This window comes from Garra rufa, chromosome 25 (assembly GCF_049309525.1).
Source record: "Garra rufa chromosome 25, GarRuf1.0, whole genome shotgun sequence".
NCBI classification, from domain to species: Eukaryota; Metazoa; Chordata; class Actinopteri; order Cypriniformes; family Cyprinidae; genus Garra; species Garra rufa.
The window spans coordinates 29064242-29136330 of record NC_133385.1 but is presented as its reverse complement, the minus strand read 5'-3'; the positions used below and the strand labels follow the sequence as shown (position 1 = coordinate 29136330).

The 72089-nt window shown below is 35.4% G+C and overlaps 2 protein-coding genes across 2 annotated transcripts; one reads left to right on the top strand and one right to left on the bottom strand.

The window, feature by feature from the left end:
• Positions 1 to 11397: 11397 nt before the first annotated feature.
• LOC141301558 (carboxypeptidase A1-like) lies at positions 11398 to 18678 on the bottom strand. Its single transcript, XM_073831755.1, has 11 exons — positions 18565 to 18678; positions 18199 to 18280; positions 16965 to 17099; positions 15762 to 15860; positions 15535 to 15636; positions 13807 to 13905; positions 13609 to 13719; positions 13397 to 13487; positions 11881 to 12080; positions 11724 to 11808; positions 11398 to 11654 (listed from the first exon to the last, which is right to left on the bottom strand). The coding sequence occupies exons 1-11, from the start codon at positions 18627 to 18629 to the stop codon at positions 11467 to 11469; spliced, it is 1257 nt and encodes a 418-aa protein (XP_073687856.1). The 5' UTR covers positions 18630 to 18678; the 3' UTR covers positions 11398 to 11466.
• Positions 18679 to 23527: 4849 nt separating this feature from the next.
• On the top strand, positions 23528 to 45032 carry LOC141301608 (testin-like). Its single transcript, XM_073831807.1, has 7 exons — positions 23528 to 23667; positions 26605 to 26690; positions 32174 to 32735; positions 34579 to 34983; positions 37210 to 37425; positions 37641 to 37799; positions 44449 to 45032. The coding sequence occupies exons 1-7, from the start codon at positions 23641 to 23643 to the stop codon at positions 44641 to 44643; spliced, it is 1650 nt and encodes a 549-aa protein (XP_073687908.1). The 5' UTR covers positions 23528 to 23640; the 3' UTR covers positions 44644 to 45032.
• Positions 45033 to 72089: the final 27057 nt, after the last annotated feature.

Below are 72089 nucleotides of genomic sequence, written 5' to 3'. Positions count from 1 at the left end.
TCATACACAGGGAATCCAACACAGAGATAAACGCTTAGAATTACGACCATTGCTTGAGTATTGAACTGTTTCCCGGATTACCTACGTTGTTCCTGTTTTCTGGTGATTATTCCTGCATGTTGCGATTCTCAGTAAATGCTGCAAATGGATCCGCACGTCTCAGTCTGACTCCTTGTGACAGAAGACTTCGCCGCTACAAGGATCCAGCGGCTTTATTCGTCAGCAGAACACCGACCAAAAATGGATCTAGCAGGAAGTTTGATCGACCCAGTACAGATCTGGCCATTAAAAATGCGTATATTTTCACGCGGCAGCCTGCAATTCGGCACGCGTGGGCACGCGTCCTACAGACAGGAGGCTTTTTTTGATTTTTTAACAACGTTGTTGCACTTCATATAATATCCACCAGGTGGCGCAAGGAACAACATTCTGTAGCCAAACACCATGGCCAGCTCTAGGGAGCGTTGGTCACAAATACCACCAGTACAATAGTTCAATGATTCCTCTTTCCTGAAATTATGGTTCAAACCAATAGCAGAAAGATAGCCTATTCATAAGCAGGTGCAGTTGTATTGTTATTTTGTTTCCTTTCTTTGTTTTCCTGACGAACATTTATTAGACTGCATCGGAAATAGAAATGTTAATTTCAGTTATTTTATTTTTCCAACCGACAACTGACGTAAACCGCTACATTCGTTTTCAGGGATTAATTATATACAAGCAAGAAGCAGCATAAACATCAGAACCTCACGCGCAGAGCTTATGCACAGAGAAAAACCCAATAAACCTATAGCCTATATAATAATAAATAAAATAGGCCCATATAAGAAATATATGTTTTTCTTTTCTGAATGAATAATAATTTAACAAATTAATAAGTAGCAAGCCTGTGTGCAGAATTTCAGGCAATTTCTGTGATGCGCCCTTAAACCAGCATCTTGTTTCCATTATTTTTTGTTTTTTACAAATAGCCTACACATCTGTTTTTTTTTTGTTTTTTTTATTGTGATTGTACACAAATAACAGAAATATGTAAAATAGAATAGTTTTGAGCAATGCCGTACTCTTGAAGGAGTATTGTAAGATGTATCCACTTTATTAAGGGGAAAAAATCAAGTGATCCTGACGGCGCCGCAGGCAGTTAAATAACTCGACAACTTTCACCTTCACAATAAAATACATTATATATTTCAGCGTTTTAAAGCAACATCAAATTAAGATATGCATGTTTAAGAGGTAGTTCGTCTTTTTCTTTTTCTAAGATACACAATTTTAGATACACTGACAATTAATTTGAGTAGAGACAAATAGAAATGGGAAGGATAAATATAAACTACAGTATTTTTGCGATTTTGGTGCTTAGAAATGTATTCTAAGCGGGCAGCGGGCGAATAATATAGTTAATATAGCGCGGAGCGGGTGGATCATGCGGAATAAAACCTCGTGGAAGCGGGACTGGAAAAGCACTTTGTTATATCCTATAGAGTATAGACTATTTAGATACTTCATCATCAAGCAAAAATTTATTCATAAGCAGGAGCAGTTTTATTATTATTTTCTTTTCTTTTTTTCTTGATGAACTTTTATTAGACTGCATTGAAAATAGAAATGTTAATTTCTGTTTTTTTTTTTTTTTTTCAAACGACAACCGACGCGTTTAGTTATTAGCCTAACGACCAGATTGTGTTAATTTACATTTAAATTTAAATTGAAACGTGGCTGTGTCACATTAATAACAGCTAAATTCGTTGAGGGGTTAATTGTACACAAGCAAAAAGCAGCAGAAACATCAGAACGTCACGCGCAGAGCTTATGCACAGAGAAAACCCCAAAAAAGCTGTATGTAAAATAAATAAAAATGCCCATATGCGAAATAATATATATTATAAATATATAATAAAATTAATAAGTAGCAAGCCTATATGCAGAATTGTAGGCAATTTCTGTGATGCGCCCTTAAACTAGCATCTCGTTTCCATTTTTTTTTTTAACAAATAGCATACACATCTGTTTTTTCATTGTGATTGTACACAAATAACAGAAATATGTAAAATAGCATAGTTTTGAGCAATCCCGTACTCTTGAAGGAGTATTGTAAGCTGTATCCAGTGTTGGGCAGTAGCGTCGCTACAAGTAGTGACGCTACTAGCTTAACTACATTTCTCAGTAGCGTGGTGGTAGCGTCGCTGTTTTCTGAATCAAATAGCTTTTCAGTAGCTAAGCTATTATTTTGATCAAGTAACGCGGTAGCGTCAACAAAAGCTACAAGCTATATATTCGGAAATATAACTGCTACGGATCACTGATCCTGGGTCAGTAAGTGGCGCCACCTCCACTAAACCTCGTGACGCCATTGGCTCATTAAACTGTCAGTCAAACCGTATTCCTCCCGAGTCCCGCCTCTCTCGTCAATGAAGTGCGTGCGGCGCGCAGTTTGAAGCATCTCAGCGTGTTTGCAGACTTGAGGTAAATAAAGAAGTGTTGATTGAAAGTACATGTTTTCTGTATTTATAACACAGCACTGTATTCATAAAGGCTGATGTTTTTTTTTTGCATTCGAGGAGATGAGAAAAGTGTGTCTTAGTCTAACACTTGTTGTCGAGACTTTTGTTGTCGATATTTTAGCTAAATTCATGGCGAAAGGCAAAATGTTTCGGTTCGTTAGTAAAAACAAACAAACATAAAACGACCAGGTTCCATTCGTCTAAACGAATTATAATAATAAAAATAATCTTTGCTAATATTCTTAATACTTCAAACTGCTTTGGACTTTGCAGTAGTGAATTATGCCTTTACTATGACCAACATGACAGAATATGATATTCAGCTGTTTGATCGCGCTGGTGTCTTACGCGCACACATTTGAAAAATAAAACAGTCACCCAAAAGTTACATTAGTCAATTTAAATAGTGTGTATTACGTGCAGTTCAGCATGACCACCGGTCCCGTGGCACATTTTTGCTCATCATGATATTTTCCATCGACGTGCATGAAGTACAAAGCTTACCCAATGCATAATAATTTTGCTTCAAATACATTGCAGATATGGAAACATTTGTATTTGTGGCAAGAGAGGTAGTCTACATAAGCCCAACTACTTTCAGTTTCACATTTAATTTGTTTTGGATTGTTTTGGCAAATTTATTTATTTATTTATTTCATCATTGTTCTGTTCTGAATAAGATTAAAGTTAAAGGATTTGTTGTGGAGTGAGGGAAATAATGTCATAACATTATGCTGTAGGCCTGTTTATTTCAGAATATAATAAAATGTGACTTATAGGCCTAGCCGCTGTGACCTGTCGGTTTAATTTTTCCTCTCAAAGACTTACAATTTACGTTAATGTGTTTTACCTTCTGCAAACGAAAATAGCCGCTTAACTCGGTTATATATTCTTACTGTCAGTTAACAAATTTACAATAGAATTTAGCTTTGCTTCCCAGATAGTAACAGGGTCTGGGCCAAATCTGACTTACATTCCACACTTGTCTTTTATTCACAGTCTTGACTGCAAAAGTTGTGATTTGTTTTTATTTTTGTATTTATGTACTATAGATTCTGACAATTAAAAAAAACAGGCTCCTGTATTCATGAAATCAATCACTATCTTTGTTCAAACACGGCAGTAAATTAAAGTGCTGTTTTTGTGCGGTCTGTCATATTTTAGTAGCTATATACAACAAATCTACAGCGCTTCCATTAGGCTGTTTTTTACGAAGCTGTCAACACTGTAAACTCTGACGACATGCAGTCAGTTGACGAACACCCATTCATATATAGACTATGTTATTCAATAATATGTATACAATTATTTTATTTACAAATTGTGTGTTTTCCCCGTTTTATTCGTTTAATATTGTGAAACTGGTGCCATTGCTTTTTTGTTTTTATTTTTTTCAAGAAAGAATTCAACCCCCCAAAATATGAGATAAATCCAGGCCTGTACATGATACAGATTTTTTTTGCCAAATTGGTTTGGAAGAGTGGTTAAATAAACCATTAAACTGAACGTGTATGCCTGTATGACTGACAATTTAATTGATCACTGAGAGAACATTGACTTGGTATGATGTTGGTTCAATAGAAAAATGAAATTTTAAAAAATAGCTTAGATGTAGTGAACTACTTTTGCCATGATGCTGTAGCTTAGCTTGCTACATTACCCAAGGCTGTAGCTTTAGTGTAGTTAAGCTTCATTTAATGAAGAGTAACTGTTAGCTTAGCTCACTACATTTTCCAAGTAGCTTGCCCATCACTGGCTGTATCCACTTAATTAAAGGGGGAAAAAGTGATCCTGACGGCGCCGCGGGCAGTTAAATAACTCGACAACTTTCACCTTCAGAATAAAATACATTTTTTCAGCGTTTAAAGCAACATCAAATTAAGATATGCATGTTTAAGAGGTAGTTCGTCTTTTTCTTTTTCTAAGATACACAATTTTAGATACACTGACAATTAATTTGAGTAGAGAGAAATAGAAATGGAGAGGATAAATATAAACTACAGTTTTTATAGAGTTAAAAATTAATTAATTAATTTATTTATTATTATTATTATTATTTTGATTTGTTTTTGCGATTTTGGTGCTTAGAAATTTATTCTAAGCAGGCAGCGGGCAAATAATATAGTTAATATAGCGCGAGCGGGTGGATGCGGAATAAAACCTCGTCGAATCGGGACTGGAAAAGCACTTTGTTAAATCCTATATAGAGTATAGACTATACTTCATCATCAAGCATGGGCGTCGGAAGCAAAATAAATATAAAAATGTAAAAACAGAAAAAAATACTTAAGTATATGCCATTTTCTGTAGTCTGGTGCCTTTTATTTAATGTTTTTACACAATGCAAATAGGCCATATTTACAAATATTACAAAAGACGGCTATTATGCAACATTTTCAGTGGCGCAAGTGATAATACGAGTAACATATCGTTTTTGACGCGGGAGACCCGAGTTCGCGTCCGCCTTTTGGTGAAATCATTTTCGAAATCGTCTCCCTTTTCACTTATATCATATCGGAAAGGCATTTGTTTATTTGTAAATTAATGAAATAATTGAAAAGTTGAAATAAAGTATCAACTAGGGTTAGGTCACCTAACTTAAGTGTATCTGAGCACTATACTGTACTTTTAGGAGTGTTAATAATTAATTTTATTATTATTATTATTATTATTATTATTATTATTATTATTGTCTTTAGATTTGTTCTTACATTTTTGATGCTGTACATTAAGATGGCGCACTGCCCATGCAGTTTTTTTTTTTTTTTTCTTAAAAACTAATTGAAGTGAAAGGGAAGAAACCCATGTAGATTTGGCCTAATGTCCATGTAAATACTATTATATCCTAATATAGAAAATAATTTAGACAAATAAACAGAAGGCTCACTTTTCAAAACAATAAAGCTTATATGACTGACAACGAATACAGTTGCAAAAGTGCTCCAGTGAGTTATGCAATTTTTCCCCACCTGTTTTCTTTTTCTTTTTTTTAAAGTGGAAAAGTAGTTCTTCTATTTCGAAGAAGTTCGTTAAGCCTGGAACTAGGCTTAAGTCTGTTCTGGGAAACCAAAGGGAAGTGTTTTTTTTTTTCTTTTTTTTTCAGTTTTCTGAAAAGTAGCCGTTAATGAGGCATCAGCGTTAAGCGGCATGTAGTATAAAGAGCGAAATGTTTATGAATGGCAGAGTGGGGGTGGGATGGGGTGTTGAATGCTGTCTGTTGCCTTGTTGTAATCAACATTTGGAGACTATTTTGTGGGTGCTGGGGGCGGATTCTGACTGCATTCAGTTGCATTTCGAATTCAGCATTCAAATGCATGCCAGGGAGAAGGGGAAAGCTTTCCTCACTCGCTCCACTTTTTTCAAAACATTAGTGTCCACGGCCCTGACACCAGTGATGCGCGGGTCGGTGGATAAACAACCCGAACCCGACCGACGTTTTCAACTAACCCGCCCGCAACTCGGACCGCCGAATAAAAAATAAAATATTGTACCCGACCCGCCTCCTGACCCGTATGTTTAATATTAGAGTGATTATGCTGTGGAGATGCGGTCTGAAATATCCTGACATCTGAAATCCATTGGTGTACAAGCTACTTTAAAAATAAAATAATGTGTCCTGTTGTAAAGTCGTTGCCGTATTGTTGTGTACGAAGTTCAGATGTTATTATTTTAAGAAATGTATGTTTATATGTTTTAGGATTCTCCTTACTTTTGTTTTAGACATCCATCAATTACGGTGAATAAAAAAATGCCGCGCTGGTGGAAACAAGACTTTCGCTTCTACTTTTGTGACCGGTGTTCGGACGTTTTTCTAAAAAAAAAAAAAAAAAAAAAAAAAAAAAAAAAAACTGTCATTTATGGTCATAAAAACAGAAGCTGAACATAATTCAAAACTGTAAAGTATTTGCTGAATAAAGAAAACATGAAGGATGCCGCTTAATATTTGGCTTTTACGTGAACTTTAAAGCTTATCCCTCATTCCATTTGTTTTCTTTGTTTTGTAATTTTATATTATTTTCGTGAAATGTATTTTTGCTCAACATGCATTTCTCGTGGCCACGAGTTTAATGAATAAACAAACCTGCGTGACATTAGTAACCCAGAATTATTTGAGATATTTTATTTTGAGTTAAGAAATTATTATATTAATTGTTATAGAAATTAATACAATATTAAATAATTATATAGGCGATGCTGTATATGCTAATGCTGTCTGTGCGCAATGTAGACAGCTTTCACAAGTGTTTACATGTATTACATGTAGGCCTACTTCAAATTAAATAGCCCTGCAAGAAACATTTCATGCATCCCACAATCTTGTCCATTGACTTTTTTTCCGTAATATTTGTATTATTCGTTTATGTTCGTTATTTTTTCCTTCATTTTGATCTCTTTACATAACATTCTGAACGTAAATGATACTGTAAAGGTTCTATGACTGCGGTTTTTACTGGAATGCAGTTTAAAGCTTAAATTGAACATATATTGTATTTTATTTAGTCTAATTAATAGACAAATAATTGAAGAGTGAATCATTCACGTAGTTTCATTTGGAAATAATTTATCGTCACACAGTAAAATAGGCCTACATTCCTTCCATTAACTAATAGTCTTTTTTTCGTATTTGTCTTAATATTATTATCATTATCATTAGTATTACTATTACTAATATTATTTTTATTAGCCTGTTATTTCTGTATATATTTTTATTTCCGTGCGTTTCCACCCCTTAATTTGGCTCTCTTTAACGTTCATGTAAATGATTCTGTAAATGCTTGACATATGATATGACTGATTTTTACTGCATTTATCATTTAGATTCGGAATGTTAAGAGATCGAAATTAAGGGGGACATAATGAATATAAACGAATAATAAATTTATTACAGAAAAAAGAGGATCAATTAATGGATAAGACTTTAGGATGCATAAAATGTTTCTTGCAGGGCTATTTAATTTGAAGTACTTATATGTAATATTTATTCTTGATAAACTTTTGAATGCTGTCTACATCGCGCACAGACATTCGCATATACAGCATTGCCTATTGTTAATATATAACTTAATATTGCATTAATTTCTATAACAATTAATATAATCATTTCTTAACTCAAAATAAAAAATATTAACAAACCTATCTCTGATAATCCTGGGTTATGGTTACGCAGGTTTGTTTATGCATTAAACATAAGGATGTCGTTACCTCGACAAAATAATCTTGTGGCCACGACATAATATGACATTCCCAGGAATTAATATCTCGTGGCAATGACAAAAAGTAATATGACGTTCCTACGAATTCATTTGTGTGGCCACGACAAACATAAGTGAACCGAAGGTGTCCCCTCCAGGTTACCGTACCCTTTAGTTTGCAGCAATGTTTTCAGCCTGCTCCAGTCCAGTGCGTTACATGACTGCCCCCTACTGATCATGTCTTTCCTATGTCATTGTATTTTCCGTGTTCCCTTGGAATACACCGGCCTCACGCCAGACCACTTTACTTCCCGCGCGCATTTTAAATGGCCAGATCTGTAAGTGTGCTCTGCAGTTTATTTCAAGACGGCTGACCCATCGAATATTTTGTGAGGGAGTTTGTCAGATATAGCCATCTGGCACCGTGTGATGATACTATGCTGAAGGAGTGTTTCTGGAGTGGACTCGACCCAGAAGTCAGTTTCAACTTACCTGAAGAGGACCCCAGTTGGACTCTTTCACAATTCATCACCTTCGTCATGTCACATTGTAAATCTCGGTTTACTGTGGGTATGGCAGCCCCTCCATAGCCTGTTCACAAGATGGTCGTCCTTCCCGTGTCTCCTCACAAGATGTCTGCTAGCCCAGCGCCCCTTCACAAGAAACTGAGTCTGCACCTAAGATGGCTACCGTCAAATCAGAGTCTCCGCCGCCAGAGCGCCCTCCAGTGACTGCGCCAGCAGAGCGCCCTCCAGTGACCGCTCGCTCAGAGCCTGCTCTTCCAGAGTCTCCGCTGGAGACGCCCAGCCCTCCTGAATCTCCGCTGGGGTCGTCCAGTTCTCCAGAGCCCGCTCCTCAAGAGCGTTGTCCAGAGCCCGCTCCTCAAGAGCGTTGTCCAGAGCCCGCTTCACAAGAGCGTCGTCCAGAGCCCGCTCCTCAAGACAGCCTTCCAGAGCCTCCGCTGGTTCAGCCCAGCCTTCCAGAGCCTCCGCTGGTTCAGCCCAGCCTTCCAGAGCCACCGCTGGTTCAGCCCAGCCTTCCAGAGCCTCCGCTGGTTCAGCCCAGCCTTCCAGAGACTCCGCTGGTTCCGCCCAGCCTTCCAGAGACTTCGCTGGTTCCGCCCAGCCTTCCAGAGACTCCGCTGGTTCCGCCCAGCCTTCCAGAGACTCCGCTGGTTCAGCCCTGCCTTCCAGAGACTCCGCTGGTTCCGCCCAGCCTTCCAGAGACTCCGCTGGTTCAGCCCAGCCTTCCAGAGACTCCGTTGGTTCCATCCAGTCGTCCTGAGATTCCTGTCTGCCCGGTTCTGGTCACGGAGCTCATGCATGGACTGTTCCCACCCACCCTCCCTGCTGCTCCAGTCCCGCCACCTCTGTCACCTGACAGTCCCTCTGCTCACCCACATCCCACCTTCGGTGCAGAGGACTTGCCGTGGGACTGCCAGTCTCCATCGGTGTCCAGACTGAGGGATCCCTCACCATCACCTCCAGTCTCAGAGTCCTGGACTCCACCTCGGCCCTCCGACCCTGCGGCTTCACCCCGGCTCTGTGCTCCCTCGTCTCCGTTGTCGGCCGTCGGCCCACCAGCTCCTCCGGGCTCCATCGTCTCTCCGGCTCCGCCCTGCTCAGTCGTCGCCCCACCTTCGCCTCTGGACTCTACTCCTCCGGCTGCGCCTCGTCACTCCGTCCTGCCGGCTCTGTGGACCTCCTCCCTCCCGTGGGCACAGCCTCGATCCTCTGTCACTCCGGCTCCGCTGCGTACCTCCGGACCTCCATCTCCGCCGGGGTCGCCAGAGCCTTGGGCTCCGCCTTGGCCCTCCGGATCCTCGGTGTCACCTAGGACCATCGACTCTCCGGTTCCGCCTCGGGCTCCACCGGCTCCACCTCCGTCGGTCGGCCCCATGCAGGAGCCAACCCTTCCCCCACCATGGCTTCTCCCTCCGTCGGCTCCGCCTCAGTTCGTGGTTCCAGTACCCCTACATGGACCTGGCCCTCCATCCCTCCCCCTGTTCCGCATCCGCTCCACCACCCTCCAGGTTGTATTAGGTGGTTAGAGCGTCTGGAAGCCGCTCCTTGGGGAGGGGCTCTGTCACGTATCTGGTCTATCTCATCATGAACTCTTGCACACACATTCTGGACTGCAATCCCCATAAGCCACTGCACCAATCACTGCACACAGCTGCTCCTGGTTTCCCACTGATCTGATTGCTGCATACACCTGTTTATCATTTACCCACATGCATTTAAGCCACTCACACACACAGCCACCTTGCGAAGTCTTATCATTCCCTATGGTTGTTATTCTAAGCGTTTTCCATGTTTCCATGCTCCCTGGCCTTGTTGTTTCCTTAGTTTATTCCTGGTTTGTTTTGTTTGTCTTATTTGTTTTCTTTGTCACTTTGGACTGCCCTTCTGGATTTCGACCCCCCGCCTGTGTTACGGATTACTCTCTGGATTGTCTTTGAGGTTACTGTTTGCCGATATTTTGACCCTGTCTGTTTGACCACGTCTGTTAAATAAATGCTGCGAATGGATCTGAACGTCTCTGACTCCTCCTTGTGACATAGGGTTAGGGTTAATTTACACATTACATCCCATAATTACATGATAAATGGGGAAATCACCCAAAAGGTGTCAGACATGTAAATGCAGAATGGTTTAATCATGGTGTTGTTCAGTAAGTTATTTTTACTGTTGGGGAAAAAAAAGTGTATCATCATCATTATTATGCAATATAAATAATAATGTATAATGTAAAAGTATTGACTGAATTGATGAGTTGATAATTATTTTAATACTATTTGTATATACTTAATTTTAGAATTCTTTGTTTATATTTAAACACTTTTTTTCTTAACAATTCTGACTTTTTCCCTCAGTTATAACTTTTTTTCTAAGTCTTAGTTTAGATTTTTAAATTCTGACCTTTTTCTTAGCAATTTTCTACTTTTTTCTCACAATTTTTAGTTTACTTTTCAAAATTCTCACTTTTTTTCTTAAAATTCTCACTTTTCTACTCAGCAATTCTCACTTTTGTTCTAAGAATTCTTAGTTTACCTTTCAAAATTCTGACTTTTCTCTTCATAATTTTGACTTTTTTCTCAGAATTCTTAGATCATTTGGAAATTCTGACCTTTTATTTCACAATTCTGACTTTTTTCTTAGCAATTTTGACATTCTTTTCAGAATTCCTCACTTAGATTTGACAATTCTGACTTTTTTTCACAATCCTGAATTTTTTTAAATTTTGATGTCTTTCTCAGAATTCTTTAGTTTACATTTTAAAATTCAGACTTTTTCCTTCAGAATTTGGACTTTTATTCTCAGAAATCTTAGTTTACATTTCAAAATTCTGAATGTTTTTTAAATTCCACCACAGGAACAAAACCAAGCGCACATTTCAAGGCAGTGCTTCAGTTTTTAACGTTTTTTATTTTATGTCATGTCAGCATTCCTCTTTTTTGTTTAACTTGATGTAATAACTTAAACCAAAACTGATATAAAATAATGAAAATAAATAATTGAAAGACAAAATCATTTCAACTAAAATTAAAATGAAAACAGAAAATAATAACATAAAATTGAATTCAAAATATTTAAAAAAATATTATGTAGTCTAATGTAACTCATATGGTACAGATGTATCAGTTAGTATATTATATATATTTGTAATGTATATTAAAGCAACATCCATAAAATGCTAAATGTTTTTGTTGTTTTTTATTAACACTTTTTTTGTGCATTTTGGCTCATTACAGAAACATTGTCATATGTTTAATATGGGTTATTTTTGGTGTGCTCCATGATGGCCATCAGGGCCAGCCAGGTCTCCTCAGCAGTGGGAACAATCTGATTGGCAGGCAGAAGGAAACCATAGTAGCCGGTGTCTCTTAGCTCAAAGGTGTAGGAGTACTTGATGCCCTGGTTATAAGTCCAGTCGATTGTTCCTCCACTGGCTTGATCTGTGAACAGAAAGATTGTTAGCAGGGTGCAAAACTGATATGAACTAAAATCAGTCTTATCAAACTTACAGATGGTAGTAATGATGCTTCCATATCTGTAGCTGGTATTATACAATGACTGCAGGGCAGAGACAGCCTTCGTGGCGACCTCATGCTAAAAAGGAAAATACAAAATTAATTTTAGATGTCGCTACGTATCTGAAATAGAATGTTTCCACATGCATACCAGTTCAGCCTTGTCTGCTGCAGGAGTGCTTGTGTATCCGTATGGATAGAGGAGCATCTGGGAATAGTTGTGGATGGACACAAAGGCCTTGATGTTGCCGTGAGATTTCACAAAGTCCACAATGGCCTTGACCTCAGCCTCAGAATGAGCACTGGGTCCATGGTATGTCTCACTGCAGGGGCTGCTACTGGAACCAGGACCTCAAGTTGGAAAAAAAAGAGAAATACAAGAACTTTTAAAATACTATTTGAATCTTCTGACCTTTTCCTCATAATTCTTTTTTTTTTTTTTTTGAAAATTAAATTTTTTTTCTCAGAATTCTTCATTTACATTTCAAAATTCTGACTTTTTCCTAAGAATTCTGACTCTTTTTTTTTTTTGGCGATTTTGACTTTTTTCTCAGAATTCTGACTTTTTTCTTGCTAATTTTGACCTTTTTTTCTCTGAATTCTTAGTTCACCTTTTAAAATTTTGACTTTGTTCTCAGAATTCTGACCTTTTTTTTTGAGTTGCCAATTTTGAGTTTTTTTGTCAGAATTATTATTTTACATCTCAAACTTCTGGCTTCTTTTCTCAGAATTCTGACTTTTTGTTTGCCAATATTTACTTTTTTCTCAGAATTTTTAGTTTACATCTCAAAATTCTGACTTTTTTCTCAGAATTCTGACTTTTTTTCTTGCTAATTTTGACCTTTTTTTTCTCTGAATTCTTGGTTCACCTTTTAAAATTTTGACTTTGTTCTCAGAATTCTGACCTTTTTTTGAGTTGCCAATTTTGAGTTTTTTTGTCAGAATTATTAGTTTACATCTCAAACTTCTGACTTCTTTTCTCAGAATTCTGACTTTTTGTTTGCCAATATTTACTTTTTTCTCAGAATTTTTAGTTTACATCTCAAAATTCTGACTTTTTTCTTGCCAATTTTGACTTTTTTGTCAGAATTATTAGTTTACATCTCAAAATTCTTACTTTTTTCTTGCCAATTCTGACTTTTTCCTCAGAATTCATCTTTTTTTAAAATTCTGACTTTTTCCCTTCTTTTTTCCTGTTTCTTAGAATTTTTAGTTTAATTTTTCATTTTAAAATTCAGATTTTTTTCTCAGAATTCTGACTTTTTTCTTGCCAATTTGGACCTTTTTTCTCAGAATTCTGTTTTTTGTGTGCAAAATTCTGACTTTTTTCAGAATTCTGACTTTTTTCTTGCCAATTTTAAATCTTTTTTTCTGTTTCTTATAATTTTTAGTTTACATCTCAAAATAACGTTTAACGTAATAGGCGTGCAAAAAAGATTGAATGGGTGCATATTCTTGTTCTTTTACTATTCATCTTTCTTTATCTTTATTCCCTTAAATCCATTTAAATTCTTTCTTTATATAATTTCTTTAAATAAAAAATTGCATTGCCATTTATTTAAAATAAATAAATATGTCCAAAACCTGTTTATAGCCTTTCCTCACAGTATAACGGCAATGCTAAAAGCCAACAGAACCCCGATATGCCTAACAATGCTACATCTCACCTCCAAAGCCAGCATCCCAGTTCCTGTTGGGATCAACTCCAACACAGCTGGAGCCAGGGTTTGGCTTTCTGGTTTTACGCCACATACGGTCCTTAAACGAACAGATTTACAATTTAAAAGCAGCCTGTCAGAATACATTCTCAAAGTACAGTTGTTCTGAACTGAATGTGCATGTGACTTTAGGCATCCAGGCATTAGACTTTAAAACTCACATTGGTATGGGTGTATGCATAACCATCAGGGTTGGTCACGATCTCCAAGAAGATATCATAGTTATTAAGGATGTCGGTCAGGATGGGGTCACGTCCGTAGTCGGTCACAATCTGCACACAGCAAAAGTCAATTCCTGTTCGAATAAAGAATGTCGAGTTGGTAGTGTTTGCAAGCCTAACCAAAATGAATAACTTTACCTTCTTGGCAAACCAGACTCCGCTGGCCGGGGTGACCCATTCTCTGGAGTGGATGCCAGTGTCGATCCAGATACCTGGGCGGCCCGCTCCAGTGCTGAACTGAGTAAGAGGAAATGAGGTCACAATGATAATGAGGTTCCATAATTATATTACACATATGACTTGTGATACATAGGTCTATACATAGATGAATATACAGTGGGATCCAAAAGGAAACTTAAGATTCAAAATCTACTTTAAAGCTAAATTATCTTTTTTTCTGTTACTTTCTCTTATCCATGCAAATTTAGCAAATTCAGAAAGCAGGTTTGAAAACAAAGTTCCTTTCGGTAGTGCTAGTGATGCAGAAATGACATATGTCAGCTGTAAATCTAAAAACTGTTTTAGGATTTTTAAAAAGTTAATGAAAAAGTGAGGCTAAAGTGTTAAAATCAGAGTGTTAAATTAACACTGAAGCGGAGTTAAAGTTAATGAGATAATTTGTGATTATTTAAGTGATGAAACTTAATGGAGAAAATCACATTTTTTAAGCAACCATTATAGTGGTCAGTGTTTGCATTAGTTGGTCTCTTGACCCTTACATATGTAACATTAGATTTTGTTTGGCTGCTTTATTTGGGGGAAACAACCAAACAAGCCAAGAACACAGGTCATCAGGGGGTGATGGTTATGTTTTAACCATTACTTGACCTGTGTCATTGAATTCAATTTAGTGTCTAACCTCAGAGCTTTTTTCCAACGAGGGAACTATAACTCAGAGATTAGTTCAGTCAAATAATTATCGTAAATATTTAACATCAGCCTTATGATTCTACAACAAAAGATTCTGTCTATCTTTCTTTAATATTGGAAGAATTTCTTACAAGCAAAAGCTCATTTGTTTAGGCACACACAGACATCAAGAACCAGCGTATGAATCTCAACAACGTTGACAAACAAAGTATTCAGATAAACAGATCAACTCTGAACATCACAAAACAAGCTACTAAAAAATCACATAAAAACAACAAAAACAAATGAAAATAGTAAGAATAAAATAAATTACGAAGACAATTCAGCCCATAATTTATTCATGCCACAATGCATGATGGGAGTAATGGATGAGTTTTGATTGGCTACAACATGCTTTTTGGATGGTCACCATTGTGGTGGTTCTCACACTGATTCTTCATGTCTGTGTGTCTTACCAATTTTTGGTCTTTGATCAAAATTTTCTCTGACTATAGATGTAATTCTCATTCACAGAGTTTATGTAACCAGTGATAAAACCCATAGTCTATTATACAAAGCACTACACAAAGATTTCTTGAAAACATGGTCAGGTTTGTCTGGCTGTTAACACTGTTACAGCAACCAAACAAGATCTAATGTTACAAACGTAAGTTCAAGAGACCAACTAATGCAAACACTGACCACTATAATGGTAGCTTAAAAATGTGATTTTCTACTTTGGTGATTCTGCTTGTTAACATCAGGTGTCTTCAGTAATGATCAATCATCACTTAATTAATCACTAATTATTAACTTTAACTGCTTCAGTGTTAATTTAACACTCTGATTTTAACACTTTACACTCCTGAGAGTGGACTCAAATAAACTCGCTGGAGAGTTAATTTCTCAAGCTCTGGCCTTTTTGCTGTGCATATTGTAGAGATACATTTCTTACAGGTCTCAGACTTGCAGCTGCAATAAAAGTATGCATATGTATCATTATTTATCTTGACCTACCTTCAGGACGTTCAAGTCGCGGTTCTCGTAGCTCTTACCAATCACAAGTTTGCTGACCATATCAGGGTTCTCCGCTACAATCATGTCTATGAAAGAGTAAATCTGAGGAAAATATGGTGAAGATCAAATGATTGTGTCTATTTTATGTGTAAAACATATTGACATCCAACAAGCCTTTGATAGTAAAAATGCAATACAGTCATAAATTAAAGTTGTCCATCACTCACAGAGTTCAGATCATGGTAGGTGGTGTAGATAAAGTCATCGGTACTTCTTGGAAAAGTACGATATTTCACCATCTCTCGTTGCTCATCATCCATCAAATCCTTACAGAGAAAAAAGAATGATTTTTACTTTTGTTTTTTACATTTTTAACTTACTGTGATTACCCTCAATAAATAAATATTTAGTAGGCCATTACCAGGGATCAAGCTCTATATATATAAAAAAAGATGTTACATATGCTTGTTTAGAATCACCTGTCGGATGTGCTCACCAGGTTTTGGCTAATTATTGACTTGAGAGCAGGGGCGCTGCTCGCAATTTTGGGCCCTATGACAAAATATGAGGCTGGGCCACCCCTACCACACCAAAGCAGATCTCTGGGGGCCCCTAAAGGGTGTGGGCCCTTAGAATTGTCCTAACTTTCCCCCCCTTAGCGGCGCCCCTGCCTGAGAATATTGTGCTGCAGTGTTTTTTTCCAGATTAGTTTGCAAAAGTATGTTTTTCACACATTCTTAATCATTTAACTATTGGTTTGATTGACAGCAGTGGTTCTAGAGGCAATTCTAAGTCGTTTGGAATGAGGAGGTATCGTATGATACGAATATCGTGCATATGTGTGAAAAACCATGCAATACACAATCGTTTACACCCTTGAAAAATCTAATTTCAAATTTCTCACAAACCTTTAGGGGCGTGAGTCGAACAGGCCCAATGAGTTTCTTTCCGATCGGCCTCTGTTAACCTTGCCTAATAGGTGCTCAAAGTTCATCGACCTGTGGTAGCCATGTTTTTTGAGATACGCAAATGTCCTTATAGACGCTTGTGGCACTTTGGACCAAGACTGATTGATTTCTTGTCAATAGGACAAATGGTTGCATAGTTACGGCCATTTTTGTGCTTTTTTTCCTCTTATAGCACCACAAAGTGGACAAGCTCTGTAACTTACATTAGCGTTTGAGTTTGGCGAAGATATTCATTCTGTTCAAAAGTTTTAGCCGCTTTCCCCTCCCCTTTCGAACGTGTTGGCGCCTTTTTGCAAGCGAAAAACCTAGGGCTAGTTTGCAAAAGTAGTTTTTAAAAAAAATGCTGTCCACTTGAGCCTGTGAAGGAGTTCGAGTCCAGTTTTCCGCTACATTTGAACCCCTAATAAAAACCTTGAACCTTGATTAATCACAGCAGTTGGAAAGTTTAATTAATAATCCCACCTGGACATCCTTAATCATGACATTATACTGGATCTGATTGTATCTCATGAATGCCCTGACAGCCTGGAGACTGTGAAACGGAACACGAACATCCACAGGCAAGGACTCATGAATAGGCTCCCTCCAGAAGTCCAACTGAACACAGAAGAAAACAAGTAAATCTGATGTTCGCATTTTCCAATAATTATATACCAAATGCATACAGTTGAGGTCAAAAGTTTACACTCCCCTTTCAGAATCTGTAAAAGGTTATTTTTCCAAAATAAGAGGGATCATACAAAATGCATGTTATTGTTTATTTAGTACTGACCTAAATAAAATATTTAACATAAAAGATGCTTACATATAGTTCACAAGAGAAAATAATAGTTGAAGTTATAAAAATGACCCCGTTCAAAAGTTTACATACACTTGATTCTTAATACTGTGTTGTTACCTGAATGATCCACAGCTGTGTTTTTTTGTGTAGTGATAGTTGTTCATGAGTCCCTTGTTTGTCCTGAACAGTTAAACCGCCTGCTGTTCTTCAGAAAAAATCCTTCAGGTCCCACAAATTCTTTGGTTTTCGAGCATTTGTGTGTATTTGCAATGACTGTATGATTTTGAGATCTGTCTTTTCACACTGAGGACAAATGAAGGATTCATATGCAACTATTACAGAAGGTTCAAATGATGCTCCAGAATAAAAAAAAAACAATGCATTAAGGGCAGGGGAGTGAAAACTTTTGATCAGAATGGAGATTTTTTTTTTACCATATTTTTTAATTTAGTACTACCCTTCAGAGGCTACAGAAGATACTTGCAGGTTTCCTAGAAGACAAAATAAGTTAAATTTACCCTGAGCTTCAAATTCAAAATGTTTTCACCCCCCGTCTCTTAATGCATGATTTTTCCTTTTGGAACATCAGTGAGTGTTTGAAGTTTAAACCTTCTGTAATAGTTGCATAGGAGTCCCTCAGTTGTGCTCAGTGTGAAAAGATGGATCTCAAAATCATACAGTCATTGTTGGAAAGGGTTCACATACACAAAAATTCTGGAAAACCAAAGAATTTGTGGGACCAGAAGGATTTTTCTGAAGAACAGCGGGAAGTTTGACTGTTCAGGACAAACAAGGGATTCATGAACAACTATCACTAAACAAAAAAACACAGCTGTGGATCATTCAGGCAACAACACAGTATTTAGAATCAATAAAATTAGGGGGCATAAAGAATGTTCTTGATGTAAGACTTACCCCAAGATGTTCCTGTTCAGACAATTCCTTTAGGAGAGAGATCTGTGCCTCATTTTTTGGGGTGATCCGAAGAACCTGGTCCCTGTAGAGACGTTAACACACATCCAGGAATACTTCTTAAGATATGTGGCTTTATTTGAATTTTCATTGCAAATTATACAGGTTTCACGTTATACAAACTAAATCTACCAGCATTAAAAATCACACTTGAAATTCTATTCTATCACTGTAGTTATAACCATGATGACCCTTCTCCTAAACACTGAGCGTTGAATAAACCACGCTTCCTCCCTCAGACTCCCTTAAAATGTCTTTTTTTGGTGCATAACCATGCTAGAATACTGCAAACAAGATTTGTGAGCTCACCCCTCATAGGTCCTTTTGCCAAACACGGCCACAAACAAAGCAGTCAGCACCAGTAGCCCCTTCATCTTGGCTTGAGTAGAATTTTTAGCTAAAGTTGTCCTTTATATACTGTCCTGATGGCTGTGACCTTGTATTTGAGGCAATACTGGGTTGGCAAGCCTGCTGCTGTGGTTCCCACAATATTGTACAATACTAATACTGGAGTTTGACAAATGAGAGCAATGCAGCTGTTTTTCCTGTATGTTACTTAGTATAGCAACATGTATTGACTAGTAAATGTTATCAGTAGTGCATTACCTGGTTTGGCCTAAGACAGAGAGATAATAAAAATAAAAAAAAACGCCCAAATCCACAAGGTCCAATTGAGAAGACCATGTTGGGAAAAGATTCTGGATTATTTTGTTAGTCGTTTTTATATAATATTAAAAAACATATAATAATAAACATGTAATTTTTTTATAATATAATATATGCAATATTACCATAAATATAGTTCTACAAATATGTATGTTATGTGTATTACAGCTTCGGTTATAGCCTGTGAAAACAAATTTCCTCTCTGAGGACAGTTAAAAAAATCTTAATCTGATCAAATATATACTAGGTATATATAATATATAATATAATATGAAGTATATATAATATAAAATATATATAATTCTCTGTAATAGCATTTATATAATTATTTATATTCATATGTCTCTAATAATAATAATAATTATTATTTTAAATATTTGTATATTTTATTATTATTTATGTTATTATGTATAGTATTTTATTATGATTTAATAAATAAACACATATATAATATAATTAAATATTATTTATGTTGCATATATTTACAGAAGTTTATAATAATATACTGTATATACTGTATATACTGTGTATATATATATGTTTATTAAAGTTTTTACTCTACATTTGTGCAGTTTTCAGTGGGTTAGTGATATTTTTTAAATGTATATAAATTAATAAATAAATATTTTTTTAAATGGGTTTTTATACAAAAACTGCTTTCTTATGTAAAATTCACTTTATAAAAGACCCACATTTCTAACTTTAATTCATGGGGATAACATGGATAATTTCACATGGTTTAGTGTAAGATTTTTGCCCATCTTTTGGAAAATCCAGTTTTAAAAGTAAAAAAAAAAAAAAAAAAACTACAAATAACTTTTACCAGTAGGTGGCTGCAGAGCTCCACTATTTGCTATTTGCTATTTGACCACCTGAAAGATATTTTTTCACAAGTTTTGTGAATTCATATCTACAGTACAGACCAAACGTTTGGACACACCTGAATGAGAAGGTGTGTCCAAACTTTTGGTCTGTACTGTATATATAGACTGTTATTATTATTATTATTATTAATATTTTTTATTTGTTTAATAATTAACATATTTAAATACATTTTTTATTTATATTATGTATATTAAATTAAAATGTGAAGTATATGTAATATATATAATTCACTATTATAATATTTAATTATACATTTATGTTGCTTATATAAACAGAAGTTTATAATAACATTATTATTATTTAGATTATATATGTGCAGACACAAAAAATATTGTTATTATTTATTTATATTATTATTATTTGTCATTATTTATTAAATAAATAAACAATCATATTAATTTTTTTTATTTATAATTATGCATATCACATTAGAATATTAAGTATTGAATGAAAAATGACTATAATTGACTAATATAATATTTAATTAGATATTATTAATGTTTATAGTCATATAAGTTTATAATAATACATTATTTTTATTATTAAGATTATACACACACACACAAAATTGTCATTATTATTTTGTTTATTTATATATATTTTTGTTTGTTATTATTTATTAAATGAATAATCATATTAAAATTAAAATTTTATTTGTAATTATGCATATTACATTAGAATATTAAGTATATGTAATATTAATTATATTAATTATTATAATATTTAATTAGATATTTATAAGTTAGTTATAATAATACAGTTTATAGTTCATAGTAATACATTATTATTATTATTTGGATTATATATATATGTATATATATAATGACTATTATTTTATTTATAATTATGTATATTACATTAGAATATGAAGTATATGTAATATATATATATATATATATATATATATATATATATATATATATATATATATAATTCACTATTATAATATTACTTATATAATAAGTCGAATAATTTTATTATTTTATAATATTATTAATTGTTTGGTTTATTTATTATTTATATACATACATACATATAAACATTCAAATATTTTATTTTAAATATATTAAATATTCTTATATTATTTTTTTATAATTATGTATATTACATTAGAATGAAGTATATATATATATATATATATATATATATATATATATATATATATATATATATATATAATAAACTATTATAATAAAATATGAACATGAATGTGCATGAATAATATCATTTACACTGTTGATGGACAGAACAGTGTCAATGATATTATTCATGCACAAACTTGAACATAGTACTATACAGGTTATGATGACCAAAGCATGGTAATCATTCACTTCTGCAGCTTTCTCATCTGCGCAAGCTCATACTAAGTCAAAATCTCACAGGAAAGTCACACCTAATTTATAATAAAGCATCACATACCCGCACATGTAAACAAACTCATCCTTTCACACCACACTACTATTTGAGCCACAGCTAGTCATGGGACTGTTAGTCAAAACCCTTTATATTTGAATCAGCAGGTAGAATGCTTATTAGAAAACTATGAAAATAGATGAAAACAAGATGTTGTTCTGTTGAAGAGAACAGCAGGAAATACTTGTATCAAGGATAGTTTTGACATTATGTTGACATTAAATCAGCTCAGATAGACCTGCTGCTTCGGTTCTCACAACCTTGTGTAACAGCACCAGCGAGTCCAATGGATGAGAACAATGCAGCTGTTATTTCATCTTTTAATTTTTAGGGATCATGATGCAATTTACTCCATACACTATTTGTGAACAATATGTTGTTGTAGTAAAGTACTGAAAGACACTTTTGTAATCTAAAAGATGAAACAGAGCTAAATAAGGAAATGATTGTGTGATGTGACTATTGTTTGAGTGAGTGAGCTATAATTACACCCAAGATAAGACAGGAAACTCACCAAGTTACTGATTATATTCAGACAACAGTGACATTATAGCTAGTTGACAATATAGTTAGTCATGACAGTGAATCAAGCTGTTTGTGCTTCATGTCCACATCTGCTGAACAAAAGAAGTAAAGCAAGGATTTCAAGCTGGCTTAGTGAAGACAAGTTGGCACAAATCTTTAATAAACCTCTAAAAGAGAGGCAGAAAAGCAGAATTTATGATGTTAGAACTGAAAGTCTTACATCACCACACCCTTTCCATAACCAACACAAATATTGAATAAGCCGCAGCTTCCTCTGTGAGGCCAGCGCATCAGTTTCTGTCAGAGTACTGCTGTTTCCTTCCCTCCATCCCATAATATGCATTTACAGTGACTTGCTCTGACCTGTTATGATGTGTGCTTTTATGTTAAACAGAAAAAATAGCATGTTAAATAAATTAATATACTGTATATACACATTTCTGAGGCCCCACAAGTAACAATTTTACATTTTTCTATTATATTATTGCATGTTTATGTTATTACAAATTATATTAATAACCTAATCCTTTGAGTGAAAAATAAAAATAAAATAACCATGGTAACATTTAGTTAATAATTTAATTATTTATTATTATAAATAATATTATCTTATTGAACAATTTTCACAGACACACACAGACACAATTATGAACCAAAAACAAATGATATGATGTAAAAGGAAATATTTTAAATGAAAATTTTCCAATAAGATAATAATATTAAGGATTTAAATTACAATATTAGATATTTTATGAGATAAGAAAAAGAAAAATATGTTATGTTTACATATTAAATATATGTATATGTAATATATATATATATATAAATTTGTTTATATTTAATTGATTATATATAATAGATTGCATATACAATAGATTTTATATATATATATATATATATATATATATATACATATATATTGAATACTTTTTTAATTATAAAATTTTTATAAAATTATTAAATATATATATATATATATATATATATATATATATATATATATATATTATTAAATACATAAAAATTATAATTATATAATTATTTTTACATAAAAAAGATTGAATTACTATAAAGAATGATTATATAAAAAAAATTATGGTGTGTGTGCCTATATATAAATATATAAATGAATAAAATGTATGTATATATATAAAATATGTATATATAAATAAAGGATTGAATTACTATAAATTATTATTACTATAAATTTTAATTATATTTATATTTTTGTGGTTTGTGTGTGTGTGTGTGTGTGTGTGTGTGTGTGTGTGTGTGTGTGTGTGTGTGTGTGTGTATGAATACATTATTACATTTTTGAATTATTAAATTAATTATAAATGAATAATTCTATTTATATTGTTGTGTTTGTGAAGATATATTTACCACCAGTATGTATGTTTCATGCAACTTACACAAATAACTTATAACTTATTTAATCTTAGTTAATAATTTAATAATCAAATATATTTGACTTGTATTAACGATATTCAAATGGTAATTATTAAGTATTCAAATTATTAATACATATCTTACAGAATTATATTAAACAAATGTCTTTAAAAAATGAATTTTAATCCACGTTAAAGTAGCCAGTGAACACTATTGTTCTAGTCATGGCTCATATTCTCCATCTCTCCCATGTGTCTGCGATCGTTTCACTTTGTAACTGAGACGTCTCATCCATGGCTCTGATTGGTCGTTCGCATCTACATCTCTGCTCCTATTGGCTGAGCAGCGCACATTGACAACGAGCGGAAGTCTTTCAGCTTGAGTGAGTGTGAGCCAGAGGGACAGAGGTTGGAGTCTGTCCCGTTCAACAAAAGTGGCCCGTCAGGGAAAGTTGCCGGTGGGAATAGAGTCAGCGCTGGTTATCAGTCCTAAACAAGCTCGACAAGAATGGAGATCGAGAAAGAAGTTAAGAAGGTACGCTTATTGAACTGGTCACGGTCCAAAATTTTAGTTTCAGAAACATTCGGCAACGCCCTTCAAGGTAAAGCCACTGCCATTGTTATACATGGCGAAACATTTTGGCATTACGACTATCACATTCGAGGCTGAATGAGTAAAAAACTTGGTTACGTTTAGTGAGAAATAGGAAGTGGTCATTAAAAGGAAGTAAAAGATAAAAGAAGATCCTGGCATTTGATGTAAACATGAATTGAATTTCATGGCTTAGTTAATAGAGCCTATAGATTTTCTTCTTTTCTTCCAAACTCTAAAATGGCTGGACGTTGTTATGAATATATTTTATTCCATAGCTTCACTTCTTTGACATGGTTGTCCCTGCAGCAAGTGGGTTTCTTTCATCACATATTGCAGCAATTCACCCACAAGCCAAGTTGTAATGGTACATTTGAGGTTTAGTGGCAGTAAAATATGTTTAGACATACAGTACATGTAAGTTAAAGAAAGAAGTGGGTTTTTGCAAAAAGAGGTGATGTGAAGTTCCTCTACTTTACAGCCCTTGTGTCGGTCCAAGCCTCTGTAAGAAAGATAAGAAAGACATTTAAAAGAAATTTCTTCCTAGACAATGAAAATTGAAGATGGCAAGCTTTAAAAAACTGTGTAAACTTACCATAAAAGTAGTTAATATGATTGTGTGTGATGAATGGACTGAATGAAATCGAAGTCATTTTTTACTTAAAATTTGTTGAATCTGATTTACAAACCAATGAATGATTCGTTCACAGATTTTATGCTGTTCTCAAGTTCAATTCACAGATTCAATTATCTACTCATAAAAGTTAGCTTTTTACTAGAGTTTCAATGAATTAATAACATATTATTAAAAATTATGTCTCACACAAAGTATACTGCATGGCAGAATACTTAAATATAATGTACAAGTATTATAGATGGTATACATTTACTGTAATTTTGCATCCTTTCTGAGGTTAGAAAGTTGCAGTCAGCATTCATTTTCATTGCATTTCTCTTTTCAAACAATATCCCTTTAAAAGAAATGCATATGACATTTTGTATAACTTTCCACATGTGCATAAAATTGCATAAATGAATGTACACTCCTAGTCAAAAGTTTTTGAACAGTAAGATTTTTAATGTTCTTCTGCTTGCCAAGCCTGCATTTATTTGATTCAAAGTACTGCAAAAACAGTATAATTTTGAAATATTTTTACTATTTAAAATAACTGTTTTCTATTTGAAAATATTTTAAAATGTAATTTATTCCTGTGTTTTCAAATCAGAATTTGTAGCATCATTACTCCAGTCACATGATCCTTCAGAAATCATTCTAATATTCAGATTTGCTGCTCAAAAAAACTTTTATTTTTATTATTATTATGTAAACAGCTGAGTAGAATTTTTTTTCAGGTTTCTTTGATAAATAGAAAGTTCATAAGAACACTATTGATCTGAAATAGAAATCTTTTGTAATATTATAAATGTCTTTATTATCAATTTAAAGTATCCTTGCTAAATAAAAGTATTAATTTCTTTAATTTCTTTCCCAAAAATAAATAAATAAAGTATATATACTGACTCTAAGCTTTTGAATGGTATAGTGTATAATGTTACAAAATCGTTTCATTTTAGATAAATGCTGATCTTTGGATCTTTCTATTTATCAAAGAATCCTGAAAATTTTTTACTTAGTTTCTGAAGGATCATGTGACACTAAAGACTGGAGTAATGATGCTGAAAATGATTTAGCTTTGATCACAGGAATAAATCACATTTTAAAATATATTTAAATAAAAAGCAGTTATTTAAAATAGTAACAATATTTCAAAATTGTACAGTTTTTGCTGTACTTTGAATCAAATAAATGCAGGCTTGGTAAGCAGAAGAGACTAATTAAAAAAAAAAACAATACAAAATCTCATTGTTCAAAAACTTTTGACTGGTAGTGTAGTGAGATTTTAAGAGTTGAATAATGAATGAGAAACATTAACATTTGTAATGTCTGAAGCATCTTTAACAGATGCAATATTTTTTTCATGTGCTAAATCTTTGTGAATGCTGCATAATTCTCTCTGTCAAATGTGTGTTTTTAAAAGCATTATTCGAGATTTGCACTGTGTTCTCAGGAGCTAGTGTAGGTACAGTATAAATATTAGTTACAGGTTTATGGACCAAAATCCCACAGTGGGCCTCATTGTATTGCTGTTAAACAGTAACTCCTCAGATCTGGATTTTTAAGCAGAGAAATATTCTTCTTTAACACAGGAGATGTGCAGAGCCCTCCAGGCGTTCTCCATCTTGATAAATACTTGGCCTTATAAGGCTGTCTTCCAGCTGAGGGGGTTTACTATTGAGAACTGCTAAGACAGGAATGAGTATTATAAAATAAGTATTAGAATATCTGGTAAAGTAGACTGAGGTCAGATGTTTCTCAAATATATATTGCACATGAAATCTCTTGTAGAAATAGAGGGGTAGTTTGAGAGGCGTTTTTCTCTTTCCTTTAATTATGTAAATTATGTCCTGCTTCAAACATTTTAAAGTAAAGTCTGTGTTTTTTTTTTTTTACCTAAATAGTAAGTTCGATGAAGTTTAAGAGGCACTTCATGTAACAGGAGAATTCTTATGACATCAGCCTTTTTATGAATCTTGTCTGCTTGTCTTATGAAAAACAGACCACAGAGAAATGCAATTTCTAGCAACTTGTTTAAAAAAATGCCTTTTATTTTAATGTAATATTTATTGTTAGAAAATGAAATGCTTTTGAAAGAAGTCTTACATGCTCATCAAGACAAAGCAAAAATACAGTAAAAAGTTAATATTGTGAAATATAATTACAATAAGAAATGTTATTTATTATTTATTTTCAGCATCATTACTCCAGTCTTCAGGTGTCACATGATCCTTCAGAAATCATTCTGTCTCCTGTTTTGTCAGATAACCCTGGGCCATGAGATTGGAGCTGGAGCTGCCTGTCTGAAATGCAAGGACAAGTGTGAAGGCTTTGAGCTTCACTTCTGGCGGTTTGTACTTGCTTCCTTTCTATGTATTTGTGCAATGTTATCGTTCATGCATGCGGTTTACATTTCGAAACATGTCTGATCATCTTGGGCCATCATTGATTTGACTTCTCTGTTTTTATCCATCACCATCTTGACAAACACAGCGACATGCATCACCGTATCTATTTGGCAAATGCGACAAGTTGTCACGCTGCGTGAGTTCTGGCCATTAGTTGCACTCTGCTGGTTTTCCTGAAGCGAGAGCCACAGGTGCCAAGATTCCTGTGCCAGAGCTCTATCACTACAGCAGTAGTGCTTGCCATTCCTAGTCGCTCCCGTGGGGTTTTAGGAATTCTTTGAATGAAAAGACGTCAATGTGGATACAGGTCACTGGATGCAGAGCCAGAGACTTCATCTTTGTTTGTTTCAGGAAAGGGCAACTAGTCGTCCAGTGGCTGAACAAAAATAGTGGGATTTCTAATAAAAATAAAAATATATATTAAAAAAAGGTAATTGCAACTTTTTTTCTCACACTAGCCAATTTTGAGTCGCATAAACCTACAATTATGGAAAAAAAAGTCAGATTTATGAGACGAAAAGTCGCAATTACTTAAAGTAATCTATGGCAAAACTGGAATTGTAAGAAAAAAGTCAAAATTGTGAGATATAAACTGAGAATTCAGAGAAAAAGGTCAAAACTGTGAGATGTAAACACAGAATTGTGAGGAAAAAGTCAGAATTACAAGTTAAAAAGACGCAATTATCTTTATTTATTTTTTTAATCTGTGGCAAAACCGAATTGCGAGCAAAAAAAAGTCCAAATTGCTAGATGTAAATTGAGAATTCATAGAAAAAGGTCAAAATTGTGAGATGTAAACGCAATTGTAAGAAAAAAAGTCAGAATTCTGAGATAACAAGTCGCAGTTACCTTTTATTTTTTTTTCTGTGGCAGAAATAGAAACTCAAGCAAAGAAGAACAAATTGCGAGATGTAAACTGAGAATTCAAAGAAAAAAGTCAAAACTGTGAGAAGTAAACAGAATTGTGAGGAAAAAAGTCAGAATTATGAGATTAAAAAGACGCAGTAACCTTTATTTATTTTTTTAAATCTGTGGCAAAAAAAAAACAAAAGTCCAAATTGCAAATTGTAAACTGAGAACTCATAGAAAAAAGATTAAAATTGTGAGGAAAAAAGTCAGAATTATGAGTTAAAAAGTCGCAATTATCTTATTTTTTTTTTTATCCGTGGCAGACACAGAATTTCAAGCAAAGAAGTCCAAATTGCAAGATGTAAACTGAGAATTCAGAGAAAAAGGTCAAAACTGTGAGATGTGAACACAGAATTGTGAGAAAAAAGTCAGAATTGCGAGATAAAAAGATGCAATTACCTTTATTTATTTATTTTTAAATCTGTGGCAAAAACGGAATTGCGAGCAAAAAAAGTCCAAATTGCGAGATGTAAATTGAGAATTCATAGAAAAAAGGTCAAAACTGTGAGATGTAAACAGAATTGTAAGAAAAAAGTCAGAATTATGAGATTAAAAAGTCGCAATTACCTTTGTTTTTTTATCTGTGGCAGAAACAGAATTTCAAGCAAATTAGTCCAAATTGTAAGATGTAAACTGAGAATTCAGAGAAAAAGGTCCAAACTGTGAGATGTAAACACAGAATTGTGAGGAAAAAGTCAGAATTATGAGATAAAAAGATGCAATTACCTTTATTTATTTTTTAAATCTGTGGCAAAAAAACAAATTACAGGCAAAAAATGTCCAAATTGCAAGATGTAAACTGAGAACTCATAGAAAAAAGGTTAAAATTGTGAGAAAAAAGTCAGAATTATGAGATAAAATGTCGCAATTACCTTTTTTTTTATCTGTGGCAAAAATGGAATTGCGAGCAAAAAAGTCTAAATTGCGAGATGTAAACTGAGAATTCAGAGAAAAAGGTCAAAACTGAGAGATGTAAACACAGAATTGTGAAAAAAAAGAGTCAGAATTATTAGATAAAAAATCAGAATTACCTTAATTTTTTAAAATCTGTGGCAGAAACAGCAAAAAGTCAAAATTGTTCTAATTATGAGATAAAAAGTTGCAGTTTCCTTTATTTATTTTTTTAATGTATGATGAAAATGGAAATGCGAACAAAAAAGTCCAAATTGCGAGATGTAAACTGAGAATATAGAGAAAAAGGTCAAAAATGATGAGATAAAAAGTTGCAGTTAACAGAATTTTAAGCGAAAAAAGAGTCCAAAATTGCAAAATGTAAACTGAGAATTCATAGAAAAAAAGGTCAAAACTCTTGGGATTTGTGTTGAGAACACAGAAGTTTGAGAAAAAATGTCAGAATTATGAGATAAAGTCTTTTACCTTTATTTATTTTTTAAAATCTGTGACAAAAAAGGAATTGCGAGCAAAAAAGTCCAAATTGCGAGATGTAAACTAAGAATTCCGAGAAAAATATCTGAGATGCAAACAAAAATGTAAGAAAAAAAAAAAGTCAGAATTATGAGATAAAAAAAATTGTGATAACCTTTGTTTATTGTTTAAAACTGTGAAAAAATGGAATTGAGAGCAAAAAAGTCCAAATTCTGACATGTAAGAATGAGAATTTAGAGAAAAAAAAATGTCAAAACTGTGAGTTGTTAATGCAGAATTGTGAGAAATAATCGGTATTATTAGTAAAATAATAATGACCTTTTTTTTTTTATTTCGTGGCTGAAAGAAGCTTTAAAAGGTTACCAACAAGTTGTGAAGTTACCAAAACAGGCTTAGACTCACTGTCCTTCATCTTTAATTCAAAGTCATTCTTTTGTAAATCACTTTGGATAAAACATCTGTGCTTTGATGCTGACATGCTGAAACATTTCTTTTGGGTGAGAATAAAGCCTCTTTGGATTTGTGGCTACGATTTATGTCGTAACATTTCCCAAATACCATCATTCTTACTCCTTGGCTCTCATTGATATGTTAAACAGCCCAAAGTGTCGTTAAAGGGGCCACATTCTCTTTTTATAGCATTTTATTTTCTTCCCTTATAACGTCAGTCAAGGTTTCTTGCACCAAAAAGTAATAATTTAGTCTTTATTACCTTTTTCTGTCCCTGCGTTGACAATGACAGCAACAGTGTAACCAGAAAGCATGTATTATTTCATTTAAATTGTCAACAGACTCTACCTTTTATTCATTTTTGAGTTTTTTGTTTGATGTCCCATGTAAACCTTAAAGTGAATTTGCAGATAAACAACAAAACAAATTTGTTTAGTATGGGATTTTATTTTCTGTTGTAGAAAAGCTCATAAAATCATGCCAAAAGGGTTTCAGTATGTAGCCGACACCACTCTTTTTCCAAGTAATTACAGAATATCTGTACATGCCTTAACTTGATGTGCACAGCGATCCAAACTCATGTTATCAGACTTACCTAAACAAAACAGACATAACTTAGAAAGACATCTTATCCTACAGTTAAAACATACTTCTTTCATTCTCTGTTAATCACTTGAGCCTTTAAAATACAATAAATAAGTTAACAAGCCTTTTTTTTGCTGCTGTTCGGTTTGGTTCTTCATACACTACAGTTCAAAAGCTTGGGATCAGTCTCATGCTCACCAATGCTGCAGTTTTGATCAGAAACAACCGTAAAAACGTTAATATTGTGACATTATTTTAAATGTCGAAAACATACAGGTGCTGGTCATATAATTAAAATATCTTCAAAAAGTTGATTTATTTCACTAATTTCATTCAAGAAGTGAAACTTGTATAATGTATACATTCATTCCACACAGACTGATATATTTCAAGTGTTTATTTCTTTTAATTTTGATGATTATAACTGACAACTAATAAAAACCCCAATTCAGTATCTCAGAAAATTAGAATATTGTGAAAAGGTTCAGTATTGAAGACACCTGGTGCCACACTCTAGTCAGCTAATTAACTCAAAACACCTGCAAAGGCCTTTAAATGGTCTCTCAGTCTAGTTCTGTAGGCTACACAATCATGGGGAAGACTGCTGATTTGACAGTTGTCCAAAAGACGACCACTGACACCTTGCACAAGGAGGGCAAGACACAAAAGGTCATTGCAAAAGAGGCTGGCTGTTCACAGAGCTCTGTGTCCAAGCACATTAATGGAGAGGCGAAGGGAAGGAAAAGATGTGGTAGAAAAAAAGTGTACAAGAAATAGGGATAGCCGCACCCTGGAGAGATTTGTGAAACAAACCCCAAAAATGTGGGGGAGATTCACAAAGAGTGGACTGCAGCTGGAGTCAGTGCTTCAAGAACCACTACGCACAGACGTATGCAAGACATGGGTTTCAGCTCTCGCATTCCTTGTGGCAAGCCACTCTTGAACAACAGACAGCGTCAGAAGCGTCTCGCCTGGGCTAAAGACAAAAAGGACTGGGCTGCTGCTGAGTGGTCCAAAGTTATGTTCTCTGATGAAAGTAAATTTTGCATTTCCTTTGGAAATCAGGGTCCCAGAGTCTGCAGGAAGAGAGGAGAGGCACAGGATCCACGTTGCTTGAGGTCCAGTGTAAAGTTTCCACAGTTACTGATGGTTTGGGGTGCCATGTCATCTGCTGCTGTTGGTCCACTGTGTTTTCTGAGGTCCAAGGTCAACGCAGCTGTATACCAGGACGTTTTAGAGCACTTTATGGAGATGTAGATTTCATTTTCCAACAGGACTTGGCACCTGCACACAGTGCCAAAGCTACCAGTACCTGGTTTGAGGACCATGGTATCCCTGGTCTTAGTTGGCCAGCAAACTCGCCTGACCTTAACCCCATAGAAAATCTATGGGGTATTGTGAAGAGGAAGATGCGATATGCCAGACCCAACAATGCAGAAGAGCTGAAGGCCACTATCAGAGCAACCTGGGCTCTCATAAGACCTGAGCAGTGCCACAGACTGATCGACTCCATGCCACGCCGCATTGCTGCAGTAATTCAGGCAAAAGGAGCCCCAACTAAGTATTGAGTGCTGTACATGCTCATACTTTTCAGTTGGCCAAGATTTCTAAAAATCCTTTCTTTGTATTGGTCTTAAGTAATATTCTAATTTTCCGAGATACTGAATTTGGGGTTTTCATTAGTTGTCAGTTATAATCATCAAAATTAAAAGAAATAAACACTTGAAATATATCAGTCTGTGTGGAATGAATGTATACATTATACAAGTTTCACTTCTTGAATGGAATTGGTGAAACAAATCAACTTTTTGGAAATATTCTGATTATACTGTATGACCAGCACCTGTATGTGCTGCCTAATACAGTATTTTTTTGCAGAAACTGTAACTTTCAGGACTTTTTGATAAATAGAAACAACAGCATTTATTTGAAATAGAAATCCCTTCTGTCTTTAGTGTCACTTTTGATCAATTTAATAAGTCCTTGCTAAATAAAACTATTAATTTCTTTACAGAAATCTACATGACCACACATTTTTGAATGGTAGTGTATGGTTTAATGTGAATATTTACCCATATGTTATCTCCTTCAACAGAAAGATTTGTCGAAACTGCAAATGCGGTCTTGAGGACCATGACGTGCAGCTTGAGACTGAGGAGAATAAGAAAGTGGGAAAGCTTTTTGAAGACACCAAGTACACAGGTCTCATAGCTAAGCTGAAGAGAGATGGCATCCCGTCTTACAAAGGCAACCAAGTCGTCATCTGCATTCCAACTGCCACCGTTAGCACTGCTAGTCCTGTTCCTGCTGGCAGCTTTATCCCTGGATCCAGCCAGACCTTCACTCCCAGCGGCCAGTCTCCTTATTCCCCACCTGCTGCTGCCACTGCGGCTCCAGGGGCTGGAATTCACTCCCATGTTGCCTCTGCATCAGGCCCTACTGCTGTCCCAGGAGCAGGCTCCACTGCTGTCCCAGGAACAGGCCGCACTGCTGCATCAGGGCCAGGCCATAGTGTGGTTTCGTCTGCTGCCATCCCAACTAAAGGCTCTGTTGCTGCCACTACTGTTGTTCCAAGTCCTTCCCCAGTTCATGCCAAAACAAATGTGGTTAAGTCTGTTACCTATGAATGGGCTCCACCTGGGATCAACCAAAGCTTGGTATATTATATTAAATATTATATTATATATTTAAAATACATTTTAATTTGATTTATTTTGGAATTTACACTACCAAAAGTCAAAAAAAAATTTAATGTTTTTTTTAAAGATGTCTGCATTTATTTGATCCAAAATACAGCAGTAATATTGTGGAATATTTTTACTATTTAAAATAACTGCTTTCTATTCAAATATATTTTAAAATATAATTTATTCTTGTGATCAAATCTGAATTTTCAGCATTATTACTCCAGTCTTCAGTGTCACATAATCCTTCAGAAATCATTCTAATATGCCTTGCCATTATAGCTTTTTTTTTTAGCAAGGCTGCTTTAAATTGATGAAAAGTGATGATAAAAACATTTATAATGTTACAAATATTTTTATTTCAGATAAATGCTGTTCTTCTGAGCTTTTTATTCATCAAAGAAACCTGAAAAAAGTCTACTCAGCTATTTTCAACATAATAATAACAATAATAATAATATATGTTTTTGAGCAGCAAATCAGAATATTAGAATGATTTTTAAAGGATTATGTGACTAGAGTAATGATGCTAAAAATTCAGCTTTGAAATCAAAGGAATAAATTGCATTTTAAAATATAATATAATATATTCATTTTAAACATTTTAAATAGTAAAAATATTTCAGAATTTTACTGCTTTGCAGTACTTTGGATCAAATAAATGCAGGCTTGGTGAGCAGAAGATACTTCTTTATAAAACATAAAAAATCTTAACTTTTCAAAAACCTTTGACTGGCAGTGTATGCTTGAGTTTGAAGTTTTCAATTGTACTGTGATAGTTAGATCCACTAGAGGTCACTGTTCTCCACTCCATTTTTTGAAACTCCTTTTTAAAAGAAATAGTGTGATTGCTAAGTAGCATCCGGCATAAAACATGTGCCAGATCGGCTGTGTGGATCACTTTGCTACGGCAACCCCTGATTAAAAAAAAAAAGGGAGCATGCCGAAAGACAAGAGAGAGCGTGTGATTGCTGAGTAATAGAAAAAAAATAACATTTATTAATTTAGGTCATACTTAAAATGAGAAACAAGAGCTTAGAATATCAGTAGTTATGTTAAAAGTTATTGATTAATTAAAAACTACTTGGAAAAATATACATTTTCTGCATCTTTAAGCTTTTTTCAATAGAAATGTTATTCTTTAGAAAGAAATAATGAACATATTTTTATTCACAAAAAACTAATATATTTTAAATAAAGCTTTTTGGTATTAATTACACATTTATTAATTCAGTTATCATAAAATCATTATACAGTTTCTCTTAGAAATATGAAAGGAATACTTTTATTTACTAAATGTCATGTCACTCTAATTCCTTTATTTTTTAATTTTCTTATTTGCTCCAAAATGCATCATATTACAGAATTTAAAGGGATAGTTCACCCAAAAATGCAAATTCTGTCATTAATTACTCACCCTCATGTCGTTCCAAACCCATAAGACCTTCTTTAGAGCACAAACGAAGATAGTTTTGATGAAATCACACGCATGTGTCATGGTGCTCTTGTGAATGCGAAGAAACAAAAAGTACTCTCGTAGCTGTATAAAATGACAGTTGAACAGCTGATATCACATGGACTATTTTAACAATGTCCTTACTACCTTTCTGGGCATTGAACTATCAGTTGCATTGCTGTCTATGCAAGGTTAGAAAGCTCTCAGATTTCATCAAAAATATCTTCATTTGTGTTCCAAAGATGAACAAAGGTCTTGCGGGTTTGGAACAACATAAGGTTGAGTAATTAATGACAGAATTTTCCATTTTGGATGAACTATCTTTTTAAATGGGCTCTAAAATCACTTATGTTTTGTCAGGCTCTGCGATACATGGAGCTTCTGCCTCCAGAGCGGCGGCCCATTGCTGGTACGGCGGGAGCCGATTACCGTAAGAAACAGATGGCCAAGCAGCTTCCCGACCACGACCAAGACCCCGAGCGCTGCCACGAACTCTCGCCCAATGAGGTTAAGCAAATGCAACAGTATGTTCGCAAGTACAAGGACGAGGCGTTGGGCATAGGCGACATCACCTTGCCCGAAGACATGGGACAACAGGCAGGTATGGCTGGGGAAAAGGGGCCTCAAGGCCTCGGGCCTGGAGGGAAGCCTGGTGCTGGAACAACAGGGGCGCCAGGAGACAAAGGTGACGCTATTGCCACAATGGGAAAAGTTGGTGCCCCAGGGGCTGCTGGGACTTCACCTGCTGGACCTCTTGGTAACTACGTAAGTATGCCATTCCTACATACGTGTTTTGTTAAATGCAACTCCATTTGTGAATGTTGATTGTCAAGGATAGGTTTTACTATTACATGCAAATAGCTTTTGTAACCTTTTTGTTCTCATTATCCCTTTATATCTAAATGACTCTCAGTCTAATTTATAGGCGTTTAAATGTCACCAAGTATTATTGAAAAATCCCCTTTGGAGCTGTTGAGCAGCAGTATTTATTTCTACCACATGTGCGCTACGGGAGTCGAAATGTTCTCCAGTGCTTATCTCTGGATTCACTTGATTAACATAAGAGCAGTTCAGATTCTGCCAAGCCTGTGTTAGTCAGGCAGTTGGAATGAACGTTATGTTCTTCCAGAGATCTTCATAAATTTCCACACTTAGTCCCTGTGGTTATGTTCGAGCTTGGGTGGATTTTTCCGAAATCTATTGTAAGCATCTGAAATCTCACGATGGAAACATATGTATGCCATCAACCTGATGTTTTTGCCTTTTTAAAAAAATGAACATTGGGTCATTATTTACTTACCCCCATGTTGTTCCAAACCTGTCCAGTCTTTTTCCCTGGAAGACAAAAGGTGTATTGAAACCGTGTTTACTAGCTCTTTGCAATCACACGCCATAGCAATTACATTTGTCAAGCTCCGAAAAGCACAATAAATGCGTCTTCTGTTGTCAAACAACAACTTTCGGATGAACAAACCAAAATCTGCTGGAGCTTTCCAATCATATATTCCAATAACAGGTTATTGCAAACAAAGTCATGTATATGACAAGTAGTTTTAATTGCATTGAAAAAATTATTGTAAGATATATATATATATATATATATATATTAGTCATAAATACCAAAAATCAGTTATGCAGAATAGTTGCATTATGGTATGAAAAGACATAAATGCGATAAATAGTCAAAATTACATCAAATAATTGGATTGATGAAAATGTCATAAATACGACAGGTCATAATTACAAGATATAAAGCCATATTGTGAGGAATAAAGTTATGAATATGAGAAATAAGTAAGAGATAGAAAGTCTTACAAGAAGTCATAATTATGAGATATAAAATCATGTTGTTAGAAATAAAGTTGAGAAGTATGAGAAGACATTGTCCAAGTTGTGTTGAGATTTAAAGTCATAAATATCAGAAACGAAGTCATGATTAGGAGATATAAAGTCATATTGTGAGAAATTAGGTTATAAATATGAAATAAAGTGGAAATTGAAATATAAAGTAATAATTATGAGATATAAAGTCATATGGTGAGAAATAAAGTTATAAATATGAGAAATGTGATAATTATGAGATTTAAAGTCATAAATACAGAAAGTAAAGTCATAATTGTGAGATATAAAGTCATATTGTGTGAAATATAGGTATAAATATGAGAAAAATTTGGTAATTATAAGATATAAAGTCATAAATATAAGAGGTCATAACTACGAGATATAAAGTCATTGTGAGAAATAAAAGTATAAATATAATGGTAATTGTGAGATATAAAGTCAGAAATACAAAAAGTCATAATTATGAGATATAAAGTCATATTGTGGGAAATTAAGTTATAAATATGAGAAGCAAAGTCATAATTATGAGATATAAAGTCATAAATACAAGACGTCATAACTATGAGATATAAAGTCATATTGTGTGAAATATAGGTATAAATATGAGAAATAAGTGGTTATTATGAGATACGTCTTAAATACAAGAAGTCATAATTATGAAATATAAAGTCATATTGTGAGAACTAAAATTATAAATATGAGATAAAAAATCATAAATGAAAAGTCATAATTATGAGATAAAAAGCCATAAATATGAGAAGTAAAGTCATTATGCAAAAGTTGCATTGATACATAATGTCATAAATGCAAGAAATGAAGTTGTAATTATGAGATATAAAGTCATATTCAGAGAAATAACATACATTTGAGAAATTATGTAATTATTATGAGATAAATTTATATCGTAAGATATTAAGTCAGAAATTAGAATCTTGGGTGTATTCCTTAAACTTTACAGGACTTTTTTTTTTCTGTTATTTCCTTTTCATGTTTGCTGACTTGTACTCCACCTGGGCTGATGCATTACTAAAGTAAACGGTCTCTGGTCTTGTTCATTAAACCCAGCCTGCCCCCACAGTGCTTTTCCCCCTTTCATGTTTCATTGATGTTTCTGCCAAGCTGAACTCATCACCGGATCTCTGCCCACAGTCATGTCACCGCTGCCAGCTGCCCATGAAGAAGGGTGAGCCAGCGGTGTACGCCGAGCGGGCAGGCTACGATAAACTCTGGCACCCGGGGTGCTTTGTGTGCTGTACCTGCAGCGAGCTACTGGTGGACATGATCTATTTCTGGAAGAAGGGTCAGCTGTACTGTGGCCGCCATTACGGAGACAGCGAAAAGCCTCGATGTGCAGGTTGCGATGAGGTGAGTTTAAACTCTTAAACTTTGATTATTTCCATGTTTAAATTCATTTGAATGTCATCGCAGATGTTTAGACCTCACCATGTGTTTTGTGTTAAAATCTCAACAATCTTAGTAAAATAATGAATGCAGTTTTGTCGAATGTTGTTAAATTGTTTTTAACATACCATATGGTTCAAAGCACAATACTCATTGGGAAGTGTGTGTGTGGTCTCCAGCTCATCTTCAGTAATGAGTACACCCAGGCTGAGGGCCACAATTGGCACCTGAAGCACTTCTGCTGTTTTGACTGTGACTGTGTGCTGGCTGGAGAGACCTACGTCATGGAGAACGAGAAGCCTATTTGCAAACCTTGCTACATGAAGAACCATGCTATGGTAAAGAGGAGAAATTCCTTGCTTTCTCTGTCTCTCTGTTCCATTCAATACACACATGACAGTGACTATGTGATTTATTTAGGCCAGAGCCATTTAACTGAAGGGTTTTAGCTTCTTATTTGAAAAAAAGACATATTGTGAGAAATAAGAGTATACAAATTTGATATATAATGACAAATACAAGAACATATGTGTCCCTGGACCACAAAACCAGTCATAAAGGTTTTTAAAGATGTGTACATCTTCTGAAAGCTGAATAAATAAGCTTTCCATTGATGTATGGTTTGTTAGGATAGGACTATATTTTTTAACTTTAAAGTTCTTAGCAATGCATATTACTAATCAAAAATTAAGTTTTGATATATTTACAGTAGGAAATTTACAAAATATCTTGGAACATGGTCTTTACTTAATATCCTAATGATTTTTGGCATAAAAAAAAACAATGTATTTTGGCTATTGCTTCAAATATATATGTGCTATTTAAGACTGTTTTTTTGGTCCAGATGTAAAGAAATATCAAGTCATAAATACAAGAAATAAAGTCATAATTATGAGATATAAAGTCATATTAAGAGTTATCATATAAATAAAGTAAAATACCTGAAATAAAATAAATACCTGAAGAAATATATAATTACATGAAATATTTAGATTATGAGAAATAATATAAGAAATGTGTTTTTGTTTTGTTTTTATTAAGTCGTATTGTGAAAAATAATGTAATAGAAATTAGATATATAACATCATAAATACAAGAAGTGAAGTCAGTATGCAAAAGTTGCATTGTGATTTATAATTATGAGAATTAAAGACAACATTTTGAGGTATGAAGTCATATTATGAGAAATAAAGTGAAAATATGAAATAATCATGAGATATAAAGTCACTAATAGAAGAAGTAACATCATAATTATACAAAATATTCACATTATAAAATATCTAATTTCATAATTACGAAAATTAAGTCAAAATTATAATATAAAGTCATATTGTGAGAAATAAAGTTATAAATATGAAGTAATCATGAGATATGAAGTCATTAATACAAGAAGTAACATATTTACAAATAATATTCAAAATTTAATAATTTTCTATTTAGAAATTCATAATTACAAGAATTAAAGTCAAAATTATGCTATAGCATTGTATTGTGAGAAATAAAGTTATAAATATGACAATCATAAGATATAAAGTCATTAATACACAAAGTAACATCATAATTACACATACATATAATATAAATTTATAAATATGAGAATTAAAGTCAGAATTATAATTTACAGTCATATTGTGAGAAATAAAGTTATAAATATGATATAATCATGAGATGTAAACTCTTTAATACAAGAAGTAACATCATAAGTACATGTAATCACATTATAAGAATTTTTAATTTCGAAATTCATAATTACGAGAATTAAATTTTAAATTATCATACAAAGTCAGATTGTGAGAAATAAAGTTTAAAATATGAAAAATCATGAGATATAAAGTCATTAACACAATAAGTAACATAATTACAACTATCATTTGCATCATAAGAAATAGGGTCAGTATGCAAAAGTTCATTTGTGGTATAAATGTATAATTGCGAGAATTAAAGTCAAAATTATGATATAAAGTCATTGTGAAATATGAAGTTATAAATATAAAGTCATTAATACAAGAAGTAACGTCATAATTATGTAATATTCGCATTATAAGAATTTAATAATTATAAGAAATAATATCCCAAATTATCATATAAAGTCAGATTGTGAGAAATTAAGTTAAAAATATGAAATAATCATGAAATATAAATTCATTAATACAAGAAGTAACATCATTATTAAAGGTAATATTTGCATTATAAGAAATAGGGTCATTTTGCAAAAGTTGCATTGTGATATAAATTCATAATTACGAGAATTAAAGTCAAAATGATGAGATATAAAGTCATATTGTGAGAAATAAAGTTATAAATAAATATAAAATAATCAAGAGATATAGTCATTAATACAAGAAGTAACATCATAATTACAGGTAATATTCGCATTATGAGAATTTCTAAATTCAGTATTAGGAGAATTAAAGTAAAATTATGATACAAAGTCAGATCGTGAGAAATAAAGTTAAAAATATGAAATAATCATGAGATATAGTCATTAATACAAGAAGTAACATCATAATTACATGTAATATTTGCTTTATGAGAAATAGGGTCAATATGCAAAAGTTGTGTTTGATACACATTCATAATTATGAGAATTAATATAAGAAGTAGCATCATAATTTCACATAATATTCACATTAGGAGTATTTCTAAATTCATAATTACGAGAATCAATAAAGAAATATGTTTTTTGTTTTGTTTGCACAACTACTTTCAGGAGTATCTTTCAGATTTATTTTAATATTCTTCCCTAAAATTAAAGGTCCCATATCGTACACATTTCTGGAGGTTTATTTTATTTGTTGATGTCCTTAAGAATATATATTTGCGGTATAAGTGCCAAAATCCATCTCAATATATTTTTACAGCTCCTTTTTTAGGAGCTCTGTCAAAAACAGGTCGATTTTGGCCCATCTAATTAATATTCATGAGCCTCTCTTCTGATTGGCCTGTTGTTTTCTGAGTGACGCACAACCAGGCCAATCACAGGTAACTACGGTCATGTATACTGTAAGCGTAAGCGAGCTCAGAGCAATAGAGAGAGCTGATACTCAACAGGATATTTTAGAATGATCATTAATGTTTTTTCTTTTACAAACACCGAATGCAGTAGGCTACATAACTGTTGCTTTAGTAAAGCCCCTTTCACAATGCGCGCTGATTCTGGAAAATTACGGGAACTGTGTGAACCAAAGCCAGAACCTAAAGGCAGTGTTGTAGTAATGATGCACGTTATCAAGCGACTCTTCACAACGAAAAATAACGTTACGTGCAAAGTGGAATGAAGCAGCGATCATCAGGCAGAGCCAGCTCCTCACTATCAGCGCTGAAGCACAGTTTGTTCAGGTTAGTTTCAGTTTAGTGAAACGTACGCATCGCATTACATCTCACATCCAAACGTCACATGTCTTTATGGTTTGTGTGTAAAGCAAGCACAGATTCCGGAAAACAACTGTGAATGAACCAAATTAAACAATTCCGGAACAAATCGTGGGACACATTATGCGTGTATTTACCGGAATGGCTGTGTGAAAGAGGCTGATGTTGACGTGCCGCTGGTCTCTTATATTAACGTTGTTCTGAAGCCTGTGTAATGATCGTAGCTTGACATCTATCGACTGAACAGGGTTTTCTCAACTTGTTTTCCTGTTGTTGTTGCTCAATGGAATGGATGCGTTGTTGTCTGGGGGTTTGACAAAAGGAGGGTGGGACGTTGGTTTGTGACTGAAGGCGGTGACTTGAGTCGATCGGACGTCACATCGTTACGGAAGTCACAGCTGCTCGTGAAAATAAACAGCTACTTTAAGCAGGCTGTGTGCAGTTTACTGTGGATTGACTGTTTTGAAACTCATATGGTAGTTAGATAGCCCCTAGACCTTAGTTATCATGAAAAAAGCCAGGAAATTTTGATTTGGACGATATGGGACCTTTAATGGGAAACTATTGTAACCATGATTTTTGATATGCATCCCCATTTAGATTCTCATCCTGCTGTGTACTCAAATATTTTGATTGCAAATATTATATATTTCTTGTAATTCCCAGGTGCATTAAGACATTTTAGGATTACTCTATCAGCACCTGCAACAAGCCGCCGCACATTACGACACATTTCATATCCATTTTCATATCCACTTCAAACAATTCAAGCATTCAAACTCCTCACATTGTCCTAGTATCAATCATGTCATGCATAAATGGAAGTGAATTCCTGCTAAGCCTGGGCTATTAAAACTAACAGGCTCGGCATGTGTTCGTCAGCCATATTGGTTCAGGAGCAGGTGAAGGAGATTAAGGAAGTGCCAGTGACATGATAATCAGAGGACAGGGAGGCTGGATGTGCGTTTAATGGAGTCGTGTGATATCAGACACCACCGATCTCTCTCAGTGCCTGCCTGTCCTATGACACACAGCTCTTATGACTCATCTGTTAGACATCTGCTTAGGAAGGAGAGTTCAGACATTCAAATAAAGCAGGTTTTTCAAATATTTTATTATACACTTTATATTAATATAATATTTGGAACAATTATTGACACACACACACACACACACACACACACACACACTCTGGAGTAAACTAATTCTTTAACCCAGTATTACAATTTCCTGATAATTTACTCAACCCCATGTCATCCAAGATGTTCTTTCTATCTTCAGTCGAATGGAAATTAAAGTTATTGAGGAAAACATTTCAGGATTTTTCTTCATATACAGTGGTGTGAAAAAGTGTTGGCCCCCTTCCTGATTTTTTATTTTTTTTGCATGTTTGTCACACTTTAATGTTTCAGATCATCAAACTAATTTAAATATTAATCAAAGATGACACAAGTAAACACAACATGCAATTTTTGAATGAAGGTTTTTTTTTTTATGAAAATAAAAAAAATCCAAACTCACATGGCCCTGTGTGAAAAAGTGTTTGCCCCTCCCCCCTGTTAAAACATAACTGTGGTTTATCACACCTAAGTTCAGTTTCTCTAGCCACACCCAGGCCTCATTACTGCCACACCTGTTTGCAATCAAGGAACCACTTAAATAGGACCTGCCTGACAAAGTGAAGTCGACAAAAAGATCCTCAAAAGCTACACATCATGTTGAGATCCAAAGAAATTCAGGAACAAATGAGAAAGAAAGTAATTGAGATCTATCAGTCTGGAAAAGGTTATAAAGCCATTTCTAAAAAGCCATTATCCACAAATGGCAAAAACATGGAACAGTGGTGAACCTTCCCAGAAGTGGTCGGCCGACCAAAATTACCCCAAGAGCGCAGCGACGACTCATCCAAGAGGTCACAAAAGACCCCACAACAACATCTAAAGAACTGCAGGCCTCTCTTGCCTCAGTTAAGGTCAGTGTTCATGACTCCACCATAAGAAAGAGACTGGGCAAAAATGGCCTGCATGGCAGAGTTCCAAGACGAAAACTGCTGCTGAGCAAAAAGAACATAAAGGCTCATCTCGGTTTTGCCAGAACACATCTTGATGATCCCCAAGACTTTTGGGAAAATTCTCTGTGGACTGATGAGACAAAAGTTTTTGGAAGGTGTGTGTCCCATTACATCTGGCATAAAAGTAACACAGCATTTCAGAAAAGAACATCATACCAACAGTAAAATATGGTGGTGGTAGTGTGATGGTCTGGGGCTGTTTTGCTGCTTCTGGACCTGGAAGACTTGCTGTGATAAATGGAACCATGAATTCTGCTGTCTACCAAAAAATCCTGAAGGACAATGTCCGGCCATCTGTTTGTGACCTCAAGCTGAAGCGAACTTGGGTTCTGCAGCAGGACAATGATCCAAAACACACCAGCAAATCCACCTCTGAATGGCTGAAGAAAAACAAAATGAAGACTTTGGAGTGGCCTAGTCAAAGTCCTGACCTGAATCCTATTGAGATCCTGTGGCATGACCTTAAAAAGGTGGTTCATGCTCGAAAACTTTCCAGTGTGGCTGAATTACAACAATTCTGCCAAGATGAGTGGGCCAAAATTCCTGCACAGCGCTGTAACAGACTCACTGCAAGTTATCGCAAACGCCTGATTGCAGTTGTTGCTGCTAAGGGTGGCCCAACCAGTTATTAAGTTTAGGGGGCAAACACTTTTTCTAACAAGGCCATGTGGGTTTGGATTTTGTTTTCCCTTCATAATAAAAAAACTTCATTTAAAAACTATGTTGTGTATACTTGTGTTATCTTTGAATAATATTTAAATGTGTTTGATGATCTAAAACATTAACGTGTGACGAACATGCAAAAAAATACAAAATCAGGAAGGGGGCCAACACTTTTTCACACCACTGTAGTAGACTTAAATCGGGATCAAAATTGCAGTTTCAATGCAGCTTCATAGGGCTCTACATGATCCCAGCCGAGGAAAAAGAGTCCTATCTAGCAAAACGATCTGTCATTTTCCAAAAAAAAAAAACATAAATGCTCGTCTTGCACTAGCTCGACTTCACCCATTACATAGTCACATTGGAAAGGTTACGTGTCATGTAGATGGAAGTACCGACCCAGTATTCGCAAAGAAAGTCAAACACCCTTTACAAAAAAGGTAAAACAACGATGTTGGACGATTTGAAGTTGAAGGAGAAAATGAGTTTTTCATCCAACCCTACCTTTTTGAATGAAGTACACAAGTCGTAGACATGCATTGCAGAGCTAGTGCAAGCTAAGGTTTTGTGGGTTAAAAAAGTATATACATTTGCATTTTTTTTTTTTTTAGAAAATGACCAATCGTTTCACTAGATAAGACACTTATTCCTCATCTGGTATCTTGTAGAACCCTTTTGAAACAAAGGGCAATGCGGACCTTCAACCCATTGATCCCCAATGAAGGCCACTATATGGAGAGAAATCCTGGAATGTTTTCCTCAAAAACCTTGATTTCTATTCAACTAAAGTCTTTTAGGAGAGAGCCTCAAGTGTTATTTAAAACAAATAGATTTGTTACACTACTTCCTGTCATTTTGTTTCTGTCGCTTTGTGTTCACAGGCTTGTGCGGCCTGTCAAAACCCCATCGAGCCTGAAGCTCAGCGTGTGTCGTATGGAGAACACCATTGGCACGCCGAACCCCAGTGCTTTCAGTGCTCCTGTTGCTCCAAGTGCCTTATGGGTCAGCGCTTCATGGCCATGCAGGGCATGCTGTTGTGCTCCATGGAGTGCAAGAAGAAAATCATGGCCTCCTGAAGGAGTATCTAGGAATTATTTTTTTGACCTATTGCCTAATGCAGTACACATAAATATATTTCCATCATTTTATTGAGAAATTAATGTATTTGTTTGACCAGTCTTAATTTTCATGTTATTCCAAGTCAGTTTTGTATGATATTTGGGAAACAATAAGCAATACGGTGGAGCAGATACTGGTGACCCATGTTACCAAGTTTTGTCAATGTGATTGTCTTTATTAATAATTTAGTATTAATAAACAGAAGCAATGACGGCTTTTGTTCTTTGGCTACTGAAAAAATCAATTTTACTCTCATTTCTCGTGTCTAAAATTGCACTTTATTTTTTTCCCATAGCTTTCACTTTGTAATCCAATAAATGTTTTGCAGTAATATGAATAGATTTTTCCCCTCATGTTTCCACTTCTACTATGTATCCAAATATTCATTGTTATTGTGACGTACAAGTTTGGGATCTCAAGAGACTGGTGTTACGCTCATGTTAATGTCTTGACCGTTTCACACCATTGAAAATTCCAATCTAGGCCGCATTTTTAGGGAAAAGTTAGCCCTCCGTGTGTTGTCGTACACTTAGCTGTGGAAACTGGGTACAATTCAAGGAAGCCCGGTTCCATTGTCTATAATGGCGGCGAACTTAAGACTATGGCGTCATTTCCTCCCGTCGTAACCGTCCACGGTCGCAGGGGCTCGGCTGTTTCACCTCCCCTCACCTCACGCCACTCTAGGGTGGAGTTTTCCAAAAGGGAATTCTTTCCTTCAATGTCAGCCCCTCGTGCAGGAATTTATTTACATGGTGCTTTCCCTGCCAAACACGAAGCACACTTACATGCTTGCCACTTGTTTTCCCCGTGAGCACTAACGGTGCGAGATGATCTGTTGATTTGTAGCTCCCCGGGGTGATGAAACCCAGATGCGAAGCGTCGCTGCTGTTTAGCGAAACTATAGGGCAGGCCCCACACATGAAGAGTCAAGACAGGCCAGGGAGTTGATCCAAATCCCTGGAGGATCCTTCTGGTGACAGCAGAAAGGATTCTGGAATTAAACTCGTTACTCACAAAACTGTTGAGATTGTTTTTTTACAGACACTTGAGAAGTGACAGTATGGAAAAATATGGATTGCAGGGATCTCCCTATGTATATTCTCTGGCTAACTATGCAATGTCTTTTGAGCCTTAGTTTAAGGCGTTTGTTTTGCCAGACCCCCTCCTCATTCTGGTCATGTTTATCTGGCCTTCAGCTGAGAAAATGTTCCTAGATAAGCATGTATAAACTAATCCGGTTCATTGTGTAATGTAATGTAATATAAACCATATTATTGAAAAATAATCTGGTGTTAGCACATTATAACAGGCACATGGCCACATAAATCAGATAAGAGATAGATGAATAAATCAAAAGATAAACTAGACAGTATGATAGAAATGTAGGTAGTTAAATATATGCACAGATGGTAGGATGGATATGCATATACTTAGATAAAATATTCGTAGATATAGATAGATAGATGGATATGCATATACTTAGATAAAATATTCGTAGATATAGATAGATAGATAGATAGATAGATAGATAGATAGTTGGATAGATATGTAGATAGTTGGATAAATTGATAGGTAGAATTGTAGATACGCATATAGAAATGCATAGTATAGATAGTTGGATAGTCTGATAGATATGTAGATGGATGGTATAGATATTCATACAGACTGATAGGTAGTCAAGAGATAGGTAGTCAGATAGATATATAGGAAGTCAGGTAGAAACGTACAGAAATATATATATTTTTGGATAGATAGTTGGATAGATATGTAGATAGATAAACTGATAGGTAGAATGGTAGATACACAGAGAAATGCATAGCATAGATAGTTTGATAGTCTGATAGATATGTAGATGGATAGTATAGATCTACAGAAGGATAGATAGGCAGATCAATAGTTGGATAGATAGTCAATAGATAGATAGACGGGTAGATATGTACAGAAATAGTTGGATAAATAGTTGATAAGTAGTCTGATAGACTTGGATAGATAGTCAGCAGATAGGTATTTGGGTAGATAAGCAGAGATATACTTAGTATAGATAGTTGGATAGACAATCAGATATGTAGATCGATAGTTAGAACAAAAGTCGAGAGATAGGTAGTTGGCAGATAGGTAGTCGGGTAGATACGTACAGAAATAGATATAGTATAGATAGATAGTTGGATTATGTAGATAGTTGGATAAATTGATAGGTAGAATTGTAGATATGCATATAGAAATGCATAGTATAGATAGATAGTTGGATATAGATATTCATACAGACGGATAGATAGGTAGTCAGATAGATAGATAGTCAAGAGATAGATTCAGGTAGAAGTCAGGTAGATACATACAGAAATAGATATATATTTGGATAGATAATCCGGTAGATATGTAGATAGTTAGATAAATTGATAGGTAGAAGGGAAGATACACAGATAAATGCATAGTATAGATAGTTTGATAGTCTGATAGATATGTAGATGGATAGTATAGATATACAGAAGGATAGATAGGTAGTCGATAGATCAATAGTTGGATAGATAGTCGATAGATAGATAGACGGGTAGATATGTACAGAAATAGTTGGATAAATAGTTGATAAGTAGTCTGATAGACTTGGATAGATAGTCAGCAGATAGGTATTTGGGTAGATAAGCAGAGATATACTTAGTATAGATAGTTGGATAGACAATCAGATATGTAGATCGATAGTTAGAACAAAAGTCGAGAGATAGGTAGTTGGCAGATAGGTAGTCGGGTAGATACGTACAGAAATAGATATAGTATAGATAGATAGTTGGATAGATATGTAGATAGTTGGATAAATTGATAGGTAGAATTGTAGATATGCATATAGAAATGCATAGTATAGATAGATAGTTGGATATAGATATTCATACAGACGGATAGATAGGTAGTCAGATAGATAGATAGTCAAGAGATAGATTCAGGTAGAAGTCAGGTAGATACATACAGAAATAGATATATATTTGGATAGATAATCGGGTAGATATGTAGATAGTTAGATAAATTGATAGGTAGAAGGGAAGATACGCAGATAAATGCATAGTATAGATAGTTTGATAGTCTGATAGATATGTAGATGGATAGTATAGATATACAGAAGGATAGATAGGTAGTCGATAGATCAATAGATAATAATAATAATAATAATAATAATAAACTTTATTACAGACTCACAGGTCCAAATGAGGAACAAGACAGTACACACAATACAATACATATATAAAAAACACAAAAAAAAACTTCAGAGGAGACAACTATACCAATGCTTCCATAACTTGGACTTATATATTATGGTCAAGGCCATAATTATGTAGTTCTCTGAGTTATTTAGCCGACATATAAATTTGTACATAACATTTCTCAATGTGGCATGCAGTGTATTAACACCTGCAGCCACAAACATCTCACTGGCACTACACCAGCGTGGTCTTCTCAGCAAAATTCTCAGTGCATCATTGTAAGCTACCTGGAGTTTATGCAGGTCAGCTTTGCTGTAACTAGACCACAAGTGTGCAGTGTACAGAGGAGTACAGTATGCTCTGAACAAAGCAACAGATAGATAGATAGATAGATAGATAGATAGATAGATAGATAGATAGATAGATAGATAGATAGATAGATAGATAGATAGATAGATAGATAGATAGATAGATGCCTGTTGTAGACACTGAAATAGCAATGTTAATGTAAACCTGTTTTTCTGGGTTCAGTAGATTTAGCTGCAAATATCGATGCTCCTGCAGGAGGCGCTCTTCCACATTCTATATGTTGTTGCACAGCACCAGCCTTCATTACTTAATTCATAGCAACTTGCAAATGACTTCCAATGCTTGTTAAGCAGCTCACCGTGATTTTCCTGAGTATGGTGTGTGTACGACACCCTTGTTGTTCCTGGAACAACTATTTTGTCAACCAGGTTTGGGTTTGCCCTAGGGCTGATTTGAGGTTTGAACAACATTCATATCAATCTATTATTTATTTCCCTTTTTGGGAAGTATGTGGTTAGCGTTATGACTATGGTTTCTTGACAAGAATATTGTCAAAGAAACATAGTCCAATCTCACTTGGCAAGTTCAGTGACTTTCTGATGTACTTTGTTTACAAATGATCCAACGGCATGAGACTCGTCCAGATGCTCCAGGTAAGTGTGATAGGAATGCGAATACAGGCCACAGCTGACTAAAAGAAAAGAGGGGAGGAAAAGTCAGAGTGCAAGATAAATGTCAGCTGTCTCACTGACTGATAAGCTTCTCCAACAACATTCCTGCTGAAAAGGAGAAAACAAGAGAGAATTTGACACATAACAGTGACGGAAACTTTAAGGAACTGGCTGCCAGAATGAGCCTGACGCTCTTTTCTAGTCACCTCAGTGATGTTTACTCTGCGATAAAACCTTCAAATGAATGAATAGTGCTAAAGATCTGCTCAACGGCTTTACAAAACAGTTTTGTGCTTTTTGGGCTGGATATTGACACATTTTATTCACGAGTCTAATGAATTTTTATTTACAAGACAGATTCGATTCAGCTCCAATCTTGATTTGTTATCGATTCATTTTGATATCTACGATATCTACGTGTACATTTATTTCTGAAAAAAAAAACTCTTATCTAATGCTATAAATTATACAGGAAACCTTTGTTGGTAGATTAACTATAGTAACGGTTAAAATGAACAATGGTTGTTAAACAAAAGGTAAATGTAGGCTACTACTGCATGTGTATTTATTCCACGGTTGCTGCGTGATATTACTGCGCCTGCTTCGGCCATGTTACGGCAGCAAACTTCCTTGACTATTACGCCGGAATAAAAGTGTAGTTCCTAATCTTATCAGCCTAGAAATTCGCACCTTTACATTTTCCGCCAGTATTAGTACACGATATAACTACAGAAGAGTCAAGTTTTAAATAGGACAAATATCGAAACTCGTTGGTCACTCGCGATGCTATTGGTCTAATAGGATTCAATGATCTATGCTAAGCTATGCTAAAAGTGATATCGCCAGAACAGGAGAACGGCTGAATGGATTTCAAAACGGTAAAACTCAAATTATTAACTCAGGGGGGAGTTGGAGAATAAGACTATTTCCAAAAAAAGTGGAGTGTTCCTTTAAAGGGATAATTCACCCCAAAATGAAAATTACCCCATGATTTACTCCCCCTCAAGCCATCCTAGGTGTATATGACTTCATTCTTTCAAACTAATATGATCGGAGTTATATGTTCTGGCTCTTCCAAGCTTTATAATGGCAATGAATTGTGGTCGAGATTTTGAAGCATATAAACAAATAAAGTGAATCCTTCCATCATAAAGGATGGAAGGGGGTTATAAAGGCCTTCTGAGGTACTGTTTAAAACTTTATAAACCGTAATATCTAGCTTCCAATAACTGCTGTACGCACGTGACGTTTCAGCGGATGACGTAGTCGAACTCGAAAGTAACAAACGCTGAAGCGCAGAGGAGAGAGCAAAACAAAACGCAAGTAGAAAATGAGGATTTCTAAAAGAAAATCTTAGAGGTTTTTAATATAAGCCAAAAGGAGACTGGTTTTCCTTTCTTGTGAACAAAACTTGGTTCTCGCGAGACTAGCATGTTCTCACTGGAGTTTGCGCTATGTCTTAGCCTATGTCATCCACTGCAACGCCATTCTCGTGAACGCATGTTAGCGAAAGCTAGAGATTATGGTTTATAGTTTTAAAATGGCTATTTCTCTTACACAAACTTATTGATTCACTTCAGAAGGTCTTTATTAACCCTGCCGAGCTGTGTGGACTACTTTTTATGATGGATGGACGCGCTTTTTTGGGCTTCAAAAACTCAACACCCATTCACTGCCATTATATTTTTAAAATATAACTCCAATTGTATTCATCTGGAAGAGGAAAGTCAAATACACCTAGGATGGCTTGAGGGGGAGTAAATCATGAGGTAATTTTCACTTTTGGGTGAATTATCCCTTTAAGTTTTGTTTATACATTAACTAAAAATGATCAATTCTTGAGATTTAAGAATCAAAAGTAATTATTCAAAATTTTAACCCAGCCCTGCTGTTCTTGCTTTTGGTGTGCTGATTTGAAGCAGATGAGATCTGTTTCACCCAGGTTGTCAGGTGTACTCTGTCTTCTGGGCATGCTCATACCTATTTTGGGCAAGCAAATAAAGCAAATCCCTGGCACAGCCCAAATGGTCTTTAAATCATATCTGCGGTTGGCTTTGGGTTCTTTCGGCGCTCTTTTGTGCTTTCAACTATCTCATACACTCCTCCTTCTCCAGACTTTTTCATTGTGTCAGCTCAAATATGATATTAAATGAGCTCTCCACACCCACCTTTGGTTTATTAGACCATTGTTTGATGTTCTTACTCACTCTATCTATTTCTCTCCCGTTCTGTTTATCTCTTTTTCTCTCTAGGGCAGCGATATTGAGAAGCCCCACCCAGAGACACTGTACAGCTCTCCCCAAACATAGCTGAAGAGCCATGTGGTATCCAGATTCCACTAAGACCATTTAAGACGTTAGTGCAACTTATTATTCACTGGGAGTGTTTCTCTTTGGCATGATGGCTATTTATTTTGGGTAACACAAAAATGTTTTAAGCACAGTGGATTAAAATGAGATCACTCGCTTTTGTATATTCTCGAATTTGATACTTTTGGGTTAACTTTTACATTAATTATGAAATAAACTGTAGAAATACATTAATACTGTGGCGTATCCACGAATTATAAAAGTATTTGGACACTTACATCACAGTTAAAGGAGTACAGTAGTTCACCTAGAAATTAAAATTCTGTCATAATTTACTTGTTTCAAAGATGCAAAGTGGCATTTTCTGCTAAATTTTGTAAACTTTTCCACCCCTTTGCAACCCTAGTTCCAAATCTGTATGCTTTTCTTACTTCTGTGGAACGTAAAAGAAGATAGTTTGAAGAATGTTGGTAACCAATTCAGGATTGACTTTAATAGTATTTTTTTTGTCCATGCTACTGCATGGAAGTCAGTGGGACCTAAAACTGTAAGTTGCTCAATTTGAGCTGCTTGTAGCTCGAAACTGCTCAGAAGTTCTTGTGTAAATATCTTAATTTGTTTGTTTTGCAGATGTCACTATGTTTAATGTTTCTATGCCTGGTGTAAGTGTCCAAATACTTTTTTCTGCCACTGTATTTACAAAAGTCGCTTTCAAATTGATTGTGCTTCATCGACGTCAGACCTTTTAAGGTGTTCTGTTCAAACAAATCTTTAAACTATTTCAGTCGAGATAAATGGATCACAGATCAAAGTTGAAGTATTTACAAAGTACATAAGTGGACTTCATAACTGCTTAAGTGGAGAATGCAGAGAATCTACGCAACAATGAAAGATGATAACGATTATTCCAGGACATTCTTGCTGCATTGTGTTACTGCTGGACCTGGTGTTTATTCAACAGTGTTTGACACAGATTTCACAGGCCCCATTAGCATAAGGCTCTCCAGGTTCAGTTTGCATAGCCTAGCAACTGCCTCAGCTTCCTGCCTTTGTACATGGTCTCATTTCCCCTACTTCACCTTGGAAAAACGTACAAGCGGAGGCAAACACAATCCATCAGTCCTCAGCCGTTTAAACCCCTCAGAGACACACTGTAGTTTGATCAAGAAAAGTGAATATTCTGGTGAAGCTCTGAACTGCTTTGTATAAATCATCTAAATAACCCTTTCAATAGATCCTCTATTGTTTGGTTGTTCTCACACAACTTCATTGTTTACTTAATGAATCATACTTTCAGTGACAAGTTACAGGCTATTTTGCATTTGTTTTAGCCATCCGATCTATATCCTTCCTTGCTTGGGGAAAAGAGCCTAGAAAAGTGACATGTAAGTGAGTTTCTTGCTTTTTCGCTGTATCCCATAACCTGCAAAGGGCACTGGGTAACCAAATACATACCAATTTATGCAATGCATTATGAGTAATACTATTTCTTTTGTCTTATACAGTCCCGATCCATCTAGAAGAGAATCATCAGAGTGTTTTGCCAACTCTTGCAACACACAATAAGGTGCATAGTTCACCCAAAAATTAAAATTACTCCATGGTTTACTCACAATCAAGCCATCCTATAGGTGTTTATGACTTTCTTCTTTCAGACGAATGCAATTGGAGTTATTAAAAAAATGTCCTGACTCTTCCAAGCTTTATAATGGCAGTGAATAGGCGTTGAGACTTTGAAGACCAATAAAGTGCATCAATCCATCATAAAAAGTACTTTACATGGCTCCTTGAGGTTAATAAAGGACTTCTGAAGTGAACCGATGCATTTGTGTAAAACAAAATTCATATTTCAAATTTTATAAACCATAATCTCTAGATTTCGCTAACTGTTGTACGCATATTCATGAGAGAGCGTTGTTCCAGTGGATGATGTTGGACGTAGGCGAATGCGGAAGTGATGAACGCGTAAGCGCAATGGAGAGAGCAAAACAAAACACCGGTCACGAGTTAGAAGTACAAAACAGGGATTTTTAAAGAAAAATGTGGGAGGATTTCAATATAAACAAAGTAAAGACTGTTTTTCCTTTGATGCAAATAAAACTTGGTTCTCGTGAGTCGTGAGACTAGCATATTGTCACCAGAGTTTATGCTATGTCTATGTCCTATGTCATCCGCTGGAATACCACTTTCTTGTGAACACATGTACGGCGGTTAGCGAAATCTAGAAATTATGGTTTATAAAGTTTTAAATATGGATATTTTTCTTGCAAAAAACACATCAAATTGCTTCAGAAGGCCTTTATTAACCTCCGAAGCCGTGTGGAGCACTTTTTATGATGGATGGATGCACTTTTTTTGACTTAAAAGACTCAACACCCATTCACTGCCATTATAAAGTTTGAAAGAGCCAGGACATTTTTTAACGTAACTCCAATTGTATTCATCTGGAAAAAGAAAGTCATATACACCTAGGATGGCTTGTGGTTGAGTAAATCATGAGGTAATTTTCATTTTTGGGTGCTCTCTCTTTAAAATAATGTTAAAAAACACATTATTGCACATTGACACATTGTTTGAATTTCGCTATAGGAAGAATTTTGCTATAAAACTATTCTGACTTTATTCTCTAAACATTTAGACTTTATTCTCAAAAAATTTAGACTTTATTCTCTAAACATTCCGACTTTATTCTCGAAACATTCCGACTTTATTCCCAAAACATTACAACTTTATTCTTGAAACATTTCAACTTTATTCTCGAAACCTTTTGATTTTATTCTCAAAAACATTTTGACTTTTTTTTCTCAAAACATTTCAACTTTATTGTAGAAATTTCAACTCTATTCTCGAAACATTCCGACTTTATTCTCAAAACATTCAATCTTTATTCTTGAAACATTCAGAACATTCCGGATTTCCATATAAACCAAATGGATGGATGCAATTTTTCGGACTTAAAAGACTCAACAACCATTCCCTGCCATTATAAAGCTTGAAAGAGTCAGGACATTTTTTAATGTATGCGTCTGGAAGAAGAAAGTTATATACACCTAGGATGGCTTGAGGTTGAGGTAATTTTCATTTTCGGGTGCACTATGGCTTTCAAACTTTTTTTCTAGTCGTATCCTTTATTTTTAAGAAAAAAATCTTTTGTTTGTATATATTTTCTTTAAAGTCCAATGTTGAACATATAGCAGCATTTTGCTGTCTGTATTACCATGTGTTTTCTAATATTTCATGGTAATATGCTGTACTTTACAATAATTATGATGCACATTGACTGAAGCACTTAGCCTTTACATAAATAAATATGAAACCCCTCACTTAATATGCTTTTACTGTACAGAGATAAGAAGTCTTAAAGGCCGTGCTCTGGATTTAGCAAGCTATCGGAGAAAAATTTTAAGAGCTAATAAACGTTTCCAGCAGGAATGTGTGACTACCTTGTATGGGCATGAAAATCAAGAGCATCTCTTTCTATTATCTTTTTGCATCGAAAAGAGTTTACTTTACTGTAATGTGGTTTAAATAAGAGGGATGTCTAAAGGTGGTGAGGTGGAAGGTTAAACACAGATAAAAACGCTTTATCTTCTCTCATTCCAGGACTGTTTTAATAGCGGTACGGAAAGCAGGGGTTCCTCTTCCTGAATGGTGCTGATGTCATGGAGTATCACCTCTCCGTGAAGGAACAGTCCTGAGGTGAGAATGTGAGGGGTCAAAATCTGGCTCTTGTAATGTTTCAGATCTTTTTTTGCATCTCCATCAGTTTTTTCCACTCATCTGTCTTTCAGATGAAAGAGAAAAGTGTATATTTGACATTCTGACATCCAAAAACAGTCAAATTCTGTCCAGTCCCATACTGCATGGTGCATTCTGCTGGAGGGTGACACAGAAATGTCAGAATTAACCCAATTCTTAGCCTTTAACATTTACAATTCTTACAAAAAAACACATCAAATTGCTTCAGAAGGCCTTTATTAACCTCCGAAGCCGTGTGGAGCACTTTTTATGATGGATGGATGCACTTTTTTTGACTTAAAAGACTCAACACCCATTCACTGCCATTATAAAGTTTGAAAGAGCCAGGACATTTTTTAACGTAACTCCAATTGTATTCATCTGGAAAAAGAAAGTCATATACACCTAGGATGGCTTGTGGTTGAGTAAATCATGAGGTAATTTTCATTTTTGGGTGCTCTCTCTTTAAAATAGTGTTAAAAAACACATTATTGCACATTGACACATTGTTTGAATTTCGCTATAGGAAGAATTTTGCTATAAAAAAATCTAAAAAAAATATAAAAAAATAACCTTTTCACCCTTGTCACACCCACATCTGTCATAACATTTACTTTCAGAGCCACAATGGTTGGTTGGCTCGCTACAAATAATGAATGGAAGACATTAAATATTATTTTAAATCATTTACTGTATTGTACCGTGAATAAAACAGCTTGTGAATAGTTACTTATATACCTCAGAAAAGACAATATAACTTATCTAAACGAGTTGGAGTCCACTTCCACCTTTCGAATGTTTCATTGTTGTTTTTAATTTAATACATGTGAGGAATGAAAAATTGTACGCCACAGACATTTTTGCGGTGTGGGTGGTGGAGTTTTTACAAAGAAAATTTGTAAATTGTAATCAAAAAGACGATTGATTCACATATACAGCGATCTGTTCCAACATTAAAAAGTGTTAAAAAACACATTATTGCAGATTTTGAAAGCTGAGACTTTGTTTTATATTAAAAGTATTCTCGAAACATTCCGGCTTTATTCTTAAAACCTTCCAAATTTATTCTCTAAACATTCCGACTTTATTGTCTAAACATTTAGACTTTATTCTCAAAAACATTTAGACTTTATTCTCAAAACATTTGAACTTTATTCTCAAAACATTCCGACTCTATTCTCTAAACATTTCGACTTTTTTCTCGAAATATTCACGAAACATTATGACTTTATTCTCTAAACATTTAGACTTTATTCTCAATAACATTTTGACTTTATTCTTAAAACATTTAAACTTTATTCTTGAAACATTCCGACTCTATTCTCGAAACCTTTTGACTTTATTCCCAAAACATTACAATTTTATTCTTGAAACCTTTTGACTTTATTCTCAAAAACATTTCGACTTTATTCTAAAAACATTTCGACTTTATTCTAAAAACATTTCAACTTTATTCTAAAAACATTTCAACTTTATTCTCAAAATTTCAATTTTATTCTTGAAACATTCTGATTTTATTCTTGAAACATTCTGAATTTATTTTCAAAACAAATTGAATTTTTTCTTTATTCTCAAAATTTCGAATTTATTCTCAAAACATTTCGACTTTATTCTTGAAATATTTCAACTTTTTTCTCGAAATATTTCAACTTTATTCTTAAAATTTCAGCTTTATTCTCGAAACATTCCGACTTTATTCCCAAAACATTACGACTTTATTCTTGAAACATTTCGACTTTATTCTTAAAATTTTTACTTTATTCTTGAAATTTTTACTTTATTCTTGAAATTTTTACTTTATTTTTGAGACATTTCAACTTTATTTTCAGAAAATCTGAACTTCATTCTCGAAATTCCGACTTTATTCTAAAAACATTGCGACTTTATTCTTGTAATTTCTGCTTTATTCTCAAAATATTACAACTTTAATCCCGTAATTTTACTTTTTTTATGTGGCACTAAAACGCCATTGTAAAAAGTATGTGATGATAGAATTTTTTATTTTTGGATCACCAACTGTAAGACTATTTGTTTGTAACATTTACACAACCTTTATACAACGTTACGCCTGTTAGGTTAGGGTCTGTTTTTCACAAACTGTCCAGGTCAGTGTAACCTTTTTCTCAAAAAGTAATTGAATCGATTCACGTCTGCTTACTGTTTGATTGCTAACCCGCCCGTGAGTGTACAAACCTTTAGCATTATTTCATGGCTGTGCTTGGCTTGTTTTGGCATTACACAACACAATCATTTCCCTTCCCCTGAGACTGATTCACTAGAGAGCTGGTCCATGCTTGCTGAAAGAATGCACCTCATGGAATGCCGGTCTTTGTATCACTGTAACTTTCGAGCCAAGTCTCATGAACAATACAAACTGTCACAGACTTGTTTGGATGTTACTTAGTTGCACCTCCTTTGCCTTGAAATGCTAAGCTGGAGGATTTGAGCTGGAGTGAATTAGAGGGATAAGATAATGTAAAAGCAGTGGTAAGCACTCATGATTTACCGTTTCTTTTCTATATACAAACCTGATGTCAGAATCATTTATGTAACATACATCAGCTTTATGAAAATAAACCAAATCTTATTGTTTCTGCTTTCATGATTACAAGGTCTCAGTTATGTTAAAGCCTATACATATAACCAGTCTTTATATTTTCCTCATGCAGTTTTTCTGAAATTGAATACCATTTATTCCACTAAATGAATTGGTAACAGCATGTCCCAGTGTTTTCACAAACATGCTGTACTGATAAGTCTGTGGCTTTGGAATTCTTAGTGTCTGAGGTAATGGAGTAAACGCAGAAATGTATGGGGCAATCGTTTCAGCGGGAGTGTTTGCACCCTCGCTGGGACTCGCAGTGTAAGGTGATCAGGCAGGTTATGCTAATCGCTTATGTACATTTACATGAATTGCTGTGAAACAAAATCATATGCAGTGTTTGTGTAATATTTGCTATCCTAATTTGCATCTTTACAGAAACCTCCAGTGTTTATATATGATAATGTGAAGAACTGAAATAGCTCATGTAGAACATCTTTGGGTCATATTTCATCCCAGAACCATTTTTACACAGCTGTGTACATTTCTGTTTTAATTTTACCAAAATAAGAGGGATCATACAAAATGCATGTTATCTTTTTATTTAGTACCAACCTGAATCAGATATTTCACATAAAAGATGTTTACATATAGTCCACAAGATAAAATAATAGTTGAATTTATAAAAATTACTCAGTTCAAAAGTTTACATACACTTGATTCTTAATACTGTGTTGTTACCTGAATAATCCACAGCTGTTTTTTTTTTGTGATAGTTGTTGATGAGTCCCTTGTTTGTCCTGAACAGTTAAACTGCCTGCTGTTCTTCTTAAAAAAATCCCGCAGGTCCCACAAATTCTTTCCAAAAAGACAATAACTGTGTGATTTTGAGAATCATCTTTTCACACTGAGGAGAACTGAGGAAATCATGAGCAACTATTACAGAAGGTTCAAACACTCACTAATGCTTTAGAAGGAAACGCGAATAAGAATCGTGGGGTGAAAACTTTTGAACAGAATAAAGATGTGTAAATTTTTTCTTATTCTACCTTTTCCCAGAAGACAAAATAAGTAAAATTACTTATTGTAAAAAGATCTTCAAATTCCATGCTCTTAATGCATCGTGTTTCCTTCTGGAGCATCCGTGAGCATTTGAACCTTCTGTAATAGTTGCTTATGAGTACCTTAGTTGTCATCAGTGTGAAAAGATGGATCTTAAAATCATATTAAGAATTAAACTTTTGACTTTAACTTTGAAGCTGCAATTTGGATCTTCAACCTATAGATACCTGTTGAAGTCCACTATATGGATAAAATCCTGGAATGTTTTCTTCAAAAACCTTAATTTCTTTCTGATTAAAGAAAAAAAAGACATGAACATCTTGGATGAGTAAATTATCAGTAAACTAATCCTGAAGGCAGTACAAAAACAAGTATTTAGTAAAAAACTAAGAAGCACTGGTGCTTGTTTTTTAAAACCATGCCTTTAATATTTGACACTAATGCTGACTATTTTGTGACATTTTTTTTCTTACGACTTGAAGGTGATGAAGTGATGCATACTGTACATTGTTTTCTATAACTGTTGTGCTAGAGTTAATGTGAGAATGCGAAAACCTGCTCGGCTTCTTCTGTCAGCAGGCTGTAACTTCTCTTGAGTTTCTTGAAAGATTTTTGTCATGCTAACACAGTCAGCTATCTTCATCACAACACAACAGCTTGCAGCCATGCTGTTGTGCAGATCAAAGCTTTTAATGTCACTTATCTACTTTTGCGCTCATATACACATGTAAGAAAGACTCTGTCTTGTATTCTACTAAGCGTAGTGTTTTGCCCCAAACTGAGCTCTTGCTTTCAGATCATAAATCTGATAGCACTGAAATAAAGAGGACACTGTTTATACAAAACACCTCCTCAAGCAACAGCACCAGTTTATTCCCGTTGCCATACCAACGCTTTGGTAAACTGCAACAGTGTGGAAAGATTAACAGTTGTGTGAAGTGGGTTCACCGGGCACTGGGTGAAATGCTTAGCGATCCACCAGCAACTCATTTCTTGCAGTGGCTAAATGGTGCAATAATGCGAGAAAACAACTGTAGTTTGGGGCTATTTATGTTATATCGCGTTCACATTTTTGCAGAAATGCAATGGTTACCATCGTTTCTATCAGATTTTAATAATAGTTTATGGTTTGGGACAAGTTAATCCAGATTTCAAATCTCATACTTCAACTTTTTGATCTATTATAACAAAGAAAAAAAAGAACCCCACTAACCCCATAAAATGCACTTTTCTAAACGTTTTTTTTTTTTTAAATATATATCTTCTTTTTTTGTTCCACAGAAAAAGTAGACTGGAGATCCATCTTTCTATACATCATACATGGAAAACCAACAAACCGAACAACTTCTTGGTCATGTTTGCGGCATTTGAGGAGATTCCTGCATCATGTGGAAGGAGTTTCCCAACCTCACCTCTCTCCCAGACAGCAAGGGTGGGTTCAGTTGCTCTTTAATGACAATATATTGAGCAAGCCGTGCATTACCCAATTTCATTAGCTAATATTTCTCTCTTTCTCTCTTCCTCCCTCTCTCTTTCTGTCTGTTTCTGTCTTTCATTGCTGCAGTCTAAACTGAAGACACACATGGGCCTTTCACACCACTTCTGGAAAATTCCTCTCCCCTCCGTCTTTGCTTTAGGGAGGATACGCTCATTGAGCTCGCACTTATATCTGTGTGCCCGCCCTCATGTAGGTTATACGCCCTGTGGGCATCTGTGGACTGAGAGGTGTGCCAGGGCAGGGCTTTTTCAATAGGATTCTTTCCTTCACAGGTACTGTTATACTACTGTTCAAACGGTTAGACTTTTCAGTGTTTTTGAAAAAGTCTGTAATGTATGGAAGCTCGTTTCAGCCACTTTCACAGTTTTGACTTTTTTTTCTCAGAATTGTGGGATATAAACTTGCAATAGCAAGTTATAACTCAGAATTGCAAGATATAAATTCGAAATTCAGATTTTTTGCTCGGAAATGTGTGATATAAAGTCGAAATCTGACCTTTTTTCTCAGAATTCCGAGTATGTATATCACAGTTCTGATGTTTTTTCTAGCAATTGCGAGATATAAACTCACAATTGTGACTTTTGATATAAACTCATAATTCATAAAGTCCGAATTGTGAGAAACAAATTTGCAATTTTGACTTTTTTCCTCAGAATTTCAATTTTGTATCTCGCAATTCTGACATTTTTTCTAGCAACTGAAATATAAACTTGCAATTGTGATTTATAAACTCAGAATTGTTAGATATAAACTCGCAATTGAGACATCAAGTCAGAACTGCGAGATATAAACTTGCAATTTTGACCTTTTTTCTCAAAGTTGTGAGATATAAACGTGCAATTTGCAAGTTATAAACTCAGAATTGCAAGATATAAACTTGAAATTTTGACTTTTTTCTCAGAATTATCTCACAGTTCTGATGTTCTTTCTAGCAATTGCAGGATATAAACTCACAATTATGCCTTTTTTTTCTCAAAATTGCAAGATATAAACTCAAAATTCTGACTTTTTCTCAGAAATGCATTATATAAACTCGCAATTGTGAGAAATAAAGTCAGAATTGTGAGATACAAACTTGCAATTCTGACTTTTTTTCTGCAAATGTTAAGTTTGTGTCTCGCAATTCTGACATTTTTTCTAGCAATTGAGATATAAACTTGCAATTGCGATTTATAAACTCAGAATTGTGAGATATAAACTTGCAATTTTGACTTTTTTTCTTAGAATTGTGAGATATAAACTTGCAATTTGCAAGTTATAAACTCAGAATTGCGAGATATAAACTCGCAATTAAGACATGCAGTCAGAATTGCGTGAAATAACTCGAAATCTGACTTTTTTTTCAGAAATATGTGATATTAACTCGCAATTGAGACATGAAGTCAGAATTGTGAAATATAAACTTGCAATTGGCAAGTTATAAACTCAGAATCGCAAGATATAAACTCGAAATTCTGACTTTTTTCACACAGTTCTGATGTTTTTTCTAGCAGTGGCAGGATATAAACTCACAATTATGCCTTTTTTTCTCAGAATTGTAAGATATAAACTTGCAGTTGAGACATGAAGTCAGAATTGCAAGATATAAACTAAAAATTCTGACTTTTTTCTCAGAAATGCATGATATAAACTCGCAATTGCGAAAAATAAAGTCAAAATTGTGAGATACAAACTTGCAATTCTGACTTTTTTTCAGAATTGTGAGACATAAACTTGCAATTGAGACATGAAGTCAGAATTACGAGATATAAGACTTTTTTCTCAGAAATGCATGATATAAACTCGTAATTGTGAAAATATAGTAAGAATTGTGTGATACAAACTTGCTATTCTGACATTTTACCTCAGAATTTTTAATTTGTATCTCGCAATTCTGATGTTTTTTTTTCTAGCGATTGTGGAATATAAACTCTGAGATGTAAACTTGCAATTGACTTTTTTTTTTCAGAAATATAAAATAAACTCACAATTGAAGAATAAAGTCAGAATTGTGATATACAAACTCGCATTTTTGACTTTTTCCCCTCAATTTAAAGTTAATATCTTGCAATTCAGATTTTTTCCAGCTATTGTGAGATACAAACTCGCAATTCTAACTTTTTTCCTCAGAATTTCGAGTTTGTTTCTAGCAATTCTCGCTTTTTTAGCAATTGTGGGATATAAAAACTTTTTTTCTCAGATAAGATGTAAACTTAGTTATAAACTCTCAGTTGAGACATATACTCAGATTTGTAAGATTTAAACTTGAAATTCTAACTTCCTTCTTAGAAATAGGTGATAAAAACTTGCAATTGAGACATGAAGTCAGAATTACGTGATATAAACTCGAAATCTGACCTTTTTTCTCAGAGTTTTGAGTTCGTATCTCGCAATTCTGATGTTTTTCTAGCAGTTGTGGGATATAAACTCAAAATTCTGACTTTTTTCTCAGAAATGCATTATATAAACTCGCAATTGCGAGAAATAAAGTCAGAATTGTGAGATACAAACTTGCAATTCTGACTTTTTTCCTCTGAATTTCGAGTTTGTGTCTTGCAATTCTGACATTTTTTGTAGCAATTATGGGATATAAACTCACAATTCTGATATTTTTCCTCAGAATTGTGACAAACTCATAACATAATGAATGTCAATAGGGTTCAAAATAATGTTTGTCCTCATTGACTTTCATTGTATGGACAAATAAAACCTCTGAAACATTTTTCAAATTATCTTTTAGTGTTCCACGTAAGAAAGTAAGTCATGCAGGTTTGGAACGGCTTTGAGCATGAATAAATTATCCCAGAGTTTTCATTTTTGCGCGAACTATTCTTTTAAACTTCAAGTATTTCTCCCACATAACCCAAGATGCTCCATCTTATTGGCCTCCAGAGTTCAGTCAAAGCCAGTTATCTTTCAAACAGACATATCAATGGCCAAGACCCTATTTTCTGCCAAACATTTGGGGTCTTTCCATGCAATAAATTTAGCAACTCACAATGAACTCCAAGGAGACAGGGGAGGAATGACATATTTGTGAATTCCCAAGTGTCCCTCAGCTCTGCTTCCACTGTATAATGGTCGCGGTTAGCTGCTATAGACACACCTCTGTGTTCACAGCTCATCCGTTTGGGAAGAATTTATGTGTGTTGTATAAGAGAAACAGAACGAGTGAGTAAAAGCGGGAGGCTGAAAAGATAGCGACACGCCCTGATAAAACATTTTTTAATATCTTCCAGATGATATTGCAATGCTGATGCTTGGTTTCAAAACATCCTCTGATTCATGTCAATGCATCCAGCTGGTGCGTGCCCTGTTGTTGTCAAGTCACGTGTCCGCATTTCCAAAATTCCACCAGACCTGGCCCTCTTAAATAAACAGTCAGCCGACAAGAGAAATATGTCAGTCATTTAAAAAGATCAATAAATAAAATAAAATAATTATAAATAATTTCAACTTGTTTTGTTAAATAAAAAGAATGGAAAAAGTTAAAATAATTTAAAAGGTCAAATATACGCAGTAATATGATTATGCTTGTGTGAAAAGCTGTAGCTCGAGGAAATGGGAGTATGCCAGGTATCTTTTCCTAAACAATGTGCCATGCTTGGGCAGCAACTTCATGTATAATGCGCTTCCAGTGACGCACTATTCTTTTCTGTACAGGCCGCTCCTATTCCCCTCAGGTGCTGTCTTCTCTTATTCACATTTAATGCAAATATGCTATCCAGAGCACCAGTATCTTAGTTACATTTGTTTACAATGTAAAAAAAAACTTTGACTGTGTGTTTAAAAAGTGAGTGTGTTTACATGCGGATTAAGGCTAAGGTCATGTTGCCCCTCAGTATTTTCTAGGGTTGGGTAAAAAAAAATGTGACCCACAAAACCAGTCATAAGGGTCGATTTTTTGACATTGAGATTTATACATCAAGCTGAATAAATAAGCTTTTCGTTGATGTATGGTTTGTTAGGATAGGACGATATTTGGCCAGACATTGGCCAATTGGCTATTTAAAAATCTGCGACAAAAAAAAAAATCTAAATATTGAGAAAATTGCCTGTGTCCAAATTAAATTCTTAGCAATGCATATTTACTAATCAAAAAATAAGTTTTGATATATTTGTGGTCGGAAATATACCCCGCCTCCCATCCAATGAATCGTAATAAGCTTTGTGCTTTTTACTTGTGATGTAAGTCTCAGATTTTTTAAATTCTGTCCACTTTATTACAATATTCTGTTTAATGTGGAGTGACAGATTGCTGTAGTGCCTCTGCTCAACAGAAGCAGGACGTGAACTGATGATCTCCTCCACTTTAAAACCTGTTTTAGCACGAAATAAACCATAATGAAGCAAAGGTATGTTAAAAGAAAGTGTACAACTTACCAAAATCTGTATCCTGTTTCATGTAATCGCTCAATCAGTGTTTCAACCACATTTACCTAAAAAAAACATATTCTGTGACCACGTTAGTCAGCTAGAAAATGAACTCTAGAAAGGAGAATTTTGCTAAATATATGCTCCATGTAACAACTTTTAAGGTTCATTTAAATGTTTATATTTCAAAACTCGAATTGGAGTAGAAATATAGTTATTGAATTTTAAAGTTAATATTATAACTTTATATTTTATAACTTTTTATAAAAGTCATTGAGTGTTATTCAGGTGTTTGTATACAAATCGGTTCATTTTAACCTTCAATATTCCAGTAATGTAGTACAAACTGACTCTCATGTACACTTCACAGCATTAGTTAGGAGATTTTTTTTGCCATGTACTGTACCTGATATATATCCAAAAAATCGCTATCGAACTGAATCGGAAACAAATTGTGAAATTTGTGTCAGTACCCAGTCCTAGTATTTTCGTTTTCTTGTGAGCAGTCGCAATATTTAGAGTTTTTTTAGTCCCACACTAAAATAAAAAGAAATTCAAGAATGCAGTTTTAAGCCTATTACGATATTAAGTCATAATAGGCCTAAGGCTTCATTCTCAAAACATGACTTAATTCTTGTAATGTTATAAATTTATTCTTAAGCTTAGCTCAATCATAAATTTCGGGTACAGAATTGTGATTGGATAATGCTGAAAATAAAGTAATTTTGAGAATTATTACACATAAAAAGTGGTTTGGAAATGAAATGGGGAATGCTTAGCCTGTAGCTGACATATGGGTTGGATTTTTGGGGATGAAACAGTGACGCTTTTGAAGTTTGAGCATTGTAGTAAACTGATCCCACCATGGTTATAAACAAAATACAAAAACATGCATATGTTGACAACTAGATATTGTAATCAAATTGCACATTCAAACAGTCATGATGTAATCCAAAGAGTATGGCACCGTCGTAAACGGATAGTTTACCAAAAAAGTACTTATTCATGAGTTTCTTTCTTCTTTTGTACATTAAACAAAGATCTTTTGAGAAATGTCTCAATGATTTTTATAGTCCATGCAATGGAAGTAATGGACCTTAATGTGATTTGGTTGCCAAAGTTTTACAAAATATCTTTTTTGTGACAGATTTTTAATTTTTTGGGTGAACTATACCTTTAAAGGATTAGTTCACCTCCAGAATTAAAATTTACCCCATGTCATCCAAGATGTTCATGTCTTTCTTTCTTTAGTCAAAAAGAAATGAAGGTTTTTGAGGAAAACATTCCAGGATTTTTCTCCATATAGTGGACTTCAATGGAGATCAGTGGGTTGAAGGTCCAAATTGCAGTTTCAAAGTAACTTTGTTGTGATTTGAAGAATTTACGATACATTTATGATACAGTTTTACATTTTAGAATATAATCTTCCATCTTTTCCCATTCAGGTAGATGCCTCCCATCAACATCACATTGAAGAAGACTAATGACGCCTCTTATGTCTACTACGCCTCATTGAAACATCCTTCAACCATCTTCCTATCTGGAGATCTATACCTGACAAACACATTGTGTGAGAAGCAAAGATGAGCTGCGTAAATAGTCGGAAGCTCTCGGTCTGAGCCACATGGTAAAAGTAGCCATCTCTCACAGGAACCATTTTCACATCTCCTGTCCAAAAAGAGCTGCAGTCATTTCCTCATGCTACTGCGAGCTGGAGGACAATGCGAGCCAGAGGATGAGGGTGTGTCTTAGGCCTCGGGGGGGAAGATTTATGCTCTCTGTCCCATTTGTATGGGCTTCCACTGACAGGAGGAGTTCCCCTCTCCAGAACACGAGTGCTCCCACACAGTCGACCCACGTGGCGAGCAGGGATGTCCTCGGATAATTTTAGCCAGCTGACGTCGCTTTGGGTTCCTACCTTACATCTGTTCCTCTTTTTGTTCCTGATGTCTGCCATTAACTGTATCCCCTTTTCGTCTCCGAACTTTAATGTCAAACACATGTGCTTCTGCAAGGAACAAAGTCATTTGAGAGAAACTCATGTTAGAACCAAACCACAAGTTTCTGCCTTATTCAAAGTTCTGCCCAAATTTTGGACCCCATTGACTTGCACTGTTTGCAAGTTGGAACATTTTTCAAAATATCTTCTCCGCTGAAGAAAGTCAGGTTTAGAACTACATTGAAGGTGAACTATGAATCACTTTGACTTGAACATTAGTTCCTCAATAATACCCTGGATACCTGATTCATCTCTGCATGTGGCACATCAGGGAAAATCTCACAGAGAGCTTACATTCATCACAACTTGAACACATCCTGCCTGGAGTCTGTTGCAGGAAAGAGTGGGTCACCGCAGCATTATGTAATGGGCTCTTTGCTGTCATGGCAACGCGGTGGGAACTGGAACTGTGTATTCGTGTGGTGGGAGGCTGTGGCGTGTGTTGACAGAATGTTCCTCGCGATGGGTTCCTGGATGGGCTTGGCTATAAACACTCAGTCAGGGAGTTCCCTCTCTGCCACAGTTCGGGTTTGGAGTTCTGCGCAGGTTTGTGTTACTACGTTTTTGGTCACAACCACTCATTTTTTATTTTTCCACAAGAATCTACAAGTTTTGCACAGTACTCTGCCTGGAAAAGAGATGTTTTCTTGCTAGAGCAATTCAACTAATGTTCTAGGTTATGAAAAAAATCATTGGCAAACACTTAACTCTGACCTTTGCTTTCAACCTCTTAAAAGAGCCAGTGTTACAGTCATATCATGAACTTTTAGTTTATTTCACATCACTTTCCTGTCACCTTTGTTCTAGTTTTCCCCGCCAACCATCAGTCAACATGGACACTCATTAGTCAGCACGCCTGTTCTCCCTTTAGTTAATTATCCCTGTGTATTTAAAGGATTAGGTCACTCCTGAATTAAAATTTCCTGATAATTTACTCACTCCCATGTCATCCAAGATTTAAAAGAAATTAAGGTTTTTGAGGAAAACATTCCAGAATTTTTCTCCATATGTTGGACTTTAATAGGGATCAACGGGTTGAAGGTCCAAATTGCAGTTTCATTGCAGCTTTAAAGGGGTCTACATTGATCCCAGCCGAGAAATAAGGGCTTTATTTAGGGAAACGGTCATTTTGGAAAAGAAAAGAAAAGAAAAATGTACATACTTTTTTAACCACAAGTGCACATTTTGCAGTAGCTCTGTGATATGCGTCTACAACTTCATGCATTAGGTAATCTTATTGGAAAGGTCAAGCGTTAGTTTTTCGTAATCCAGTTCTAAAGGGTAAGGTAAAACTACATCTCATTTTCTCCTTTTTGCATTTTTTTGTAAAGGCCGTTTGACTTAGTCTTTGCATATTGGCTGTGTAAACACTGGGTCAGTATGTCTGCCTACGTCATGCGTGACTTTTCCAATGTAATTACATAATGCATGAAGTCGTGAACACAGAGCTAGTGCAAGATGAGCATTTGCGGTTAAAAAATATACAAGTTTTGATTTTTTACAAAATAACCAATCGTTTCTCTAGATAAGACCCTTATATCTTGTCTGGGATCGTGTAGAGCCCTTTGAAGCTGCATTGAAACCTGTTGATCCCCATTGAAGTCCACCAAGTGGAGAAAAATCCTGGAATGTTTTCCTCAACCTTAACTTCTTTTCGACTGAAGAAAGACATGAAGATCTTGGATGACATAGGGGTGTGTAAATTATCAGGAAATTTTAAATCTGGAGTGAACTAATCCTTTAAGTTCCTCTGCATTCACTCTTTAGTTGTCCAGTATTGTTTGTGCAATGCATACTGTTTCGTATCTTGCCGTACTGTTTGGATTACCTACTGTTGTTTTCTTTAATAAACTGTGTTCTTTTGAATCGTCTTCATCATCTTTTGGGACTAAACGTTATGGAATACTGTACCCCATGGAATACACAACTAAGTTTGCTGCTGTGGGACAGAGGAGCCACAATTTTTTTTGGAGTTTATAGAGAGATTTTGTCTCCTCGTTGTCTCAAAGTCCCTTCAACGATAAGACCCTGAAATCATTGTTCTGGACTGGGGTGAATTATCATGATCCAGTTGACCTCCCAGACATCACAGGACTTGACTGGAAGGAGGTTGTCATCAGATGTCTGAAGAGTGGCTATCCTCAGTCCAGAACACATCTTGACCCAGAGCCCAGCCAGCCACCACCCCACTGCATGGAGCATTTGCCCGACAGAAGAGCTAGCGCAACAAGATGTGATTGAGCCTGCCATAGCCCTGGAGCTTGAGCCCAATGACACGTCTGACTAGGTGCGCAAGCCGGCAACATTGCATATGCACAAAGGATTTTTAGTAGTGTATGAAGGAATGGAGAGAATACCCACCCACACTCCCGCCGCTAAGGGTGAGCTACAACTGGCCTCTGCAAAAATTTCATATGTTTTTGAAATTCCGTCCAGCCCTGAATGGTCTGTCATCCCGCTGGTTTCCATCCAGTCCTGAATGGTCTGTCATCCCTCTGGTTCTGTCCAGCCCTGAATCGTCTCTCATCCTGCTGGTTTCCATCTAGTCCTGAACGGTCTGTCATCCCGTTGCTTCCATCCAGTCCTGAATCGTCCGTCATCCCATTGGTTCCGTCCAGTCCTGAATCGTCTGTCATCCCGTTGCTTCCATCCAGTCCTGAATCGTCTGTCATCCCGTTGGTTCCGTCCAGTCCTGAATCGTCTGTCATCCCGTTGCTTCCATCCAGTCCTGAATCGTCCGTCATCCCATTGGTTCCGTCCAGTCCTGAATCGTCTGTCATCCCGTTGCTTCCATCCAGTCCTGAATCGTCTGTCATCCCGTTGCTTCCATCCAGTCCTGAATCATCTGTCATCTCACTGGTTCCGTCCAGTCCTGAATCGTCTGTCATCCCGTTGCTTCCATCCAGTCCTGAATCGCCTGTCATCCCATTGGTTCCGTCCAGTCCTGAATTGTCTGTCATCCCGTTGTTTCCATCCAGTCCTGAATCGTCTGTCATCCCATTGGTTCCGTCCAGTCCTGAATCATCTGTCATCTAACTGGTTCCATCCAGTCCTGAATCATCTGTCATCTCACTGGTTCCGTCCAGTCCTGAATCGTCTATCATCCCTTTGCTTCCGTCCAGTCCTGAATCTCCTGTCATCCCGCTGATTTCCGTCTAGTCCTGAATGGTCTGTCATCCCATTGCTTCCATCCAGTCCTGAATCGTCTGTCATCCCATTGGTTCCATCCAGTCCTGAATTTCATCTTGGCCCTTCGACACATTTGCTCCGCCTTGGGTCCTTGCTCCCTTGTCTCCACCGTGGCCTGTCATCCCACTAGCTTCACCGGGCTCCCTCATCTCTCGGGCTCTACCTTGATCTGTCGTCGACCCTCCTCCACCATGCGATTCCACTCCTCCGACTTCGCCTTTTCCCTACATCCCTCTGGCTCCATTTGGCTCCTCCTTCCCTCCAGCTTCACCATGGTCCTTAGTCGCTCCTGCTCCGTTACAGCCTTCCGGGTCCCCACCTCAATCATAAGAGCTGTAGACTTCACCTTGACCCTCCAGACCCATTGTGTCACCCTGGCTCTCCGGCTCTCCGTCTCTCCATCTCCGCCCTGGGCTCCTCCTCCATCGGCTCCATCTCTGTCACTCTTCCCTCCTGATGTCGTCAGCCTTATCTCCTCCAAGGCTCCTCCTTCCATCAACTACACTGTGGGCTATCATCCCTACTTTGCTCTGAGCCTTTTGCAGCAGATATCATCTATCTTCGCCGCTGGGGTTCATCACCATCCGCCTGTTGTCAGTACTCCTCCCACCATCTGGTTGTTCCCTTTTGCTCTCCAGCTCTTCGCTAGATCTTCGTACTCCTCTGGAGCTTCCACCTTCCCTTCTCTGCTAGACTTCATGGTGAAAAATGGGGCCTTCTCATGTACTTTTAACTAGTTTTGTCCCAGTTTTCCCGCTAACCATCAGTCACCATGGACACTCAATAATCAGCACACCTGTTCTCTCTTTAGTTTGTTATCACTGTGTATTTAAATGTTCACTCCTCAGTTGTCTGGTATTGTTTGTGCAGTGTACTGTAGCTTGGCGTAATGTTTGGACTACCTACTGTTTCCCCAACATTGCCGGAAATTTCTGTAATTTATGAAACAACACTTCACCACCACTGATGGAATTTTCCGGCTTACCATGTTTTCATGGTGTACAGGAGAAGGCGCCATTATGCATCTTCTGAAAGAGTACTAAGTCTCTGAATCAAAACACGGCGAAGAAGCAGAAACAAGTGATTGTATAAGTAAGCATATACATATGTATCAAAACTGCCTAACGTTACAGAATAAAATGTCGCAAGCTTGGGGGGTTGATGGAAGCGATCGACTCTATCTATGCATCTATGAAGAAAAGAAAGTTTTAGATTTCATTAATGTACATACTATACTGACTAACTGTATCAATTATGACGCTTCTGTCATTCATCTAGAATTTGGTTGCATGCTTACTGTGCATCTGGGCTTCAATTAATTATAAAGTGCTGGTCCAGGGCAAGTTCTTTAATGAAATGGTAGCATCCATTTGAGCAGAGCCGTCTATATCATTTGTGGGAGACAGGAATGTTGCATTATGAGGCGAGTATGACTCACTGAACTTAAACGAGGGATACAAAAAATGAAACAGACATTTTCCCTTGTGGTTTGTAGTATGCTGGCATTAGGAATGATGGATGTAAAGACTGAACAGTGAAGAACAGTTACGGGTCGTCACATGTCAGACAGTGTGTTTATAATGACTTGTTTCTGGTGCTAATGGGAGCAGAGGTCTGATAAGGGCCGTATCCACTGGGTGAGCCCCTTCCTGATAAAGAAGGTACTGTCTGCATCACTCTGAATCACTCGACCCTGTGTTTGTGTGTTTTTTATTGTATCCAGGCAAAGGCAGTCTGAAGTTTCCATCCTTCAGCTCGGAGCAGCACTTTCCTGAACTCCGGCCAGGAAAATGTGTGTCGGCTTGGCAGCTCGACTGTGGGAAGACTATGGGCAAAAACTGGTGGAGTTTTACGCAAAGGGCTTTATATAGCCTTACAGCTCCTCGGGACTCCCTCTTTGGTGCAGACAGACCGAGAGGTATCAATAGAGGGATACTACACAGCAAGAGCTGCAATTACAGGAACATAATGAGTGAAAATGAGAGACGACTGAGTTTGGCTTGGTAAAATGAGCGTATGGTTTAAAATTGTAAAACAGACATTCTATAGAGAATTTTTTTGTGTGATCTACTCATGTGAGTCCACTTACATGAGTTTGACCCCTGGGACCAATGGTCTGTTACCTCCAGATAAAGCTTTAATTTCATGTTCAGCTGCACAAGAAAAACAAATGCTATTCCCCGGTCTCTGCTAATTACTGCCGTCCCGTTTCAGGAAGAAGTTTGGCCCCCTCCTCCTGTTTTCTCTGTTATCTACTGTACACAACTTCCTGTATGAGCACTGAGGCTGGTTGGTATTTTCATATTTTGTGATGTCCAAAGCATCTGTTCTTAACAAAACCACAGTATTCCTAGATATCCTACAACAAATTACGTCCAGATCCAGTGAAACAGAACACATAAAAAAATTGCATTTCCAATTGAACCATGATTGAACGACCATCTTGTTATGTCTGTCTTGGAAACCAAACCAGTGTCACCACAGTGCTCAGTGTCTTCTTAACACTTTACAGATGCTTCAAAGGACTTGCTGGCAATGCAGT

Excerpts from the sequence above, each read along its gene's own strand:
- LOC141301608 (XM_073831807.1), top strand. The coding sequence starts at position 23,641 with ATGGAGATCGAGAAAGAAGTTAAGAAG. Across the intron at positions 26,691-32,173 it reads TTTGAGCTTCACTTCTGGCG|AAAGATTTGTCGAAACTGCA; the intron begins GTTTGTACTTGC and ends CTCCTTCAACAG. Across the intron at positions 34,984-37,209 it reads CTGGACCTCTTGGTAACTAC|TCATGTCACCGCTGCCAGCT; the intron begins GTAAGTATGCCA and ends CTCTGCCCACAG.
- LOC141301558 (XM_073831755.1), bottom strand. The coding sequence starts at position 18,629 with ATGAAGGGGCTACTGGTGCTGACTGCTTTGTTTGTGGCCGTGTTTGGC. Across the intron at positions 13,906-15,534 it reads GCGACTTGAACGTCCTGAAG|TTCAGCACTGGAGCGGGCCG; the intron begins GTAGGTCAAGAT and ends CCTCTTACTCAG. Across the intron at positions 12,081-13,396 it reads CTGGGATGCTGGCTTTGGAG|GTCCTGGTTCCAGTAGCAGC; the intron begins GTGAGATGTAGC and ends TTCCAACTTGAG.